The sequence below is a fragment of the Tachyglossus aculeatus genome, unplaced genomic scaffold (genome assembly GCF_015852505.1).
Source record: "Tachyglossus aculeatus isolate mTacAcu1 unplaced genomic scaffold, mTacAcu1.pri scaffold_238_arrow_ctg1, whole genome shotgun sequence".
In the NCBI taxonomy this organism is placed as follows: Eukaryota; Metazoa; Chordata; class Mammalia; order Monotremata; family Tachyglossidae; genus Tachyglossus; species Tachyglossus aculeatus.
The window spans coordinates 327-72114 of NW_024044953.1; the positions used below are offsets into that span (position 1 = coordinate 327).

Genomic DNA, 71788 nt, shown 5'->3' on the forward strand with positions numbered 1-71788 from the left:
GGGACGGCACTAGGCAGAGCCGGGGGGGACGGCACTAGGCAGAGCGGGGGGGGGGACAGCACAAGGCAGAGCGGGGGGGGACGGCACAAGGCAGAGAGGGGGGGGGACAGCACTAGGCAGCAGCGGGGGGGGACAGCACTAGGCACAGCGGGGGGGGACAGCACTAGGCAGAGCGGGGGGGGGGACAGCACTAGGCAGAGCGGGGGGGGACAGCACTAGGCAGAGCGGGGGGGGACAGCACTAGGCAGAGCGGGGGGGGACAGCACTAGGCAGAGCGGGGGGGGGACAGCACTAGGCAGAGCGGGGGGGGACAGCACTAGGCAGAGCGGGGGGGGACAGCACTAGGCAGAGCCGGGGGGGACAGCACTAGGCAGAGCGGGGGGGGACAGCACTAGGCAGAGCGGGGGGGGACAGCACTAGGCAGAGCGGGGGGGGACAGCACTAGGCAGAGCGGGGGGGGACAGCACTAGGCAGAGCGGGGGGGGACAGCACTAGGCAGAGCGGGGGGGGACAGCACTAGGCAGAGCGGGGGGGGACAGCACTAGGCAGAGCGGGGGGGGACAGCACTAGGCAGAGCCGGGGGGGACAGCACTAGGCAGAGCCGGGGGGGGACAGCACTAGGCAGAGCGGGGGGGGACAGCACTAGGCAGAGCCGGGGGGGGACAGCACTAGGCAGAGCGGTGGGGGACAGCACTATGCAGGGCGGTGGGGGGACAGCACTAGGCAGGGCGGGGGGGGACAGCACTAGGCAGGGCGGGGGGGGGGACAGCACTAGGCAGGGCGGGGGGGGACAGCACTAGGCAGGGCGGGGGGCCACGGCACTAGGCAGGGCGGGGGGGCCACGGCACTAGGCCGGGCGGGGGGACCAAAAAAAAGGGGGGGGCCACTAGGCAGAGCGGGGGGGCCACGGCACTAGGCCGGGCGGGGGGCCACGGCACTAGGCCGGGCGGGGGGCCACGGCACTAGGCCGGGCGGGGGCCACGGCACTAGGCCGGGCGGGGGGGCCACGGCACTAGGCCGGGCGGGGGGCCACGGCACTAGGCCGGGCGGGGGGCCACGGCACTAGGCCGGGCGGGGGGCCACGGCACTAGGCCGGGCGGGGGGCCACGGCACTAGGCAGGGATGGGGGCGACGGCACTAGGCAGGGACGGGGGACACAGCACTAGGCAGGGAGAGGGGGACAGCACTATGCAGACCTGGGGGGATAGCACTAGGCGGAGAGAGGGGGCAACAGCACTAAGCAGGGGGGATAGCACTAGGCAGAGCAGGGGGGGATAGCACTAGGCGGAGCCTGGGGGCAACATCCCTAGTCGGGGCAGGGGGCTACAGCACTAGACGGAGCGGGGGGATAGCACTAGACGGAGCGGGGGGATAGCACTAGATGGAGCGGGGGGATAGCACTAGGAGATGCAGGGGGATAGCAGTAAGTGGAGAGGGGGGATAGCACTAGGCAGGGCTGGGGGGGATAGCACTAAGCGGGGTGGGGGGCATAGCACTAGACGGGGCGGGGGTGCCACAGTCCTAGGCAGTTGTGGGGGGGGGGGTGACAGCCCTAAGTGGGGAGGAAGGCAACAGCCCTAGGCCGGGAGGCAGCGGGCGACAGCCCTAGGCCGGAAGGCGGGGGGCGACAGCCCAAGCCGGGATGGGGGCGCAACAGCCCTAGGCCGGGATGGGGGATAACACTAGAAGGAGTGGAGTGGGGCGTGCGACAGCCCTAGGCAGGACTAGGGGATTGCATTAGACGGAGCGGGGGGATAGCAGTAGATGGAGTTGGGGGATAGCAGTAGACGGAGTGGGGGGGGGGCGGGGCGACAGCCCTAGGTGGGGCAGGGGGCGACAGCCCTAGGTGGGGCGGGGGGCAACAGCCCAAGTTGGGGCAGGAGGATAGCAGTAGACAGAGCAGGGGGATAGCACTAGGTGGAGAGGTGGGATAGCACTAGGCAGAGCGGGGAGTATAGCACTAGTCTGGGCAGGGGGGATAGCACTAGGGAGAGTGGAGGGGATAGCAGTAGGCGGAGCGGGGGGCAACAGCAGTAGGCGGAGGCGGGGGAAGCACTAGGCAGAGCTCAGGGGGACAGCACTAGGCAGAGTAAGGATGGATAGCACTAGGAAGAGCATGGGCGAATAGCACTAGGCAGAGCAGGGGGATCGCAATAGATGAAGCGGGGGGGGGTGACAGCACTAGGCGGGGCAGGGGCTAACAGCACTAGGCGGGGCGGGGGACCTACAGCACTAGGCAGGGCAGGGGGCCAACAGCACTAGGCGGGGGGGGGGCGGTCACAGCACGAGGCCGGGCAGGGAGCAACAGCACTAGGTGGGGTGCCGACAGCACTAGGCTGGGCAGGGGGTGACAGCACGAGACCTAACAGGGAGTGGGGGGGACAGCACGATAGCGGGGGCAGCAGGACCCATTGGAGCAGGGTGGGGGTGTGGTAGGACCAGTTAGAGCGGGGACAATAGGACCAGTCGGAGTGGGCTGGGGGTGCGATAGGACCGGTCGGAGTGGGGGCAATGTGGGGGGGGCGCAATAGGACCAGTCGGAGCCGGGGGGGGCGGGTAGGACCAGTCGGAGCAGGGATGGGAAAGGACCAGATGGAGCAGGGAAAAAAGGACCAGACGGAGGTGGGGGGGGTGGGGGGGAGAGAGGATAGAACCAGTCAGTTGTGGGGAGATAGAACCAGATGGGGTTGGGGGGGATAGAACCAGAAGGAGGATGGGTGTTAGAACCAGAAGGAGGATGGGTGTTAGAACCAGAAGGAGGATGGGTGTTAGAACCAGAAGGAGGATGGGTGTTAGAACCAGTCGAAGCCGGGGACAATAGGACCAGTGGGAGCAGGGGGGTGGCGATAAGACCAGTCAGAGCGGGCGGATAGATCTATAGATCTTGACCGAGCCGGGGGGATATAACTCGACCGAGCGGGGGGAACTAGACAGAGCAGGGGGAAAGAACTAGCCAGAGCCGGGGGAAAGAACTAGCCAGAGCCGGGGGAATAGAATTAGAATGAGCAGGAAGGATAGAACCAGACCAGGGGCAATAAGACCAGTCGGAGTGGGGACTGGCGGGGGGGGCAAAGGACCAGAAGGAGCCAGGGGGGCATAGGACCAGATGGATCACACGGGGCGGGGGGGGGGGGGGGGGCAGTGCCCCACTAGGACCCAAGTGTGGGTGGGGGGGATAGGACCAGTTTGATAGTTGTGAAAGTACTGATTATGCAGAGTAAATTAAGCGCCAGAAGTTGCCTCCTCTAAATCTAGAACAGTCATGGAAATAGGCATTGGAGTCAGTGAGAGAAGGGAATTATTGTTGTGGAGCAGATGACAGACCAAGTTAAATTACTTCTCACCGGCCATGATATCGTTGAGGTGGTCCTACTTCCAAGATTTCTCTCAGCGCACTGCGTGGAGTGATTGGTCTGATGGTGCTCCTGCAAGTTGAGAAGGAAACTCAAATGATGCAGTTTTTCCAACATAGAGACATTTCTCCAACATCCCGCAAATCAGCCTGGTTTTCAATAGGCATGAGAGAACAGCCACAGAAGCCTGGATCCTCCACTCTTCCCTACCCCTGCCATTGGATCCCCACACTCCCACGTTGGAAGAGGCATGGACTTAAACAACAAGTCTCCAGTACCAAGGCAGACTAAACAAGAGGAGTGGTAAGACTTGCAATACTCCATACCAAACCCTTCTATGCTCCCTACAAAGATACAAGTTGGAGGCTACAGAACTCCACAGGAGAATAGGATGGGTGGACACACACACACACACACACACACACACACACACACACTTTATTTTCCCTTCCAGCTCACCCATGCATTTAGTCCCACCCACCAAGCAATGAAGCATTCACCCCACAGAAATTAGGTACATATACTCAGCTCTTTTACTTGTATTGTCAGCTGGTATTGTCAGCATCAGCAAAGTGATGCTGGACCTAGAATACTGAAAAGAAATTATGTTACAATATGTAAGACATGCCTAACAAAGTCTCAGGAAAGGAGACACCATAGTGAGGAGACAAGTGAGGACAAGTGTGCTATGGTGGTGAGTCAGGGCTACAGGGAACACATTTGCTAATTCCCCTGCACTGTACTATCCCCAAGCACTTAGGTTAGTGCTCTGCATGTAGGACACATTCCAGTATCATTCATTCATTCAATTGTATTGAGTGCTTACTGTGTGCAGAGCACTGTACTAAGTGCTTGGGAAATACAAGTTGGCAACATCTTAGAGATGGTCCCTACCCAACAGCGGGCTCACGTCAATTGACTGCAGGAGCACAGTGTCTAATAGAACTAACGTAGACACAGCAAGAAGCTGAGGAATGGAGAGGTGGCCAGGAAGCCTTCTGATATGGAGTGCTAGGCCCTTCACCCCTCTACCCACCCCTGACCCCCAAAACAGGCATGAATGAGATCAGTATAGGTGAAGGATGATATCTCCCATAAACAGCCCGGGGGAAAATTGGGGAAGTTTCCTGGCCTAGGAGAGCTCATGGCTAGCAAGCCAGAAAACACCTAGCCAGCTACACTCAAACACTAGACTCTCCCCTCCTCCCATTCCCCCCACAACCCCGACTTCCCCCCAACTCTCTCAGAGGCATTCAGTGTCATGCACAGAGGGGTTCCAACTCTGGAAGGACTGAGGATGTGGCAGGGTGACCCTGTGGAAGGGGCTGTGGGTTCAGGTAGGATTGACTGATCCATCTAAAGAATTAAGGACACGGTCTCCTCAGGTCCACCATCACCTTCCCTTAGAGATGGAAGCTCAGCTCATTCTTCCTCACCATGGAAATCAGCTCATCTGGGTCCTCACTGAAGGGGGACACTTGGACCCCATCCATCCACAATCCACACATCCTCCCCCCTGGAACTCCCACCCCCTACCCACACAGTGGACATAGCAGCAGTCTCCCAAATCTTTACAAGCCCTACTGAAATTGTTTCTTCTCCAACAAGCCTTCCCTGACTAAAGCTCTCATTTCTCCACACCCCAGACACACGAACATACACTTGATTTTTCTTCCAGCTCACCCATGCACTTACTCTCACCCACTAAACCCTGAACCATTAACTCCCCCTGCCTCACCCCCATTAAGTACATATCCTTTTACTCAAATCCCTCCCTTACCTGTATTGTATCATCTGGAAACACCTCCCACCTTCCCCCACTGGACCTATAAGATTGAAAGGGAACTCTCTCAGAATTGCAGACAAGTGGGGACAGGTGTGCTGAGGTGGGTGAAAGAGGGTGGCAGGCAACAGGTGTGATTGTTCTGTTGCATTGTATAACCCAAACACTTAATACAGTGCTCTGCATATACTTAGCACTCACACACCATTGATGGATTGCAGGAGCCAAGTGTCCTTCAGAACTTCCCCAGCCACAGCGAGAAGCTGGGGAACAAAGGAAGAGCAAGTTTGAGTGGACAGGAAGCCTTCTGAGAGGGAGCCTTAGGCCCTTCGACCTACTACCCACCCTCCACCCCCAGCAAGGGAATGAGTAAGGTCAGCATCCATGAGAATGAAACCCCCACATAATAGTTCTGCAGAGAGGGCCTTGGGGAAGTTTTCGAGCCTGGAAGAGCTCACATCTAGCAAGCCAAAAAACACCTGGTCAGCTTCGCTGTTAACACAAGGCTTTCCCCCCACTCCCCCATTCCCCCACACTCTCCTAACTCCCTCAGAGGCAGTCACTGTCAAGCACAAAGGGGTTCCACCTCTAGAGGAACTGAGGATTTGCAGGGTGACCCTGTAGACAGGACTGTGGGTTCAGGGAGAAATGACCCTTCTATAGAATTAAGGACCCTGGGTTTTCTCAGTCCCACAGTCAAGTCACAGAACCAGGTCCCTATGCAGAGCCTTAGCCCCAGTGGGTAGAACCAGCCACAGTACTGAGAGTAACACACCCCTCTCTACACCTTGCCCTCCTCCTGCACTAACCCCTAGTCATACCCCCATCACCTTCCCTTAGGGATGGAAGCTCAGCTCTTGATTCCTCATCTCCATGGGGATCAGCTGCTCTGGGTCCTCACTGAAGGGGCAACAGTCCTCATGACCAGGAAGGGTGGTGAGGAGCTTCTGGGAGGAGAAATAAGTTGGTCCTTCTCTTCTGCTCATCAGGACTCCTTCAACATCCATCTTCGAATGGCACTCACCTGGGATTAGGAAAAGCCTTAGAGCTCCAGCCTGCTCCTTATGCCTCTCTTGGACCACATCCACCCTCAACCTATCCCACACATCCCCCCACCCCCCCACCTACCAGCCTTCTCCCACATCTTTAAAAGCCCTACTGAAATTGCTCCTTCTCTAACAAGCCTTCCCCGATTTAAGCTCTCATCCCCCCCTGCCCCTGACTCCCCGGCCCCCAATGCCCCCACCACTCCAAACACACACTTTAATTTCTTTTCCAGCTCACCCATGCACTTACTCTCACCCACTATACCCTGAATGATTAACCCCACATTAATTAAGTATATATCTTTTTACTCAGATTCTTCCCTTACCTGTATCATATCATCTGGGTCCCCCTCATACTGATGCTGGACCTATAAGAAAAGAACGCTATCAGAATTGTAGACAATTGGGGACAGATGTGCTGAGGTGGATGAGTGAGGGTGGTAGGCAACAGGTGTACTACATCAGTTGCATTCTACTCCCCAAAGCACTTAGTACAGTTCTCTGCAGGGTGACCCTGTGGACAGGACTGTGGGCTCAGGAAGGAAGGACCCATCTATAGAATTAAGGGTCCTGGGTCTTCTCAGTCCCCCACTCTAGTCAGAAAGAACCAGTTCCCTACACAGAACCTTAGCCCCAGATGGTGGAACCAGCCACAATACTGAGACTGACATGCCCCTCTACACACCCTGTAGTCCTCCTGCAGTAACTCCTAATCATCCACACATGCCCTAACCACCTTCCCTTAGAAATGGAAGCTCAGCTCCTGATTCTTCCTCTCCATGGGGATCAGCTGCTCTGGGTTCTCACTGAAGGGGTAACAGTCCTCATGGCCAGGAAGGGTGGTGAGAAGGTTCTGGGAAGGGAAAACAATCAGTCCATCTCTTCCCATCATCAGGATTCCTTCGACATCCTCCTCCAGACCGCCTAAACCGGGGATCAGGAAGAGCCTGAAAACTCCAGCTTGCTCCTTACGCCTCACATGGATCACCATCCACCCTCAACCCATCCCACACATCATTTCCTCTCGACTCCCACCCCACACCAACCCAGTGGATCTACCAGCCATCTCCCACAGCTTTAAAAGCCCTACTGAAATTGTTTCTCCCAACAAGCCTGCCCTGACTAAAGCTCTCATCCTCCCTGGCCCCCAGTGTCCCCACCCCTTCCACCACACCCTTTCTGTTCTCTTCCAGCTCACCCATGCACTTAATCCCACCCTCTAAGCACTGAAGCCTTCGCCACACATCATGTAGATATCTTTTTACTCATATCCTTCCCTTACCTATGTTGTATCATCTGGGACTCCCCAACAAACAGATGCTGGACCTATAAGATTGAAAGGGAACTCTATCAGAATTGCAGTCAAGTGGGGACAGGTGTTCTGAGGTGATGAGTCAGGGTGGCAGGCAACAGGTGTGCTAGATCTGTTGCTTCCCCCCCCCCCCCCCCCCTCAACACTTAATACAGTGCTCTGTATATACTAAGCACTCACATACCACTGATGGATTGCAGGAGCCAAGTGTCCTTTGCAACTTCAACAGCCACAGTGGGAACCTGGAGAACAAAAAGGCAGTTTGAGTGGACAGGAAGCCTTCTGAGAGGGAGCCTTAAGCCCTTCACCCCAGTAAGTTGGTAACCCTAACCCTGAACCCGGGCATTAATGAGGTCAACATGTTGCCAACTTGTATGTTGGCAACTTGTACTTCCCAAGTGCTTAGTACAGTGCTCTGCACACAGTAAGCACTCAATAAATATGATTGATTGATTGATTGAACATCCCTGTGGATGCTACCCCCACAGAACAGCCCTGCAGGGAGGACCTTGGGGAAATGTCCCGGGCTACAAAGCCTCACATCTACCAAGCCAGAGAACCCTTAGCTTCAGTCCTAACCTAGGCTCTTCCCCCCTCCCTCTCACCTTCCCAACTCCTTCAGAGGCAGTCACTGTCAAGCACAGAGGGGTTCCACCTCTAAAGGAGCTGAAGATTTGCAGAGTGACTCTGTGGACAGGACTGAGTCCTCCTGCAGCAACCCCTAGTCAGGCCCCCATCACCTTCCTTTATAGATGGAAGCTCCACTCTTGATTCCTCATCTCCATGGGGATCAGCTGCTCTGGGTCCTCACTAAAGGAGTGGTAGTCTTCATGGCCAGAAAGGTGGGTGAGAAGGTTCTGGGAAGGGAAATGCACTGATCCATCTCTTCCTGTCATCAGGACTCTGACATCCACCTTTGAACAGCACTCACCTGGGGTTAGGAAAAGCCTGAAAGCTCCAGGCTACTTCTTATGCCTCACTCTGACCACATCTACCCTCAACCTATCCCACACGACCTCCCACCCCCCACCCACCACTGGATCTACCAGCCTTCTCCCACATCTTTAAAAGTCCTCCTGAAATGGTTTCTTTAACAAGCCTTGCCTGACTTCAGCTCTTATCCCCCCAGCCCCCAATGCCCCCACCCCTCCAAACAAACTTTATTTTCCCTTCCAACTCACCCAGGCACTTACTCTCACCCACTAAACCCTGAAGCATTACCCCCCCCACACACACCACCATTAATTAAGTACATATCTTTTTACACAGATTCTTCCCTTACCTGTATTATATCATCTGGGTCCCCTTCATTATATTGATGCTGGACCTATATGATAGGAAGAGAATTCTATTAGAATTGCTGAAAAATGGGGACAGGTGTGCTGAGGTGGGTAGGCAACAGGTGTACTACATCTGTTGCATTCTACCTCCCCAAGCACTTAGTACAGTGCTTAGCATACATTAAGCCCTCACTTACCATTGATGAATTGCAGGAGCCAAGTGCCCTTTAGAACTTCCACAGCCACAGCAAGAAACTGGAGAACAAAGAGGCAGTTTGAGTGGCCAGGAAGCCTGGCGAGAGTGGTAGGCCCTTCACCCCAGTCCCCAACCCTGACCCTGAACCCAAGCATTCATGAGGTCTACTATATCTGTGAGGTTGATACCCCCCACAGAAAAGCCCTGCATGGAGGGCCTTGGGGAAGTTTCCTGACCCAGAAGAGTTCACATCTAGCAAGCCACAGAACACTTTAGTCAGCTTCACTCTTAACACTAGGCTCTTCCCTACTCCCCCTGCACCCTCCCAACCCCCTCAGAGGGAGTCACTGTCAAGCACAGAGGAGTTCCACCCCTAGAGGAGCTGAGGATTTGCAGGGTGACCCTGTGGACAGGACTGTGGGTTCAGGGAGAAATGACCCTTCTATAGAATTAAGGACCCTGGGTTTTCTCAGTCCCACAGTCAAGTCACAGAACCAGTTCCCTATGCAGACCCTTAGCCCCAGTGGGTAGAACCAGCCACAGTACTGAGAGTAACACACCCCTCTCTACACCTTGCCCTCCTCCGGCAGTAACCCCTAGTCATGCCCCCATCACCTTCCCTTAGGGATGGAAGCTCAGCTCTTGATTCCTCATCTCCATGGGGATCAGCTGCTCTGGGTTCTCCCTGAAGGGGCAACGGTCCTCACCACCAGGAAGTGTGGTGAGAAGCTTCTGGGAGGAGAAATAAGTTGGTCCTTCTCTTCTGCTCATCAGGACTTCTTCGACATCCACCTGGGATTAGGAAAAGCCTGAAAGTTCCAGCCAGCTCCTTATGCCTCACCTGGACCACATCCACCCTCAACCCATCCCAAACATCCTCCCAGCTGGCACTCCCACCCACCCACCTACCCTGTTGACACACCAGGAGTCTTCCATCTCTATAAAAGGCCTTCTGAAATTGTTTCTTCTCTAACAGGCCTTCCCTAAAGTTATCATCTCCCCACCCTATCCCTAAAAAACACACTTCATTTTCCCTTCCAGCTCACCAATGCACTTAATCCCACCCTCTAAGCACTGAAGCCTTCACCCCACATCAATTAAATACCCAGAATCTCCCCTTACCTGTTGTATCATCTAGATCCAAACCCCCTCATTATTCCAATACTGGACCTATAAATTTAAAAAGAAATTATGTCAACATGCACAAGGCAGGCCTATCTGAAGGTTTAAGGGAAAACAACACCCTCATGAGAGCAGAGAAGAGGGGACAGGTGTGTTGAGGTGGTGAGGCAAGGCTGAAAGAAACATGTCTGCTTAATCTGTTCTATTAGACTCCCCCAAGCAGTTAGTACAGTGCTCCTCCTGAAGGAAGCTCTCAAATGCTGTTGATTGATTGCAGTAACAAAGTGTCCCTTAGAACTTCCACAGCCACGGAGAGAAGTGGGAGAACAAAGAGGCAGTTTGAGTGATCAGGAAGCCTGCTAAGATGGAGTAATAACCTCTTTAGCCCACTAACCACCCCTGCCCCCCAATGCAGGAATGAATGAGGTCAGGATAGAGTAAAAATACCCTCTCAGTCCAGCCCTACAGACAGGATTTTGGGGTAATTAAGTAACCTCAAAAAACTCCCAGCTACTAAGCAGATCGAGGCCTCGTTGCAAAAAAAAAAACCCCTTATTCTCCCAAACCCAGCCACTACCATGATTCAAAGACAACCAGCCTTGAAAAAGGTAGGGCCCTGAAGGCTTATATAGGGCAGGAAGAGTGTGGGGGCGGGGCGTGTGTGCCTTAGTCACTAATTCCCCTGATTGGAAGCAGCTGGGGTAGAAATCAGTTGTCCCTGAGAGATGGCCCAGCTGCATCATTGGATAGGGTATGGCTGCCAAAAAGATAGAGTAGGATAGGTAGGCCTTTCCAGACTGAGCCCCCCTTTTCCTCTGCTCCTCCTCTTCTCCCCATTGCCCCTACTCCCTCCCTCTGAGCTACCCACTTCCCTGCCCCACAGTTCTTGTGTATATCTGTACATAATTATTATTCTATTTCTTTTATTAATGATGTGTATATATCTATAATTCTATTTATCTATTCTGATGCTAGTGACACCTGTCTACTTGTTTCGTTTTGTTGTCTGTCTCCCCTTCTAGACTGTGAGCCCATTGTCGGGTAGGGATTGTCTCTATCTGTTGCCAAATTGTACTTTCCAAGCGCTTAGTACAGTGCTCTGCACATAGTAAGTGCTCAATAAATACAGTTGAATGAATGATTAGGATAGGATGAAAGGGTCTGTCCAGAGAAACACTAATTCCAAACACCTCTCCAGCCAGTCTCATCTCCGGCCCCACCCCCACCCCCCTTTCCTGTCCCGTCTCAGTTCCCTCCTCACAACCCCCACGTCCAGGCCACTGACACCGGACCGGAGGAATGGCCAGAAAAGCCTGTCCCTTCAAATCAAACAGCCCACCGCTCTCCCCACCTTCGGAGCCCTCTTAAAATCACATCTACGCAGCACGGATTAGTGGAGAGAGCACAGGCTTGGGAGTCTGAGGACGTGGGTTCTAACCCCGGCTCCTCCACTTGGCTGCTGTGTGACCTTGGGGAAGCCACTTAACTTCTCTGTGCAGCAGTTACCTCATCAATAAAGTGGGGATTGAGGTTAAGATTGTGAGCCCCATGTGGGACAACCCTAGTACCTTGTATCTACCCCAGTGCTTAGAACAGTGACTGACACATAGTAAGCACTTAACAAATGCCAGAATTATTATCATTATTATTATATCTTCCAAAAGGTCTTCCACAACTAAGTTCTCATTTCCCCTAATTGTTCTCCCTTCTACGTGGCCTGTACACTTGGATGGTATCCCTCTAAGCACTTGCCAGTCCCAGGTGGCCATCTCCTCTCTCTCTCATTTATTTCAGTGTCTGTCTTCCCTTGTAGACCACAAGCTCCTTAAGGATCGGGATTATGTCCATCAACTCTATCGCAGTGTACTTTCCCAAGCACTCAGTACAGTGCTCTGCACAGAGTAAACGCTCAATAGATACGATCGACCGATAACCGATCGACGGTGGCTCGGGCTGCGGGAGGCCAGCGGGCGACCCCCGTATCGCGACGGGCTCCGGTGGCTCGGTCTAGGGTGTGGCAGGGGGTTAGCAAAGGAAACCCCAGGCCTACGGCCTAGACCCAGCCTTCCTGCTCCCACCTGCCTCCCCTCCTTTCTGGCCTCTAATCGGGGGAGTGTCATCATCACACTCCCATGACAATGAAATGTTTTTCCATGAAAAATCAATGTTTTTCCATGAAAAATACAGACCCGGGTCTGGGAGTCAGAAGGTCATGGGTTCTTATTCCAGCTCTGCCACTTGTCTTCTGTGTGACCTTGGGTAAGTCACTTCACTTCTCCGGGCCTCAGTTCCCTCATCCGTAAAGTGGGGATGAAGACTGTGGGCCCCAAGTGGGACAGGGACTGTGTCCAATGTGATCAGCTAGTTTCCGCCCGAGCAATTAGTACAGGGCCTGGCGCGTAATAAGGACAAAAAATTCCTACGAGTCACAGTGTCTGACCAGGCGCGCCGGAATCCCGGATAGGTGGGCCGAACACAGTTTGACACAGTTCTCGTCTGCCCGTCGACGGTCTCGGAGACTATACGTGGCAAGGCCTAGTGGATAGAGCCCAGGCCTAAGAGGCAGAAGGACCTGTGTTCTAATCCTAGTTCCGCTACTTGTCAGCTATGTGTCCTCGGGCAAGTCGCTTCACTTCTCTGGGCCTCGGTGACCTCGTTTGTAAAATGGGGGTTAAAACTGTGAGCCCCACGGGGGACAGGGACTCTGTCCGACCCAATTTTCTCGTATCAACCCCAGCACTTAGAACAGTGCCTCGCACATAGTAAGTGCTTAACAAATACCACTCAAAAAACACAGTCAAGAAAAAGTCTTTCACCAGTTCTCCCTCCATCCCTTAACTTGTGTGGATCACTTGAGGTTCTCTTCTGAGACCCTTTCTGTCTGACTTTACACTCACTCCCTCAGGGAGCTCATTCACTTCCATGGTTTGAACTATTGCTGTTCCAGGTGAGATTTTTGGAAAATACCCTGGGCGATAGAGAGACCGGAGGCAGAGGGACCGGCGAGGAGACCGATACAGTAGTCAAGATGGGACGGGACAATATTCACCGGACTCTGTGGGCCGTCAGGAGATGACATTTGCAAAATGTTTTGAGCTTCTCGTCAGAGAGCCACAAAATACAGCCAAACCTTGAATACCCATATTAATGGTCAGAAGCAGAGTAGCCTAGAGGATAGAGCCTGGGCCTGAGAGTCAGAAGGACCTGGGTTCTAATCCCAGCTAGCTTTGTCACCTGTCTGCTGTGGGTCCTTGGGCAAGTCACTTCCTTCTCTGGGCTTAGGTTCCATCTTTTGGAAAACGGGGATTAAGGCCATTAGCCCCATGTGGGACATGGACTGCATCCAACTGGATTAGCTTCTATCTACCCCAGCACTTAGTACAGTGCCTGGCACAGAAGTGCTTAACAAACACCATAACAACAACAACAAAAAGACAAGGCTATCCAGAATTTTGTAAGCTCGTTGTCGAGAGCGAATGTGTCCATTTGGTGTTGTTTTGTACTGTCCCAAGTGCTTGGTGCAGTGCTCTACACACAGTAGGCACTCAATAGATTCGATTGAATAAATGACTGAATAAATGATCATGAATCAATAATCCCATTAGGTTCCATTCCTTCTCCCTCTGCCTCCTAAAATCTTTCTAACCAATGGAAACACGGACTAATTTGATTTTCCCCACCTCTACCTACCCCAGGGCACTTTATCCTTCTAGAGATCCTGCATCATTAGGCCATAAGCTCCTAAAAGACCAGGAGGTGTCAGGTCTTCTAGGTTTTTTATGCTCCCAGCCAGCTAGTAGAGTGCTCTTGCAAAAAGCAGGCATTTAATAAATGCTGCTGAGGATGATGATGGATAAGCCTCACTTTTCTTCATCTTCCACTCCCTTCTGCATCGCCCTAACTTGCTCCCTTTGCTCTTCCCTGCCCGCCCCCTCCCCCACAGCAGTTATGTATATATCTGCAATTTTATCTATTTATATTGATGCCCATCTCCCCTCTATGCCACACCAGACTTTGAGCTCACTGTGGGCAGGGACTGTCACTGTTGACCGTTGAATTGTTCCTACCCAAGCACTTAGTACAAGTGTTCTGCACACAGTAAGTGCTTAAGAAATACGACTGAATGAATGAATTGCTCAATCAAAGGCATTTAATAAGTGCTTACTGTGCGTGCAGAGCACTGGACTAAAAACCTGGGAAAGTACAGTAAAGCAGAGTTGGCAGACATGTTCCCTGTCCACAAGGAGTGTACAGTCTACAGGTAAAAGAACAACAAACTCTGCAATATTTACTAGTGAGTACTTGGCACTATTCTCAGTATTTCAAGCAGGAGAAGCAGCATGGCCTAGTGGGTATGGCAGGGGCCTGGGAGGCAGAAGGGCTTGAGTTCTAATCCTGTCTCTACAACTTTTCTGCTGTGTGACCTTGAGCAAGTCACTTCACTTCTCTGGGCCTTAGTGACCTTATCTGTAAAATGGGGATTAAGACTGTGAGCCCCATGTGGGACAGGGACTGTGTCCAATCTGACTTGCATCTACCCCAGTGCTTAGTACAGTGTCTGGCACATAGTAGGTGCTTAATTAATTCCATTTTTTAAAAAAAGGAAGAAAATGGTTTGAATGCAGGCAGCCAGGAGGAAACTGATGAGCTCCCAGGTGACAGGGATAAAAATGGAGGTAAAACAATCCTCTTTCCACAGTTCTTATCTTACAGCATAATTACTACGGTATACCATTCGATTCGCAGTGTCGTGAACACCACAACTATTGAGAACACGTAGGCGCAGATAGGGTCATCAATCTCATATTATGACTAAAAGGAAACAAATCAAGTTTATTATTTTTTTTAATGGGACAGAAACAGAACTTTGGCTCAAGACAAACACTTAAAACACATGAAAAATGAATACAAAATTCCCTCCCTGGTATCTCCAGGGAGCTGTAATTAAGGGAATATATCTATACTGAGTTGGATATACCCCTACCCAAATTTGCCCTATGGTCCAATCAGAGGCCTGGAGGGAACTTTGAGAGGTTGTCTAGAATATTCCCCTGCCTCCTGGCAAGGTTACTTTTAAACCATTCCAGACAAACAACACTGAACCCTTCTTTCAAAGATCTCCAATGGCTCCTCCACCGGGTTCTTTGCTGATGCTTCAATAATTATTGTGGCATTTGTTAAGCCCTTACTATGTGCCAGGCGTTCTACTAAATGCTGGGGTAGATACAAGCTAATCTGGTCGGACAGGGTCCCTGTACCCACATGGGACACACAATCTTAATCCCCATTTTCCAGTTGAGGTCACAGAGGTCCAGGGAAGTGAAGTGACTTGCCCAAGGTCAGGGAAGTAGTGTGGGAATCAGAAATCATGGGTTCTAATCCTGGCTCCACCACTTGTCAGGTATGTGACTTTGGGCAAGTCACTTAACTTCTCTGGGCCTCAGTTACCTCATCTGGAAAATGGGGATTAAGACTGTGAGCACCATGTGGGACAACCCGATTACCTTGTATCTACCCCAGTGCTTAGAACAGTGCTTGGCACATAGTAAGCGCTTAACAAAAAACAAAAAAAAAAAGGTCACACCTTGGACAAGCAGCCGAGCCGGGATCGGAACCCAGGTACTTTGATTCCTAAGCCTGTATACTTTCTGCTAGGTCATGCGCTTCACTGTATCTCCACCCAGCCCAGAATCTTCCTAATGGCTTCAATTTTGAACAGTGTTTGACACATAAGAAGTGCTGAACAAATACCACAATTATTAATTTTTTCACTTTCAATCAAATACTGACTATGAAATGCTCTGGATCATTGTTGCAGTTTTTTGGTTCATTTTTCTTTTTTTTTTACTAGTATCTGTTAAGCACTTATCATGTGTTCTAAACATTGAGAGTTATCAGGTTGGACACAATCCTCGTCCCACATGGGGCTCAAAGTCTAAGTAGGAGGGAGTAGGGTTCAATTCCCATTTTACAGCTGAGGAAACTGAGGCCCAAAGAAGTGAAGTGACTTGCACAAGGTCACATAGCAGGCAACGGACAGAGCAACTGACAGACAAAACCGAAGGAGACGGTTATCAGTTGTCTAGAACAACGGCTTACCATCACTCATATGATATCCATTCATTCCATCATATTTACTGAGCACTTACTGTGTGCAGAACACTGTACTAAGTGCTTGGGAAGTACAATTCAGCAACAGATAGAGACAATCCCTACCCAAACAACGGGCTCACAGTCTAGAAGATATCAAGAAGATATGCTATTCCTTCACACCCTTGGGTTCCGTGATTAAGGCCTCTCAAGTTCCCCAAGCAGGGAAAACCGTTTTTAATCTTGCTTCTAATCTTTCTTTCATTTAACCTTACAGTGCTATTTTAAACATTTCTATCATTCTCTTTTGGTTCCTCCAAATAGTCCATAACACGCTTCAGCTTTGGGGTTCCTCAGAGAACTACATTCCCAGATAGAGGCACGATCGATGCCGATTATAAAGGGGGAAGGAAGATTAGCAGGAGAAGCAACGTGGCTAGTCGATAGAGTGCGGGCCTGGGAGTCTGAAGGACCTGGGTTCTAAATCGGGCTCCGCTGCTTGTCTGCTGGATGACCTTAGGCAACTCACTTCAAATCTCTGGGTCTCGGGGACCTCATCCGTAAACTGGGGATTAAAACTGTGACCTGTGGAAGCACAGAGGTCAAGGTCATGCTTTGGTTCACCCTTCTCTCTGACCTTTCCCTCTGCCTAGACCGGCTTCACCACCCCAGCTGTGGCTGATGGGTCGATTGACTCCAGGCTTGGTTAATTGATTCAAGCCAGTCAAGCCCAGTAGTTTGATTAAGTCATGCTACCTGCTGACTTGATTTACTCAAAGCCAAGCCCAATCATTTGATTGACTCAAATAACTTGGCCATTTGATTGACTCAAGTAACTTGGCTATTTGATTGACTCAAATATCTTGGTTTCATGATTTACTCAAATTGAGGAGCCAAGCTTGATCTGAGTCAAGCACATTACATTACTAGATAAGGGGACTGAGGCAGGTTGGCCTAGTGGATAGACTAGCATGAGCCTCGGCATCAGAAGGGCCTGGGTTCATTCATTCATTCATTCATTCAATCGTATTTATTGAGTGCTTACTGTGTGCAGAGCACTGTATTAAGCAGTTGGGAAGAACAAGTTGGCAACATATAGAGACGGTCCCTACCCAACAGTGGGCTCACAGTCTAGAAGGGGGAGACAGAGAACAAAACAAAACATATTAACAAAATAAAATAAGTAGAGTAAATATGTACAAGTAAAATAAATAGAGTAATAAATATGTACAAACATATATACAGGTGCTGTGGGGAGGGGAAGGAGGTAAGGCGGGGGATGGAGAGGGGGAGGAGGGGGAGAGGAAGGAGGGGGCTCAGTCTGGGAAGGCCTCCTGGAGGAGGTGAGCTCTCAGTAGGTCCTTGAAGGGAGGAAGAGAGCTAGCTTGGCGGATGTACGGAGGGAGGGCATTCCAGTCCAGGGGGATGGCGTGGGCCGGGGGTCGACGGCGGGACCGGCGAGAACGAGGCACGGTGAGGAGATTAGCGGCAGAGGAGCGGAGGTGCGGGCTGGGCTGTAGAAGGAGAGAAGGGAGGTGAGGTAGGAGGGGGCGAGGTGATGGACAGCCTTGAAGCCGAGGATGAGGAGTTTCTGCCTGATGCATAGGTTGATTGGTAGCCACTGGAGATTTTTGAAGAGGGGAGTAACATGCCCAGATCGTTTCTGGACAAAGACAATCTGGGCAGCGGCGTGAAGTATGGATTGAAGTGGGAAGAGACAGGAGGATGGGAGATCGGAGAGGAGGCTGATACAGTAATCCAGACGGGATAGGATGAGAGCTTGAACGAGCAGGGTAGCAGTTTGGATGGAGAAGAAAGGGCGGATCTTGGCAACATTGCAGAGGTGAGACCGGCAGGTTTTGGTGACGGCTGGGATGTGAGGGGTGAACGAGAGAGCGGAGTCGAGGATGACACCAAGGTTGCGGGTTTGTGAGACGCGAAGGATGGTAGTGCCGTCAACAGCGATGGGGGTTCCAATCCCAACTTTGCCACTTGTCTGCTGTGTGAACTTGGGCGAGTCACTTCACTTCTCTGGGCTTCAGTTCCCTCATCTGGAAAATGGGGGTGAAGACTGAGTGCCCCAGGTGGGACAAGGAACTGTGTCCAACCGGACAACAGTGCATCTACCCCAGCATAAGCTCTTAACAAATACTATTATTATTATTATTTATTATTATTATTACAGTGCCTGGCACATAAGTGCTTTAACAGATACCATTTAAAAAAGGGAAGTGACTTGCCCAATTTCCCCTAAGAGTTGGTATTAGAATCCAGCTCTTTCCGACTCCCAGGCCCAGGCTCTAACTGCTAGGCCATGCTGACTCCTCCAACTCTCTCCAAGCACTCCTTGAATGGAAGTGAGAGGATCAGCTGCACCCAGTTCATTCCCACCGCTCCCCCCCACCTCCTCCACACTCAGGAAAATGCCCTCTCCCCTCACCGCCACCAGGGAGCCAGGGACTGCCAGTGTAGCTTGAGGGCATGTCCATTACTGCAGGCAGAGGAGGAGAGATACAATTTTGGTCTCCCTAAGACTCTCACGGGCTTTCAATCTGGAGCAAGGAGCAAGGGAAGTGGCCACAGTCCTGGAATACTCTTTTTTTCTGGTATTTGTTAATCACTTAGTATGTGTTAAACATTATTCTAAGCACTGGGTTGGCACAGGTCAATTAGGTCGGACACAATCCCTGTCCCTCATGGGTCTCACGGTCTAAGTAAGAGGGAGACCAGTTATCGAATCCCCGTTTTGCTATTTAAGAAACTGAGGTCCAGAGAAGTCAAGCCATTACCCAAGGTCACATAGCAAGCGAGTGGTGGAACCGGAATGAGAACCCAGGCCCTCTGACTCCACGGCCCGTGTTCTTTCCACTGGTTTTTTTGGGATCGCTGGAAATTTCACAGTGCTTGAAGAGCAGTCTGCCAATATTTGGGGAATCCGTGTGAGTCGACCACAGTGTGGCCAGCCGAGGAAGGGTCTAACCACCTGGTCTTCCGTGATCTGGCCTGAACTTCCAGGTAGGACCCAACCCGGCCCAAATGTCCTCACTCTGGCCAGATTCCTCATCATCTGGGAAGGTTCGTGGGATCGGGTTTTGATGACGCTTGTCTCATTGGCTCCCCCTTTAGTTTCAGGCCCTTAATGTATGAGCCCTTCTCTGGGGATTGTCTCCCCTTTCAATTCAAGTGCTCAAGGTAGGACCCTGTCAAAAGGGAATCGTCTCCCCTTCAGTTTGAGGTGCTCAGAAACAAGTTCAGAAGTGAAACCGAGCCACCACAATATGCAGCAGAACAGTGTATCCCACGCTTGGCCTAACTGAAAGGGGGATAGATGCCTACAGACACTCACACATTCACAATTATGGCAAAAATATAGCTACCAATCTGACTGGCTTCCCCGAGGTTTTTGAAGATAGTCCCATGTCAGAGGAGTTTCAAGGAAGCCGGAGGTAGGATGTGAGGGATAGGTCGGTGGTGAGATAGATGCGATTGAGGTACAGTGAGAAGGTGAGCAACAGAGGAGCCAAGCGTGTGGACTGGGTTACAGTAGGAGAAAAGTGAGGTGAGGTAGGAGGGAGCAAGGTGGTTAAGTGGTTTAAAGCGAATGGTGAGGAGTTTTTGCTATAGTCACAGGGAAGCTTGACCTATCTGTCGAATTAAGGGCCCTGGGGCTTCTCAGTCCCAATCAAATCAGCTTCCTGCACAGAGCCCCAGCCCCTGTTCTTGCTATGAGTGGCAACCACCTCAACACTCTTCCTCCCCACTATTATTCACAAACACACACACACACACCAATAAATAAATAAATAAATAGAGTAATAAATATGTACAACCATATATACATATATACAGGTGCTGTGGGGAAGGGAAGGAGGTAAAACGGGGGGATGGAGAGGGGGACGAGGGGGAGAGGAAAGAAGGGGCTCAGTCTGGGAAGGCCTCCTGGAGGAGGTGAGCTCTCAGCAGGGCCTTGAAGGGAGGAAGAGAGCTAGCTTGGCGGATGGGCAGAGGGAGGGCATTCCAGGCCCGGGGGATGACGTGGGCCGGGGGTCGATGGCGGGACAGGCGAGAGCGAGGTACAGTGAGGAGATTAGTGGTGGAGGAGCGGAGGGTGCGGGCTGGGCAGTAGAAGGAGAGAAGGGAGGTGAGGTAGGAGGGGGCGAGGTAATGGACAGCCTTGAAGCCCAGGGTGAGGAGTTTCTGCCTGATGCGCAGATTGATCGGTAGCCATTGGAGGTTTTTGAGGAGGGGAGTAATATGTCCAGAGCGTTTCTGGACAAAGATAATCCGGGCAGCAGCATGAAGTATGGACTGAAGTGGAGAGAGACACGAGGATGGGAGATCAGAGAGAAGGCTAGTGCAGTAGTCCAGACGGGATAGGATGAGAACTTGAATTAGCAGGGTAGCGGTTTGGATGGAGAGGAAAGGGCGGATCTTGGCAATGTTGCGGAGCTGAGACCGGCAGGTTTTGGTCACGGCTTGGATGTGAGGGGTGAATGAGAGAGCGGAGTCGAGGATGACACCAAGGTTGCGGGCTTGTGAGACGGGAAGGATGGTAGTGCCGTCAACAGAGATGGGAAAGTCAGGGAGAGGACAAGGTTTGGGAGGGAAGACAAGGAGCTCAGTCTTCGACATGTTGAGCTTTAGGTGGCGGGCGGACATCCAGATGGAGATGTCCTGAAGGCAGGAGGAGATGCGAGCCTGGAGGGAGGGGGAGAGAGCAGGGGCAGAGATGTAGATCTGGGTGTCATCAGCGTAGAGATGATAGTTGAAGCCGTGGGAGCGAATGAGCACACACACACACACACATACTTCCACTCAGTAATGGGGTAAATCTGGGAGTTGAATGTGCCCACAGTGTAAGAGGCCAAGGAGAAGTACTGAACAGCTGCTTTGGAGAAGATTCCTCTGGCCCCTGGAACCAGAACCAGCCTCTGTTCTGAGAGCAGCAGCCTGCCCCCTGGTGGCACCCAATCGTTATTCTGGGAGGCCGTGCTTCTCTATTAACCCTGCTGACACCAGGCTTGTTCAGAGAGGCTGTGCCTGGTGACAGTGTAGTATGGAATAGTACAGCGGGAGGCTTGTTCTGGGAGGCTGCTTCTCTCTACCACCCCATGGTTGTTCTCTACACTCCCTCCCTTGGTGAATTCATGGCTTCAACTATCCTTTCTACGCTGATGACACCCAAATCTACATCTCTGCTCCTGCTCTCTCTCCCTCCCTTCAGGCTCGGGTCTCCTCCTGCCTTCAGGACATCTCCATCTGGATGTCTGCCCTCCATCTAAAACTCAATATGTCCAAGACTGAACTCCTTATCTTCCCTCCCAAACCCTGCCCTCTCCCTGACTTTCCCATCATTGTAGACGGCACTACCGACCTTCCCGTCTCACAAGCCCGCAACCTTGGCGTCATCCTCGACTCCGCTCTCTCGTTCACCCCTCACATCCTGTCCGTCACCAAAACCTGCCAGTCTCACCTCCGCAACATCGCCAAGATCCGCCCTTTCCTCTCCATCCAAACCGCTACCTTGCCAGTTCAATCTCTCATCCTATCCCGACTGGATTACAGCATCGGCCTCCTCTCTGATCTCCCATCCTCCTGTCTCTCCCCACTTCAGTCTATACTTCACGCCGCTGCACGGATCATCTTTGTGCAGAAACTCTCTGGGCATGTCACTCCCCTCCTCAAAAATCTCCAGTGGCTACCAGTCAACCTACGCATCGGGCAAAAACTCCTCACTCTCGGCTTAAAGGCTCTCCAGCGCCTCGACCCCTCCTACCTCACCTCCTTTCTCTCCTTCTACAGCCCAGCCCGTACCCTCCACTCCTCTGCCGCTAACCCCCTCCCTGTACCTCGTTCTCACCTGTCCCGCCATCGACCCCCGGTCCACATCCTTCCCCTGGCCCAGGATGCCCTCCTTCCACACTTCCGCCAAGCTAGCTCTCTTCCTCCTTTCAAAGCCCTACTGAGAGCTCACCTCCTCCAGGAGGCCATCCCAGACTGAGCCCCCTTTTTCCTCTCCTTCTGCCCATCTCCCCCCGCCCTACCTCCTTCCCCTCTCCACGGCAGCTGTATATATGTTTGTAAAGATTTATTACTCTATTTATTTTACTTGTACATATTTACTATTCTATTTATTTTGTTAATGACATGCATCTAGCCTTATTTCTATTTATTCGGATGACTTGACACCTGTCCACATGTTTTGTTTTATTGTCTGTCTCCCCCGTCTAGACTGTGAGCCCGTTGTTGGGTAGGGACCGTCTCTTTCTTTTGCCAACTTGTACTTCCCAAACGCTTAGTACAGTGCTCTGGGAAGCGCTCAATAAATATGATTGAATGAATGAATGAATGAATGAATGAGAGGCTGCCCTCCTCTAGCACCCCAAGGAGATAGCAGGGCATGGTTCGGTGAGGCCGCGACTCTCTATCACCCTCCAGTGGCATGATCTTTTTTTTCTCCTCTGTATTTGTCAAGCAGTTACTATGTATCGGATACTGAACTAAGTGCTGGGATAGAGATAATAATAATAATAATAATGATGGTGTTTGTTAAGTGCAAAGCACTGTTCTAAGCACTGGGGAGGTTACATGGGTGATCAGGTTGTCCCATGGGGGGCTCACAATCTTCATCCCCATTTTACAGATGAGGTAACTGAGGCACAGAGAAGTTACGTGGCTTGCCCAAAGTCACACAGCTGACAATTGGCGGAGCTGGGATTTGAACCCATGACCTCTGACTCCAAAGCCCGGGCTCTTGCCACTAAGCCACTGCTGCTTCTCTAATAAGCTCATCAGGTTGGACACAGTCCAGATCCCACAAGGGGCTCACAATCTTAATCTCCATTTTAAGATTAAAGGGGAGTTGTAGCATGGACGAGTGGAAAGAGCAAGGACCTGGAAGTCAGAGGACGTGGGTTTCCATTCCAGCTCCGCCACGTCACTTCACTTCCCTGTGTCTCAGTTACTTCATCTGTAAAATGGGGATTAAGACTGTGAGCCCCATGGGGGACAGGGACTGTGTCTGACCTGATTACCAGGTTTCTACCCCAGTGATTAGAACAGTGACTGGCACATAGTAAGCGCTTAACAAATACCTCAATTATCATTATCATCATCATCATTATTATTATTCTGAATTTAAAGACCAGAACAGCCTGAGCCTGCGGGACGTCACAGAAGAGGGAAGCCGCTGCCATGGCGACGGCCCCACACCGCCGAGAACCACTGCCGTTGCGGAGAAACGCTGCCGTCGCCGAGCCCGCCGGGTCCCGACCTGCACACCTGGAGGAGGCCCTCACCAAAGCAGCATGGCTTAGTGGAAAGGGCCCGGGCCTAGGAGTCAGAAGGTTCATGGGTTCTAATCTCGACTCCACCACTTGTCTGCTGTGTGACCCTGGGCAAGTCACTTCATTTCTCTGTGCTTCAGTTCCCTCATCTGTAAAATGGGGATTGAGACTGGGAGCCCCACGTGGGACAGTGCCTGGGTCCAACCCAATTTGTTTGTACCCACCCCACATAGTAAGCACTTAACAAATGCCATCATTATTATTATTATTATTACCACCGTAAACAGCGGCACACTTTATCCCATGCTTAGTCTAATTAAAATGGGGGTAGATGTGGACACACTCACACACCCACACACAATTATGACCAAAGAGAGCTACCAATCCTACTGGCTTCCCCAAATTTCCGGAAGATAGTCTCACATCAGAGGAGTTTCAAGGAGTCCGGCCGCCCACAGCACACCATCCTGCTAAAGTCTTAGGTGCTTTGGCCTCGGCCCCAATAAGGTGTCTCGGCGCAGGTCTTAGATATTTGTTTTCTGCGGCCCCAGAGGGACCAGTTCTTTCCCCCTTTTATCGGTTGTGGGTTTTTTTGGGGGGGAGGGTGGGTCAGGAAGGGGGAGTAGTGGCAGAAGTTCCTTTTGCTGCTCCGATTCCCTGCTGCCTGCAGCTCAGGTGGTTTATTACCAGGAGAAGCCAGGGAGGACCATGACCCTGACTTCCCCATGCTTACTTACCCCTTGGGCTCAAACCCATCCTGCAGCCTTTATAGTAAGCGCTTGACAAATACCATCATCGTTATTATTATCATTATTATCTTGTATCTACCTAAGCACTTAGTATAGTAGTATCAAGTACTATACATCTGAATGTCTGCCTGCCACCTAAAACTCAACATGTCCAAGACTGAACTCCTTGTCTTCCCTCCCAAACCCTGTCCTCTCCCTGATTTTCCCATCTCTGTTGACGGCACTACCATCCTTCCCATCTCACAAGCCCGCAAACTTGATGTCATCCTCGACTCCACTCTCTCGTTCACCCCTCACATCCAAGCCGTCACCAAAACCTCCCGGTCTCAGCTCCGCAACATTGCCAAGATCTGCCCTTTCCTCTCCATCCACACCACTACCCTTCTCGTTCAAGCTCTCATCCTATCCCGTCTGGACTACTGCATCAGCCTTCTCTCTGATCTCCCATCCTCGTGTCTCTCCCCACTTCAATCCATACTTCATGCTGCTGCCCGGATTGTCTTTGTCCAGAAACACTCTGGACATGTTACTCCCCTCCTCAAAAATCTCCAGTGGCTACCAATCAATCTGCGCATCAGGCAGAAACTCCTCACCCTGGGCTTCAAGGCTCTCCATCACCTCGCCCCCTCCTACCTCACCTCCCTTCTCTCCTTCTACAGCCCACCCTGCACCCTCCGCTCCTCTGCCGCTAATCTCACCATACCTCGTTCTCGCCTGTCCCGCCATCGACCCCCGGCCCACGTCATCCCCCGGGCCTGGAATGCCCTCCCTCTGCCCATCCGCCAAGCTAGCTCTCTTCCTCCCTTCAAGGCCCTACTGAGAGCTCACCTCCTCCAGGAGGCCTTCCCAGACTGAGCCCCTTCCTTCCTCTCCCCCTCGTCCCCCTCTCCATCCCCCCATCTTACCTCCTTCCCTTCCCCACTGCACCTGTATATATGTATATATGTTTGTACATATTTGTTACTCTATTCATTTATTTATTTTTTTTACTTGTACATATCTATTCTATTTATTTTATTTTGTTAGTATGTTTGTTTTTGTTCTTTGTCTCCCTCTTTTAGACTGTGAGCCCACTGTTGGGTAGGGACTGTCTCTATATGTTGCCAACTTGTACTTCCCAAGCACTTAGTACAGTGCTCTGCACACAGTAAGCGCTCAATAAATATGATTGATGATGATGTAAGCACTTCACAAATATCAAAATTATTATTATTAGATAGAGCATGGGCCTGGGAGTCAGCAGGACCCGGGTTTTTATCCCAGCTCCAGTACTTGTCTGCCGCTTGACTTTGGGTAAGTCACCTACCTTCTCCGTGCCACAGTCACCTCAAGTAAAATGGGTATTAAGACAGTGAGCCTCATGTGGGACAGGGACTGTGTCCATCCCAATTTGCTTTTATCTATCCCAATGCTTTTAGTACAGTGCCTGCCACACTGTACTGAGAAGTAGCGTGGCTTAGTGGAAAGAACACGGGCTTGGGAGTCAGAGGTCGTGGGTTCTAATCCCGGCTCCGCCCCTTGTCAGCTGTCTGACTTTGGGCGAGTGACGTAAATTCTCTGTGCCTCAATTAGCTCATCTGTAAAATGGGGGTGAAGACTGTGAGCGCTTAACTAGTACCAGCATTATTGTTATCCTAGTATGCGCTTAACAAACACCACAAAGATGATGATGATGATGATGATGATGATTACCCACAATGCTTTCCCACTCTGGTGGCCCCAGTAGCTCTGGGCTTTCAAAAAAGGTATGTTTGAATCCCGGCCCTTCCGGATCCCGTGTTTGGTCTTACCCTGCTTGACTGGTCACCCCAGTTACTTCCCCAGGGAGCGGTTTCTGCCGCTTTCACGATATTCCAAAAGCACCTTGCCCCTGCTGCCCGCTGTTAAACAATAGGAGAAACAGCAAAATGTAAATGTAGATTCTTTCCTTCCAGAAAGAAGGAATTCCTTCTTCAACTAGTTGCTCCCACATGTGCACAAACATGGAACTCAGTCCTATATACAAGATGACGATTGTGGAACTTTAAGTCCTTACCTTGGGCTAAACACTGAACTAAGCAATGGGAATTAGACCTAGCTGAGCACCCTAACTGAGGCCCAGAGAAGCAAAGTGACTTGCCCAATTCATTTTATTCATGATGAGTATCTATGTATACTTCTATTTATTTATATTGATGCTAATGATGCCTGTCTACTTGTTTTGTTTTGTTGTCTCCATCCTTCTTGACTGTGAACCCATTGTTGGGTAGGGATTGGGATTGTCTCTGTTGACAAATTGTACTTTCCAAGTGCTTAGTACAGTGCTTTGCACACAAAGTAAGCCCTCAATAAATACGATTGAATGAATGAATGAATAAATGAACGGTCACAGAACTGACATGCGGTGGAGGTAGGATTAGAACCCAGGTCCTTCTGACTCCCAGGCCCGGGCTCTGTCCACTAGGGCCATGCTGCTTCTACCCCTCCCTCCGCTCCTCAGAATGCCAGGTGCTGGCTACACAGATGGCCACACGCCACCCTATGTGACTTGCCACCCTCTGGTGGCATGGCCACCCCTGTTGGGATCAACCATTAATCGATGGTACTTATTGAGCGCTTACTCTGAGCAGAGCCCTCTAGTAAGTGTTTGGGAAAGGACATTAGAACAATAGAGCACAGGCCTGGGAGTCAGAAGCACCTGTATATATATATATATATATATATATATATATATGTATGTTTGTACGTATTTATTACTCTATTTATTTATCTTATTTGTACATATTTATTCTATTTAGTTTATGTTGTTAATATGTTTTGTTTTGTTCTCTGTCTCCCCCTTCTAGACTGTGAGTCCACTGTTGGGTAGGGACCGTCTCTATATGTTGCCAACTTGTACTTCCCAAGCGCTTAGTACAGTGCTCTGCACACAATAAGCGCTCAATAAATACGATTGAATGAATGAATGAATGAATGAATGAATGGGCTCTAATTCTGGCTCTGGCACTTACCTGCTGTGTGATTTCCCCTCTCTGGGCCTCAGTTCCCTCATCTGTAAAATGGGGATTCAACACATGGACTTGTATCCAACCTGATCTACACTAGCGTGAAGGACAGTGCCTGATACAGTGATTAGAAATACCAGTTAAAAACTCGTATCATCAAAAAGAGAGAAACTGCTGCCACCTCTAGACTTCTTTTCTCCTCAGAGTCTCCCTCACTTCACCCAAATGACAGAAATGGAGCGGGCAGGGTCTCTGACAACAAAACTTCCCTCGGCATGGCATCCAAAAGCCCTCGGGGGCAGGTGGCTGGGATGATCCCCACCGACCCCCAGATCTCACCATCCATGCAGGGGCATTTTGGGCAAGAGGAAGAGGAGGAGAGAGCAGAGACACACCTGAGCGTGGTGCGGCACGTGGGACACCTGGGCATCACCTACTACGACACGGGTGACCCCATCATCTACTTTATGCCAGATGCCTCAGACCATGAAAATCTCTGACTCCTCCAGCAAGTCATGGATGAGATCGGGCCTTGGTCCATCCTGACCAGCATGAAGCGGGATGAGAACATGACTCGGTTCCTGGAAGGATTGGCTTCCCCAGGTTCTGGCAACAACGAAGTGATGGGAAGACCTGAAGTAGTCCTGTTTCCCAGTGTGGATTGCGGCCTGGAGATCAGAAAGCAGCGCCTGCTCTCTGGCTCCTTCTCCTTCAACACGGAGCCCATGAGCCCCACAGAGAAGATTCTCTTCCTCGCATCCATCGTGCCGTTCGACTGTCCCCTGGCAGTCCGTGCTCTTGGGGGATTGCTAAAGTTCCTGGACCAGAAGAGAATAGGGGTGGAGCTGGAAGAAAGCAGTGGGGTCGTCCCCATCCTTGGCTTCAAGAAGTTTGTCCTGACAAATCTAGTGAGCGTGGATCGGGACACCTACTGTGTGCTGCAGATACTCAAGAGTGAGGCCCATTCATCGGTATACAAGCTGGCCCCAGGCCTGAAGGAGGGACTCAGTATGTTTGGACTCCTGAACAGGTGCCGCTGCAAGTGGGGAGAAAAACAACTCAGGCTGTGGCCGATGCGCCCGACCCGGGACCTGAGTGAGCTGAACGCCCAGCTGGATGGCATCCAGTTCTTTCTGCAGCCCCGGAAACTGGAGATGGCCCAGGCACTCCACGGCCTACTGGGGAACATCAAGAACGTGCCCCTGATCCTCAGACGGATGACACTGTCTCACACCAAGGCCAGAGACTGGCAGGTCCTGTACAAGCCCAGCCCGCACCCTCCGCTCCTCTGCCGCTAATCTCGTCACCGAGCCTTGTTCTCACCCGTCCCGCCGTCGACCCCCAGCCCACATCCTCCCCCTGGCCTGGAATGCCCTCCCTCCGCACATCCACCAAGCTAGCTCTCTTCCTCCCTTCAAAGCCCTACTGAGCGCTCACCTCCTCCAGGAGGCCTTCCCAGACTGAACCCCCTCCTTCCTCTTCCCCCTACTCCCCCTCCCCGTCCCCCCCGCCTTATCTCCTTCCCCTCCCCACAGCACCTGTATATATGCATATATGTTTGTACATATTTATTACTCTATTTATTTATTTTACTTGTACATATTTATTCTATTTATTTTATTTGGTTTACATGTTTTGTTTTGTTGTCTGTCTCCCCCTTCTAGACTGTGAGCCCGCTGTTGGGTAGGGACCGTCTCTATATGTTGCTAACTTGTAGTTCCCAAGCGCTTAGTACAGTGCTCTGCACACAGTAAGCGCTCAATAAATACGATTGAATGAATGAATGAATGATGATGATGATGATGATGGAATGTGTTAAGCGCTTACTACGTGCCAGGCACAGAACTAACCGCTGGGATGGATTCAAGCAAACCCAGTTGGACACAGTCACCGTCCCGTGTGGGGCTCCCAGTCTCAATCCCCATTTTACAGATGAGGTGAGGCACAGAAATGTGAAGTGACTTGCCCAGGGTCACACGGCAGACAAGCGGTAGAACTGGGATAAAAACCCATGACCTTCCGACTCCTAGGCCCGTTGCTCTATCCGCTATGTCATGCTGCTTCCCCAGCATGCTGGACCTCTAATTCCAGTCACTGGCCTGCTCTGTGTGACTTTGGACAACTCTTCTCATTGCCTTAGTTTCTTCCTCTGTAAAATGGTGATTAAATACCTTTTCTTCTTCCCTATTAATTAATGAATGTGGCTTTAATTATGGTGCTTGTTAAGCACTTACTATGTGCCACGCACTGTTCTAAGCATTGTGGTAGATATGAGGTCATAGTAATAAGAAGAAGAATAGTATTTGTTTAGCGCGTACCATGTGCCAAGCACTTTTCTAAGCACTGGGGGTGGGGGGATACAAGGTAATCAGGTTGTCCCATATGGGGCTCACAGTCTTCATCCCCATTTTACAGATGAGGTAACAGGCCCAGATACGTTAAGTGACTTGCCCAAAGTCACACAGCTGACAAGTGGCGGAGCCAGGATGAGAACCCATGACCTCTGACTCCCAAGCCCGCGCTCTTTCCATTCATTCGTTCATTCAACCATATTTACTGAGCGCTTATTGTGTGCAGAGCACTGTACTAAGTGCTTGGGAAGTACAAGTCGGCAACATATAGAGACGGTCGCAACCCAACAACGGGCTCACAGTCTAGAAGGGGGAAATGTATCAAGCACTGTTCTAAGCCCTGGGGGAGCTACAAGTTAATCAGTCCAGCTACAGTCTCAGTCCCACACGGGGCTCACAGTCCAGTAGGAGGGAGAACAAGTATTGAATCCCCATTTAGCAGCATGGACTAGGGAATAGAGCACGGGCCTGGGACTCAGAAGGTCTGGATTCTAATCCTAGCTCCGCCACTTTCAGTCATTCATTCAATCATATTTATTCAGCGCTTACTGTGTGCAGAGCCCTGTGCTAAGCACTTGGGAAGTACAAGTCAGCAACATATAGAGACTGTCCCTACCCAACAACGGGCTCACGGTCTAGAAGGGGGAGAAAGGGAACAGAACAAAACATGTAGACAGGTGTCAAAACCGTCAGAATAAATAGAATTACAGCTACATGCAGATCATGAATTAGAGTAGCAAATATGTACAAGTAAAATAAATAGAGTATTAAATATGTACAAATATATAGAAATGCTGTGGGGAGGGGAAGGCGGTAGGGCAGAGGGAGGGGAGGAGAAGAGGAAAAAGGGGGCTCAGTCTGGGAAGGCCTCCCGGAAGAGGTGAGCTCTCAGAAGGGCTTTGAAGGGAGGAAGAGAGCTAGTTTGGCGGATGTGTGGAGGGTGGGCATTCCAGGCCAGGGGAAGGACGTGGGCCAAGGGTCGATGGCGGGACAGGCGAGAACAAGGCACAGTGAGGAGGTTAGTGGCAGAAGAGTGGAGGGTGCGGGCAGGGCTGTAGAAGGAGGGTAAGAGGGGGCGAGGTGATGGAGAGCCTTGAAGCCAAGAATGGGAAGTTTTTGCTTGATGTCACCCAGCCTGCTGGATGACCCCGGGCAAGTTACTTGACTTCTCTTGGCCTCAGTTCCCTCATCTGTAAAACAGGGATTAAGATCGTGAGACCTGAGAAGCAGCGTGGCTCAGTGGAAAGAGCCCGGGCCTTGGAGTCAGAGGTCATGGGTTCAAATCCCGGCTCCGCCAATTGTCAGCTGTGTGACTTTGGGCAAGTCACTTAACTTCTCTGTGCCTCAGTTCCCTCATCTGTAAAATGGCGATTAAGACTGTGAGCCCCCCGTGGGACTACCTGATCACCTTGTAACCTCCCCAGCGCTTAGAGCAGTGCTTTGCACATAGTAAGCGCTTAATAAATGCCATCATTATTCATTATTTATCGTGAGCCCCACGAGAGGGACACGGACTGTGTCCAACCCTATTTGCCTGAAGCAGATACAGGGACATCAGCTCCAGCGCTTAGGTACAGAGCCTGGCACATAGTAGGCACTTCACAAATGCCACAATTATTGCGGTTATTATTATTATTATTATTTAGCAGTTGAGGAAACAAGGTCAAACAGCAGGCAATGGTGAAAGTGGGATTAGAACCCAGGCCCGTGCTCTATCCACCGGGTCACACTGGGAAGCAGCATGGCCTAGGGGCTAGAGCCCAGGCCTGGGAATCAGAAGGACCTGGGTTCCACTTGCCTGCTGGGTGACCTTGGGCAAGTCATTTCACTTATCTGGGCCTCAGTGACCTCATCTGTAAAATGGGAATTGGGACTGTGAGTCACATGTGGGACAAGGACTGTGTCCAACCCCCAGTTAGCTTGCACCTACCCCAGTGCTTAGTACAGTACCTGGCACATGGTAAGCACCGAACAAATACCACAGTCATCATTAGTATTATCACCAAGGCTTGGCACCCTCCAGATGACGCTGCCTGCCCTGCTGCCCTCCCCCAAGGGGACCTCATCTATTTCCACTGACCCCGTCTCCCAGGAAAATCGAGAGGTCAGAAGTGCTCCGCCCCTGCCCAGTTAGCACATAGTAAGTGCTAAATAAATGCCATCATTACTATTATTATCTCCTTCTCACCTTCGAAGGTTGGACATGGTCTCCATCCCACATGGGGCTCACAGTCTTGATCCCCATAACAATAATAATAATAATGATAGCATTTATTAAGCGCTTACTATGTGCAATGCACTGATCTAAGCGCTGGGGAGGTGACACGGTCATCAGATTGTCCCACGGGGGGCTCACAGTCTTCATCCCCATTGTACAGATGAGGGAACCGAGGCACAGAGAAGTTAAGTGACTTGCCCAAAGTCACACAGCTGGCAATTGGGGGAGCCAGGATTCGAACCCATGACCTCTGACTCCAAAGCCCGGGTTCTTTCCACTGAGCCACGCTGCTTCTCAATAATAATGATGATGGTGCTACTGGCTAAGCACTTACAATGGGCCAGGCACCGCACTGAGCACTGGGTGGATACAGGCAAATCAAGTTGGACATGGTCCCTGTCCCACTTGGGGCTCCCGATCTTAATCCCCATTTTACAGATGAGGGAACTGAGGCCCAGAGTAGTGAAGTGACTTGCCCAAGGTAAAACAGCCAACAAGTGGCCGAGCTGGGATCAGAACACAGGTTCTTCTGACTCCCAGGCCTGTGAGCTATCCACTTGCCTGCTGTGTGACCTTGGCCAAGTCACTACATTTCTCTGCCTCGGTTTCCTCACCTATCAAATGGGGATGACATGAGATGAGGAGGAGGCAGGAGAGGGCAGGGGACAGGGTGAGGATGAAGGGCGGGGGTGCCCATGATGGAGTGAGGGGCTGCATGGGTCACAGCAACATGGAGGTTTTTGAGAGGAGGGCATCGGACGGCTGGGAGACAGGTCAGCTTGGCAGGCAGCAATCGGAAAGTGGGTAACTGTATTTGGGCAGCGACTTGGGGAAGATAGGTTGGCCAACAAGGAGGAGAGAGAAAAACCCACCTCTCTATGGGCAAAAAATGCCCCAAGGTCACATGAGATGAGATCTCTATAGTCCCACTCGTGCGTACTGCTCTTTTTAGCTGGGCTCCTGAGCACCAGGAAAATCTCTCCATCAGTAGCAGCGTGGCCTAGTAGGAAGAGAAGCAGCGTAGTCTAGTGGACAGAGCACAGGCCTGGGAGTCGGAAGGACCTGGCACAGGGGTAGATTCAAACTACCAGGTTGGTCACGGTACATGTCCCACATGGGGTTCACAGTGTCCAAATTACAGATGAGGTAACTGAGGCTCAGAGAAGGTAAGTGACTTCCCCAAGGTCCCGCAGCAGACCAGTGGCAGAGCTGGGACTAGAACCCAGGTCCTTCTGACTCCCAGGCCCGTGTTCCATCCACTAGGCCGGGCAGCTGCTTTGAACAGTGCTTGGCACACAGTAAGAGCTTAACATATACCATCAGTATTATTACTAGCTGAGCAGATAATGTTAGTTACTATTAACGCCACCTCTGATTTTAGATTGTAAGCTCGTACACTAGACTGTGAGCTCATTATGGGCAGAGAACGTGTCTGCTGAGTCTGTTGGATTGTACTTTCCCAAGTGGTTAGTACAGTACTCTGCACATAGAAAGTGCTCGATACATTCCATTGACTGACTGTTCGACAGTACGATTTAAACACCTCCCCCACGACCTCGGAGAGGAGGATTCTGCACAGAATAACCTTTTGCCAGGTGACCCCTGGCTTGGGTGTTAGGCTTGGGTCGGATCAAGCCACTGGCAACAGTTCTTGTCCTCGGGCGCCGGGTGGAGATTCACGGGGTAGAACCAGGACCTACTGGCAGGTGGCGCCCGAGGCTCGGGAAAGGCCAGCAAGGCTCAATCATCATCATCATCATCATCATCAATCGTATTTATTGAGCGCTTACTATGTGCAGAGCACTGTACTAAGCGCTTGGGAAGTACAAATTGGCAACATATAGAGACAGTCCCTACCCAACAGTGGGCTCACAGTCTAAAAGGGGGAGACAGAGAACAAAACCAAACATACTAACAAAATAAAATAGAATAGATATGTACAAATAAATTAAATAAATAAATAAATAGAGTAAAAAAATATGTACAAACATATATACATATATACAGGTGCTGTGGGGAAGGGAGGGAGGTAAGATGGGGGGATGGAGAGGGGGACGAGGGGGAGAGGAAGGAAGGGGCTCAGTCTGGGAAGGCCTCCTGGAGGAGGTGAGCTCTCAGCAGGGCCTTGAAGGGAGGAAGAGAGCTAGCTTGGCGGATGGGCAGAGGGAGGGCATTCCAGGCCCGGGGGATGACGTGGGCCGGGGGTCGATGGCGGGACAGGCGAGAGCGAGGTACGGTGAGGAGATCAGTGGTGGAGGAGCGGAGGGTGCGGACTGGGCTGTAGAAGGAGAGAAGGGAGGTGAGGTAGGAGGGGGCGAGGTGATGGAGAGCCTTGAAGCCCAGGGGGAGGAGTTTCTGCCTGATGCGCAGATTGATTGGTAGCCACTGGAGATTTTTGAGGAGGGGAGTGATATGCCCAGAGCGTTTCTGGACAAAGATAATCCGGGCAGCAGCATGAAGTATGGATTGAAGTGGAGAGAGACACAAGGATGGGAGATCAGAGAGAAGGCTGATGCAGTAGTCCAGACGGGATAGGATGAGAGCTTGAATGAGCAGGGTAGCGGTTGGGATGGAGAGGAAAGGGCGGATCTTGGCAATGTTGTGGAGCTGAGACCGGCAGGTTTTGGTCACGGCTTGGATGTGAGGGGTGAATGAGAGAGCGGAGTCGAGGATGACACCAAGGTTGCGGGCTTGTGAGACGGGAAGGATGGTAGTGCCGTCAACAGAGATGGGAAAGTCAGGGAGAGGGCAAGGTTTGGGAGGGAAGACAAGGAGTTCAGTCTTCGACATGTTGAGCTTTAGGTGGCGGGCAGACATCCAAATGGAGATGTCCTGAAGGCAGGAGGAGATGCGAGCCTGGAGAGAGGGGGAGAGAGCAGGGGCAGAGATGTAGATCTGGGTGTCATCAGCGTAGAGATGATAGTTGAAGCCGTGGGAGCGAATGAGGTCACCAAGGGAGTGCGTGTAGATCGAGAACAGAAGGGGACCAAGCACTGAACCTTGGGGAACCCCCACAGTGAGAGAATGGGAGGGGGAGGAGGAGCCTGCAAAAGAGACTGAGAAAGAACGACCGGAGAGGTAAGAGGAGAACCAGGAGAGGACGGAGTCTGTGAAGCCAAGGTCAGATAGCGTGTTGAGAAGAAGGGGGTGGTCCACAGTGTCAAAGGCAGCTGAGAGGTCGAGGAGGATTAGGACAGAGTAGGAGCCGTTGGATTTGGCAAGCAGGAGGTCATTGGTGACCTTTGAGAGGGCAGTTTCAATCTCAGCCAATTCCTCCAGAAGCCAACAAGGATCGATCAACCGATCCATCCATTAATCGTATTCATTGAACGCTTCCAGTGTGCACAACACTGTGCTAAGGGCTTGGGAGAGTACACTACAACAGAGTTGGTCAATACGTTCCCTGCCCATAACCACCTTACAGTCAGTCTGTCAGTCAATGGTATTTATTGAGAACTTACTGAGTGCTGAGCACTGTCCTAAGCTCTCGGGAGAGTACACTATACCTGAATCAGTAGACATGTTCCCTGCCCACAATGAGCTTGCAGTCTAGAGAGGGAGTCAGTCAACTGTATTGATTGAGCGCTTCTCCCCCTACTAGACTGTGAGCCCACTGTTGGGTAGGGACTGTCTCTATATGTTGCCAACGTGTACTTCCCAAGCGCTTAGTACAGTGCTCTGCACACAGTAAGCGCTCAATAAATACGATTGATTGATTGATTACTGTGCAGAACATTGTACTAAACTCTAGGGAGAGGACGAGTTAGTAGACACATTCCCTGCCCACACGGGAGCTTACAGTCTAGAGGGGAAGACAGACATTAAAGTAAATTACAGATATACACATAATCAATCAATCCATCAATGGAATTCATTGAGCGCTTGCCCTGTGCTGAGCACCACACTAAGCACTCGGGAGCGGACCATACGACAGAATCAGCGGATACGTTCCCCGCCCAAGGCGCCTCCAGTCTAGAGGGGGAGATGTAAATCAATGTAAATAAATAATTACTAATATTCAATTTTTAAAAGTGCAGTGGGGCTGAGGGTGGGGCGGCGCAAATAAAGTCCTCTAGACTGTAAGCTGGATCTCAAATTTCTGAATCGCGGTTTTGCCCGAATCTCAACTTGCTACCAAATAGAGTAATAAATATGTACAACCGTATATACATATATACAGGTGCTGTGGGGAAGGGAAGGAGGTAAGACGGGGGGATGGAGAGGGGGACGAGGGGGAGAGGAAAGAAGGGGCTCAGTCTGGGAAGGCCTCCTGGAGGAGGTGAGCTCTCAGCAGGGCCTTGAAGGGAGGAAGAGAGCTAGCTTGGCGGATGGGCAGAGGGAGGGCATTCCAGGCCCGGGGGATGACGTGGGCCGGGGGTCGATGGCGGGACAGGCGAGAGCGAGGTACAGTGAGGAGATTAGTGGTGGAGGAGCGGAGGGTGCGGGCTGGGCAGTAGAAGGAGAGAAGGGAGGTGAGGTAGGAGGGGGCGAGGTGATGGACAGCCTTGAAGCCCAGGGTGAGGAGTTTCTGCTTGATGCGCAGATTGATCGGTAGCCATTGGAGGTTTTTGAGGAGGGGAGTAATATGTCCAGAGCGTTTCTGGACAAAGATAATCCGGGCAGCAGCATGAAGTATGGATTGAAGTGGAGAGAGACACGAGGATGGGAGATCAGAGAGAAGGCTAGTGCAGTAGTCCAGACGGGATAGGATGAGAGCTTGAATTAGCAGGGTAGCGGTTTGGATGGAGAGGAAGGGGCGGATCTTGGCAATGTTGCGGAGCTGAGACCGGCAGGTTTTGGTGACGGCTTGGATGTGAGGGGTGAATGAGAGAGCGGAGTCGAGGATGACACCAAGGTTGCGGGCTTGTGAGACGGGAAGGATGGTAGTGCCGTCAACAGAGATGGGAAAGTCAGGGAGAGGACAAGGTTTGGGAGGGAAGACAAGGAGCTCAGTCTTCGACATGTTGAGCTTTAGGTGGCGGGCGGACATCCAGATGGAGATGTCCTGAAGGCAGGAGGAGATGCGAGCCTGGAGGGAGGGGGAGAGAGCAGGGGCAGAGATGTAGATCTGGGTGTCATCAGCGTAGAGATGATAGTTGAAGCCGTGGGAGCGAATGAGGTCACCAAGGGAGTGATCCAAATCGATGAGTCAAAACTTGAGAAGCCAGAGACAGGGGGATGGCAAATGAGTCGCTCTCCTTCCTCCTCCCCGCTGGGGTTTTGGGAATCAAAAAGTCCGGCTTGTCAGGACAATGCTGGTTTAGAAATGCCCAGATGCGGAGAGTGTCATTCCAAATGGAGTCGCCACGGGCCTGAGAGTCAAAAGGACCTGGGTTCTAATCTTGGCACTGCCACTTGTCTGTTGCCATTTGACATTGGGCAAGTCACTTCACTTCTCTGGCCCTCACTTCCCTCATCTGGAAAATGGGGATGAAGACTGTGAGCCCCATGGGGGACAGGGACCGTGTCCAACATGATTAGCTTGGATCTACCCCAGAGCTCAGTACAGTGCCTGGCATAGTAAGCGATCAGCTTTGGATCTACCTCAGTGCCTAGTACAGTGCCTGGGCTCAGAGCAAGTTGGTGTCATCCTCGACTCTGCTCTTTCGTTCACCCCTCACATCCAATCCGTCACCAAAAGCTGCCTGTCTCACCTCCGCAACATCGCCAAGATCCGCCCTTCCCTCTCCATACAAACTGCTACCTTGCTGGTTCAATCTCTCATCTTATCCCGACTGGATTACTGCATCAGCCTCCTCTCTGATCTCCCATCCTCCTGTCTCTCACCACTTCAGTCTGTAATTCACGCTGCGGCCCGGATCATCTTTGTTGTAAGCGCTTAACAAGTACCATCATGATGACTGCATGTAGAGCTCTGTACTAAGCACCTGGGAGGGGACAGTAGAACAGAATTGGTAGAGATGTTCCCGGGCACCAGATCGTATGGCTCCGGGGGTCCCTTGTCCCCCAGGCCATCCCACCATTCCAAGTAACTGGGACTCTCAGCAGCCACTGCTGTGTGGGGAAAAGCTTCTGCCCTTGATGCGCTCTCTTCCCCGCTCCTTGCTCCAGATCAAAAGTCCGTGGGAGTCTCAGGGCGAACAGAATTGTGCCACCCCTGCTCTGCCTGCAGGAATGGACGCGCCCTCAAGTCACTGGCACTCCCCAGCTCCAGCGTGTCCCCGGCCCCTGCTTCTCCATCTTCCACTGGTAGGGAAGAGGGCGTTTTCCTTTGGGGGGAGGGGTTGTGGGGAATAGAGCGGGTGGAGCTGATCCGCTCACTCTTGCTCAAGGAGGGCTTGGAGAGAGTTGGAGGAGGCAGCACAGCCTAGCAGATACAGCCTGGGCCTGGGAGTTGGAAAGAGCTGGATTCTAATGCCAACGTTGCCACTTAGGGGACCTTGGGCAAGTCACTTCCATTTTTTGAATGGTATCTGTTAAAGCGCTTATCATGTACCAGGCACTATACTAAGTGCTGGGGTAGAAGCACCACTGTCAGGTTGGACACAGACCACTGTCCCACATGGGGGCTCACAGTCTTCATCCCCATTTTCCAGATGAGGGAACTAAGGCCCAGAGAATTAAACTGACCCACCCAAGCTCACGGAGCGGACAAGTGGCAAAGTTAGGATTGGAATCCAGGTCCTTCTGACTCCCAGGCTCGTGCTCTATTCACTAAGCCAAACTGCTTCACTTCCTTTGTCTAGAAAATGGGGATTAAGACTGTGAAACCCATGTGGGACAGGGACTGTGTCCAACCCGATTTGCTTGTATCCACCCCAACGCTTAGTACACTGCCTGGCACATAGGAAGCACTTAACAAATGCCATTATTATTATTAGATAATAATAATAATAATTAATAATAATAATAATGATAATGATAATAATAATAATAATAATAATAATAATGGAGAACCCATACAGCCCCAGACAGATACATCCTCATGAGGTACTGGAGCGTGAGAACACGAGGGCCTGGAATCCCCTCCCTTTTGATAACTGAAAGACTATTACTCTCCCCACCCTCTCAGCCTTATTGATGGCACATCTCCATATCCAAGAGGCCTTCCCTCACTAAGCCCTCATTTCCTCCTCTCCCACTCCCTTTTGGGGCACCCCGACTTGTTCGCCTTATTCACCACCCCCACCCCCAGTGCCACAGCGCTTATGTACATAGCTCTAATTTTATTTATTTCTATGAATGTCCGTCTCCTTCTCCAGACTGTCAGCGCACTGTGGGAAGGGAACGTGTCTGTTATGTTGTTATATTTTACTCTCCCATGCACTTAGTACTATGCCCTGCACATAGTAAGGACTCAGATAGGATTGATCGATCGATTAACACAGCGAAGAAACGTGTCCACTAATGCATCCGAGGCTTACGCCCAAAGGCCTTTCTATCACAAAATTTTGCTATTTTGCTATTAGTGTTATTTGGCCTTAAGTCCCAAAGCCTTCCTAATGCAAAATCTTGAAATTCCGGCATTAGGGTTAGTTAGTTCTTTGGTCCCAAAGCCTTCTTAACACAATATCTTGTTATTAGTCAAAAGACAATGGGCCTGGGAGTCAGAGGACCTGGGTTCTGACCCCGGCTCCTCCACTTGTCTTCTGCGGGACCTTGGGCGAGCCACCTCACTTCTCGGGGCCTCAGTTCCCTCATCACCAAAATGGGGATTCAAAACCCGTTCTCCCTCATTCAATCGATCGGTCATATTTATTGAGCGCCGACTGCATGCAGAGCACTGTACTAAGCGCTTGGGAGAATACAGTATAACAAACACATTCACCGCCCACAGCGCCTACATAGAAGGTGAGCTCCATGTGGATCCCGATGATCTTGGTTCTACCCCAATGCTTAGTACAGGTAGGCGGTAGGTGACCTTGGGCAAGTCACTTCACTTCTCTGGGCCTCAGTTCCCTCATCCGTGAAATGGTGATGAAGACAGTGGGCCCCAGATGGGACAGGGACTGAGTCTAATGTTATTAGCTGGTTTCTAACCCAGCGATTAGTACAGTGCCTGGCACAGGGTAAGCACAAAAAATTCCTACAGGTAACAGTGCCTGACCAGGTGTGCTGAAATGCCGGACAGGTGGGCCGAACACATTTGACACAGTTCTCGGCTGCCCGTCGATGGTCTATACGTGGCGAGGCCTAGTAGATAGAGCCCGGGCTTGAAAGTCAGAAGGAAATTTGTTCTCTTCAGAACCGGCTCGGTGCTGCCACTTGTCAGCTGTGTGTCCTTGGGCAAGTCGCTTCACTTCTCAGAGACCTCATCTGTAAAATGGGGATTAAGATTGTGAGCCCCATGTGGGAAAGGGACTGTGTCAAACCTGATTATCTTCTATCGACCCCAGAGCGCAGAACACTGCCTCGCACAAAGTAAACACTTAACAAATACCATTTTTCAAAAAAGCCAATGAAAAAGTCTCTCAGCAGTTCCTCTTCTCCCTCCATCCCTTAACTTGTTTGTGTCCCTTGAGGTTCTCTTTTGAAACCCTTTCTATCTTACTGTACACTCACTCCCTCGGGGAGCTCATTCAATTCCATGGCTTTAATCATCGCTGTTCCAGGTGAGAGTTTTGGAAAATACCCTGGGCGGTAGAGAGACCAGAGGCAGAGAGGCCAGTGAGGAGAAAGATAGGGTAGTCAAGCCAGGAAGGGACAATATTCGCGGGACTTGGTGCGCTGTCAGGAGATGGATTTTGTAAAATGCCTCGAGCTTCTTGGTAGAGAGCCACAGAACGCAGCCAAACCTTGAATGCCCATATTGTTGGCCAGAAGCAGCACGGCTCAGTGGATAGAACCCGGGTATGAGAGTCAGAAGGACCTGGATTCTAATCCCTGCTCTGCCACTTGCCTGCTGGGGAACTTTGGGCAAATCCCTTCACTTCTCTAGGTTTTAATTCCATCTCCTGGAAAATGGGGCTTAAGGCTGTGTGGGATGTGGCCTGTGTCCAACCTGATTAGCTTGTATCTACCCCAGCACTTAGTACAGTGCCTGGCACATGAGCACTTAACAAATGCCATAAAAAAAGACAAGGGTAGCCACAATTTTGTAAGCTCATTGTTGATAGGAAATGTATCCATTTGTTGTTGTTTTGTAGTGTCCCAAGTGCTTAGTGCGGTACTGTGCACCCAGTAAGTGCCCAATAAATACAATTGAATGAATGACTTAATGAACATCAATGGATAAGCCCATTTGGTCCTATTCCTTCTCCTGTGCCTCCTAAAATCTTTCTAGTCAATGGAAACATGGACTAATTTGAATATCCCCACCTCTCCCTGCCTGAGTGCACTTATCATAATAATAATCATAATGGCATTTATTAAGCGCTTACTATGTGTAAAGCACTGTTCTAAGCGCTGGGGGGATACAAGGTGATCAGGTTGCCCCACAGGGGGCTCACAGTCGATCCCCATTTTACAGATGAGGTAACTGAGGCACAGAGAAGTTAAGTGACTTGCCCAAGGTCTCACAGCTGGCAATTGGTGGAGCCAGGATTTGAACCCATGACCACTGACTCCAAAGCCCGTGCTCTTTCCATTGAGTCACGCTGCTTCTCTTATCTTTCGAGAGATCCTGCCTCCTTAGTCCAAAAGCTCCTCAAAGACCAAGAGGTGTCTTTTAAAAAAAAGATCCGTTTTTTTTATGTTCCCAGCCACCTAGTAGAATGCTCTCTCTGCATAAAGCAGGCATTCAATCAGTGCTGCTGGGGATGATGATGGGATAAACCCCAATTTTCTTAATCTCTAGCTCCCTTCGGCATGGCTCCAACTTGCTTCCTTTACTCTTCCCTGCTCCCCACCCACTCCTACAGTAGTTATGCAGATATTTGTATTGAGGTCTGCCTCCCACCCTCTAGACTTTGTGCTCATTGTGGGCAGGGATTGTCACTGTTTATTGCTGTATTGTTTCTTCACAAGCACTTAGTACAAGCGCTCCTTACCTTCCCTCCCAAACCCTGTCCTCTCCCGGAGTTTCCCATCACTGTAGAGGGCACAACCATCCTTGGGTGTCATCCTTGACTCTGCCCTCTCATTCACCCCACATAGCCAATCTGTCACCAAATCCTATCCGTCTCACCTTCACAACAACGCCAGGATCTGCCCTGTCCATCCAAACCGCTACCACATTAGTACAGTCACTCACTCTATCCCACCAAGATTACTGCATCAGCCTCCTTTCTGACTTCCCAACTTCCTGCCTCTCCCCACTTCAGTCCGTACTTCACTCCACTGCCTGGATTATCTTTCTTACAGAAATGTTCAGGACATGGCATCTACCTCCTCAAAAATCTCCAGTGGTTGCCTATCAACCTCTAGATCGAACAAAAACTCCTCCCTATTGGCTTCAAAACTCTATCCCCTTGCCCCTTCTTAGCCTCACTTCCCTTCTCTCCTTCTGCAGCCCAGCCTGCACACTCCATTCCTCTGGTGCTAACCTTCTCACTGTGCCTCCATCTCACCTGTAGCACCGCCGACCCCTGGCCCACGTCCTACCTCCGGTCTGGAATGCCCTCCTTCCTCAAATCCACCAAACAATCAGTCTTCCCCCATTCAAAACCCTGCTGAAGGCTCACCTCCTCCAAGAGGCCTTCCCAAACTAAGCCCCCTTCTCCTTGGCTCCCCCTCCCTTCCACATCACCGAGTCGCTCCCTTTGCTCTTCCCCCTTGCCCCCGGCCCCACAGCACTTATGCATATATGTATGAGTCTACAATTCTATTTATTTATATGGCTGCCTCTTTACTTGTTTTGATGTCTGGCTCTCCATCTGTTGTTGCAGGGATTGTCTCTATTGCTGTATTGTCATTTCCAAGAGCTTAGTACAGTGCTCTGCACACAGTAAGCACTTCATAAATAGGATTGAATCAGTGAATGAATGAATCATTCAATCAAAGGCATTTAATGAGTGAATACTGTGCATGTAGGGCACTGGACTAAGAGCTTGGGAAAGTACAGTACAGCAGAGTTGGTAGACATATTCCCGGTCCACTGGGAGTCTACAGTCTGCAGACAAGAGAATAACAAACACTTGGCGATATTTACTGGGGAGTTCATGGCACTATTCTCAATATTTCAAACAGGAGAAGGAGCATGGCCAAGTGGACTGTAGCACAGGCCTGGGAGTCAGAAGGGCCTGATTTGTAATCCTGGTTCTACAGCTTGTCTGCTGGGTGACCTTAAGCAAGTCACTTCACTTCTCTGGGCCTCACTGACCTCATCTGTAAAATGGGGATGAAGACTGTGAGCCCCATGTGGGACAGGGACTGTGTCCCATCTGAATGACTTGTATCTACCCCAGTCCTCAGTACAGTGCCTGGAACATAGTAGATACTTAATGAATTCCATTGGAGAAAAAAAGTAAGAAAATGGTGTGGATGCAGGCAGCCAGAAGGAGACCGATGAGCTCCCAGGTGACAGAGGTAAAAATGGAGGTAAAACAATCCTCTCTCTACAGTTCTTATCTTCCAGTATAATTACTACAGTATCCCATTTGATTGGCAGTGTCGTAAACACCACAAGATTGAGAATACATAGGTGCAGATAGGATCGGCGATCTCGTATTCTGGCTAAAAGGAAACAAAAGTTTCGTGATTTTTTAATGGTACAGAAACAGAATTTTGGGCCAAGACAAACACTTAAAAGACACAAGGTAGGAATATAAAATTTCCTCCCCGTTATCTCCAGGGAGCTGTAATTAAGGGAATATATCTATACTGAGTTGGATATATCCTTACCCAAATCAGCCCGGAGGGAACTTTGAGAGGTCATCTAGGATACTGCACTGCCTCCAGGCAGGGCTACTTTTAAACCATCCCGGACAAACAACATCAAACCCTTCTTTAAAAGATCTCTAAAGGCTCTTCCATTGATTTCTTTGCTGATGCTTCAGTAATTATTGTGGCATTTGTTTAGCCCTTACTATGTGCCAGGCTCTGCAGTATGAGCTGGGGTAGATAAAAGCTAATCCAGTTGGACAGAGTCCCCGTCCCATGTGGGACTCCCAATCTTAATCCCCATTTTCCAGATGAGATCACAGAGGCCCAGAGAGATGAAGAGACATGCCCAAGGTCATACCGTGGACAGGTGGCGGAGACGGGATCGGAATCCAGTTCCTTTGAGTCCCAAGCCCGTGTACTTTCCGCTGGGCCATGCGTTTCAATGGGTCTCCACCCAGTCAAAAATCTTCCTTATGGCTTCAATTTAGAACAGTGCTTGACACATAGGAAGTGCCGAACAAATACCACAATTATTAATTTTTATCATTTTCTATCAAATTCTATTTTCTATCAAATATCCCTGATAATTGTTGGGATTTTTTGGTTCCTATTTGTTTCTAATAATATTTTTTAAGCACTTACTATGTGTCAAGCACTGTTCTAAGCACTGGAGTTATCAAGTCGGATACAATCCTTGTCCCACATGGGGTTCAAAGTCTAAGTAGGAGGGAATAGGGTTTAATCCCCATTTTACAGCTGAGGAAACTGAGGCCCAGAGAAGTGAAGTGACTTGTCCAAGGTCACACAGCAGGCGACCGGCAGAGCTGGGTTTAGGATGCAGTACTCTGAATCCTAGGCCCTTAATCAATCCACTAGGCCACACTGCTCCACAACATTTCATGAGATGATTATCAGATTTCAAGAACAACTCATGACCATCACTCATATAATATTCCTTCACACCCTTGGGTTCCATGATTAAAGCCTCTCACATTCTCCAAGCAACGAAACCCCAGTTTTTAATCTTTCCTCCGAGTTATTTTAAGCAGTTCTATCTTTCTCTTTTGGTTCCTCTAAATTCTGCATACCGCACCTCAGATTTGGGGTTCCTCAGAGAACTATGTTCCCAGAGAAAGGTCTGATCGATGCCGATTACAAAGGGGGAAGGAACATAGGCAGGAGAAGCGGCATGGCCTAGTCGATAGAGCTTTGGCCTGGGAGCCAGAAGGACCTGGATTCTAAACCTTGCTCCACGGCTTGTCTGCTGGATGACCTTAGGCAAATCACTTCACTTCTCTAGGCCTCAATGTCCTCATCTGTAAAATGAGGATTAAAACTGTGAACTGTGGAAGCACAATAGTCAAGGTCCTGCTTTGGTCCACCTTTCTCTCTGACCTTTCCCTCTGCCTAGACCTGCTTCACCAAGCTGGATGTGGCTGATAGGTTGATTGACTCCAGGCTTGGTGACTTGATTCAATCAAGTCAAGCCCAGTAGTTTGATTAACTCAAACTGCCTGGTTACTTGATTAACTCAAAGCCAAGCCCAATCATTTGATTGACTCAAATAACTTCATTTCATGATTTACTCAAATGGAGGAGCCAAGTTGGAACTGAGTCAAGCACATTGCACTGCTAGATAAGGGAACTGAGGCAGGTTGGCTTAGTGGATAGAGCAGGAGCCTGGGAGTCAGAAGGACATGGGTTCCAATTCCCGCTTTGCCACTTGTCTGCTGTGTGAGAGTGGGCAAGGACCTAATAATAATAATAATTATGGTATTTGTTAAGCACTTACTAGGTGCTAAGCACTGTTCTAAGCACTGGAGGACTGTTCTAAGTGATGGGCTTCAGTTCCCTCATCTGGAAAACGGAGATGAAGACTGTGAGCTCCTTATGGAACAGGGGGCTGTGTCACTCATTCATTCAATCGTATTTATTGAGCGCTTACTGTGTGCAGAGCACTGTACTACTACTACTAATAATGATGGCTTTTGTTAAGCACTTACTACATGCCAAGCACTGTTCTGAGCATTGGAGGGGATATAAGGTAATCAGGTTATCCCACATGGGGCTCACTGTCTTAATCCTCATTTTACAGATGAGGTCACTGAGGCACAGAGAAGTGAAGTGACTTGCCCAAAGTCACACAGCTGACAATTGGTGGAGCTGGGATTTGAACCCATGACCTCTGACTCCAAAGCCCGGGCTCTTTTCACTGAGCCACAATGCTTCACTGCCTGTGTGCAGGGCAAAGGGAGCGAGTCGGGGTGACACGGAGGGGAGGGGGAGCAAAGGAAAAGGAGGGTTTAGTCTGGGAAGGAGGTGTGCCTTCAGTAGGGCTTTGAAGGGGGGGACGTTTGATTGTTTGGGGGATTTGAAGTAGGAGGGCATTCCAGGCCAAAGGCAGGACGTGGGCCAGGGGTCGACGGCCGGACAGGAGAGAATGAGGCACAGCGAGGAGATTGGCACCAGAGGGGCAGAGTGTGTGGGCTAGGATGTAGAAGGAGGGAACAGAGGTGAAGTAAGAAGGGGCAAGGGGATGGAGAGCTTTGAAACCAGCAAGTGAGGAGTTTTTGCTTGATGCAAAGGTTTATAAGCAACCACTGGAGATTTCTGAGGAGCGGGGTGATATGCCCAAAACGTTTCTGTAGAAAGGTAATCCGGGCAGCAGAGTGAAGTATAGACTGTCGTGGGGAGAGTCAGGAGGTTCTGTTTATTATTATACACTGTTTATTATACTATATTCTCCAAAGCGCTTAGTACAGTGCTCTGCACACAGTAAGTGCTCAATAAATATGATTGACAGACTGGTTAACCAATACCACTTTTAAAAAAGCCATATTTTTATTTTGAGAAGCAGCGTAGGTCAGTGGAAAGAGCACGGGCTTTGGACACAGAGGTCATGGGTTCCAATCCCGGCTCCGACAACTGTCAGCTGTGTGACTTTGCACAAGTCACTTCTCTGTGCCTCAGTTACCTCATCTGGAAAATGGGGATTAAAACTGTGAGCCCCTCGTGGGACAACCTGATCACCTTGTAACCTCCCCAGTGCTTAGAACAGTGCTTTGCACATAGTAAGTGCTTAACAAATACCATCATCATTATTATTATATTTTTTAATTCTCTGACAATATCAAATTGGACTACCGTATTATACTACCAACTGGGACTGGGAGGGGCCTTACTCTTATTTTTAATAACAATAACAATTGCTGCATTTATTGAGTGCTTACTGTGTGCAAAGCACTGTACTAAGCACTTGGGTCAGTACTATATAGCACCAAATACATTCCCTGCCCACAATGACCTCACAGTCTAGAGGGGGAGACTGACATTAATACAAATGACTAAAAGGAGAAATAAATAAATAAATTACAGATTTATACAGATATAAACATATGTGCCATGGGGGAGGGAAAGAGAATGTATGAAGGAGCAAGCATGAGAGGGGCAGAAGGGAGTGAGAGAAGAAAAGAGGAGGGCTAGGTCAGGGAAGGCTTCCTGGAGGAATTGTGCCTTCAATAAGGCTTTGAAGTGGGGGAGAGCAATTCTCTGTCTGATATGAGGAGGGAGGGCAGCCCAGACCAGAGGGAGGATGCAGGCGAGAGGTCGGCGGTGAGACAGAAGAGATCTGGGTACAGTGAGAAGGTGAGCAACGGAGGAGCGAAGCGTGCGGGCTGGGTTGTAGTAGGAGAGCAGTGAGATGAGGTAGGAAGGGGCAAGGTGTTTAAGTGCTTTAAAGCCAATAGTGAGGAGGTTTTGCTATAGACACAGGAAAGCTTGACCCTCCTATAGAATTAAGGGCCCTGGGTCTTCTCAGTCCCAATCAAGGAAGAGAAAACAAGCCTCCTGCACAGCACCCCAGCTCCTGTTCTCCCTTGAGTGGCAGCCACCTCAACACTCTTCTTCCCCTCTACTATTCACATACACGCAAACACACAGACTCCCTTTGGGGTAGCAATTCAGGCCAATCAGTAATGGGGTAAATTTGGGAGTTGAATGTGCCCACAATGTAAGAGGTCGAGGAGAAGCACTGAGCAGCTGCTATGGAGAGATTCTCCTGTCCCCAGGAACCAGAACCATCTTCTGTTCTAAGAGCGGCAGCCTGTCCCTGGTGGCACTAATTGTTATTCTGGTAGACTGTGCCTCTCTCTGGACAACAGGCTTGTTCAGGGTGGCTGCGCTGGGTGGCGGCATATTATAGTATAGCATGGTGCAGCAGGAGGCTTGTTCTAGGGCAAGGCTTCTCTCTACAGCCCCATGTGGCTTCTAGGCATTGTTCTGTGAAGGTGTGCCTCTATCACCCCGTCGTCGCTTCAGGCACTGGCCTGGGAGGCTGTCCTACTCTGTTGCCCGATGGCGGTACAAGGGCATGGTTCTGTGAGGCTGAGACTCTCCATCACCTAACTTGTACTAACTTGTACTTCCCAAGCGCTTAGTACAGTGCTCTGCACACAGTAAGCGCTCAATAAATACGATTGATGATGATCACCTGGGTAGGGACCGTCTCTATATTTTGCCAATTTGTACTTCCCAAGCACTTAGTACAGCGCTCTGCACACAGTAAGCGCTCAATAAATATGATTGAAGGAATGAATGAATCACCTTCCGGTGGCACTGTTTTGCTTTTTTCCAGGGTGTTTGTGAAGCACATACTGTGTCCCAGGCACTGAACTAAGCACTGGAATAGAGATAAGATCATCGGGTTGGACACAGTCCGGGTCCTACATCCTGTCGGTCCCACCTTCATAACATCGCCAAAAATTGCCCTTTCCTCTCTCTCCAAACCTCTACCACGTTAGTATAACCACTCATCCTATCCAGCCTGGATTACTGTATCGGTCTCCTTTCTGACATCCCAACCTCTTGCCTCCCCCTACTGCAGTCCATACTTTGCTCCGCTGCCTGGATTATCTTTCTACAGAAATGTTCAGGGAATGCCACACCCCTCCCCCAAAATCTCTAGTGGCTGCCTATCCAAACATAAACTCCTCACCATTGGATTTAAAGCTTTCCATCACCTTGCCCCCTCCCACCTCACCTCCTTTCTCTCCTCTCCATCTCAGCCCACACACTTCACTTCTCTGGTGCTACCTTTTCACTGTGCCTCGTGTTCTCACCCGTCTCACCGCTGACCTCCTACCACTGGCCTGGAACGCCTTCCCTCCTCAAATCTGCCAGACAATTGCCCTCCCCACCTTCAAAGCTTTACTGAAGGCACATGTCTTCCAAAAGGCCTTCCCTGACTAAGCCCCTCTTTCCCTCATCTCTCACTCCCTACTGCATCACCCTGACTCACTCCCTTTGCTCTTTCCACCTCTCCCTGCCCCAAAGCACTCATGTATAAATCTGCAATTTGATTTGTATTTAGTGATGTCTGTTTACTTGTCTTGATATCTTTCTCCCCCACCCCACCCCCCCACCTCACCCCCAGAGTGCGAGATCATTGTGGACAGGGATTGTTTCTTTTTATCGCTGTACTGCACTTTCCCAAGTGCTTAGTACAGTGCTCTTCACACAGGAAGCACTAAATGAATACGACTGAATGAATGAGAGCGGATCGGCAGTGGCAGGTCTGCCGCCGGCCTCCTGGGAGATCCAGGACAAGGGTCTGTGTCTTTCTGGGCCCAGAATCCACCACGGTCCATCCTCTCTCAGAGTCGGTCTGAGAGTGGGAGGCTTTGGGAAGGACACGGCTGAATCGATCAATCAATCAGAGGTCTCGAACTAGTGTCTGCCTCCTGTGGCGCTGCTGTACCGTGTACTGGGGAGCATGTAATGATAATAACGATAATAACAATAATAATAATGATGATGATAATAATTATGGTACTTGTTAAGTGCTTGCTATGAGCCAGGCACTGTACTAAGCGCTAGGGTGGATACAAGCAAATTGGGTTGGATGCAGTCCCTATCTCACATGAGGCTCACAGTCTTGATCCCCATTTTATAGAGGAGAGAACTGAGGCACAGAGAAATTAAGTGACTTGCCCGAGAACACACAGCAGACAAGTGGCGGAGCCAGGATTGGCACCCATGAACTTCTGAACATATCCACCCCACTGTCAACCCCACAGAAGTTATGCACATATCTATAAATGACTCATTCATTCAAACTCACATGTCTCCCGAGTGACTGAACAGAAGAATGAGGAGAAGACCCCACAGCCTTTTTTTTCTCCATAAGCACTTATTACATGCCACGCACCGTACCAAGCGTGGGGCTAGAGACAAGTTAATCAGATTAGATACAGGCTCTGGCCCACATGGGAATCACAGCTGTAATCCCCATTTCACAGAAGAGGTAGCTGAGGCACAGAAGAGTGAAGTGACTGGCCCTAGGTCATACAGCAGATAAGTGGTGAAGATGAGATTAGAACCCAGGTCCTCTGACTCCCAGGCCTGGGCTCTTGCCACAGGACCACGCTGCTTCTCTGCATCTTTTATCTACCCCAGAGTTTACTAGGATGCTTGGCACATAGTAAGCACTTAAATATTATAAGTAGTTACTATACTATTCTGCACGGAGTAAGGACTCAATCAATAGCAGTGATCGATTGATTGACTGATTGAATGACAATTGAATAAGAAATACCATTAAAATAATCATTAAAATTAAAAAATAAAAAAGTCAAGTGGCAAGAGAAATGAGAACAGGATCTATGCTGATCAATCCCCCACAGATTGGCCAAATCTAACCTCCAGGATAATAATAATAACTATGGTTTTTGCTAAGTGCTTATTATCTGCCAGACACTATACTAACAGCTGGGTAAACACAGGATAATTGGGTTGAGCACAGTCCCTGTCCCACACTGGACTCACAGTCTTAATCCCCATTTTCAAATAAGGAAACTGAGGCACAGATATTAATGGAGAAGGGAAGGTCAGGGGCGTAAGATGTGCCGGATGGGTTACTGAGGAAGAGTCAAGGATGAGGAGGGCAGAGACTCAAGGGTTGGATGGTCACACTGCCAGGCCAGGCAGGGCCAAGCCCTTGGCTGGGCAGAGTTAGTTAGTCAGCAAATCCTGTTTACTGTGCGCTTACTGTGTGCAGAGCACGGTATGAAGCACATGGGAGAGTACAATACAACATAATAACAGATGCATTCCCTGACCACAGTGAGCTTATGGTCTAGAGAAGGAGCCAGCAGTGATATAAAGAAATGCATTACAGATATGGACATAACTGCTGGAGTGCTGCGGTGGGGGGGGGGGCGGCGGGAGTCGGGGGAGACACATGAAAGGAGCAAGTTATGGCAATGCAGGAAGGAGTGGGAGAAGAGGAAAGGAGGGCTTAGCCAGGGAAGACCTCTTGGAGGAGATGTGACTTCAGTGAGGTTTGGAAGGGGAATAGAGTCTTTGTCCGTCGGGTATGAGGAGGAAGGGCCTTCCAGGCCAGAGGCAGGAGGTGGGTGAGAGATGGGTAGCGAGATGGACTAGTTGGAGATATAGTGAGAGGGTTGGCTTTAGAGAGGTGAAGGGTGTGGGCTGGATTGTAGTAGGACTGTAACAAGGTGGGGTAGGAAGGTGCAAGGGGCTCGAGTGCTCTAACACCCATGGGGAGGAGTTTCTGTTTGAGGCGGAGGTGGATGGGCAACCACTGGAGTCTCTTGAGGAGTGGGGAAACACGTCCCGGATGTTTCTGTAGAAAAATGATGCGGGCGGCAGCGTGAAGTATGGACTGGAGTTAGGAGAGAAATAAGGATGTGCAGACAGTGGTGCGGGAGCAGGAAGGTTTGATCCATCTATAGAATTGGCAGCCTCGAATCTTCTCTGTCCTACAGTCAGGTCAGACAAAACCAGTTCCCTGCTCAGAGTCCCAGTCCCCATTTCCAGTACCAGCCCCATTCTCTCGTTCTCTAGAGATGAACTTTTAATGATGTAAATTCCTAAACAAACATTTTCACCAGCCATAAGCAACACCTTCCCTTAGAGATGGCAGCCTAGCTCCTGGCTCCATCTCTTCCCAGGACTAGAACTGGGAAATCCACCGCTCTGTATCCATGCTGTGGTCATGGTGAGGGTCTCCACTCCCACAGGAGCTACCACTATTAGGCACGGAGGGCGTCCTCACCTGCGGACAGGGATGCGCAGGGCCCTCGGTCTGCTCGATTGGCCAACTAAAGTCAGGTCCCTGAACAGAGCCCAAAGTTCCTGAGTCCAGAACCAGCCTCCTTGATGACAGTGGCAACTCCTTTTTCATTACTCAACCAAAAAATAAACCCGTCTTTCACGCACGCATACGTGTGCACGCATACACTTATGCACGTGAACACACACACACACACACACACAAACAACCACCACCACCTTTCCTTTGATTGGGACTGACCTACTAGTCTTTCAATGGTGGGGTGCATTTGAGAATTGACCTGACTGCCCAAATTCAGGGGAACAGTCCTCAGGGCCGGGCAGCTGTGATGAGCTGCACCTGCAGAAGGAGCAACAGCCAGTTGCGTTCTCCCCTTGGTCATCCGGCCCCGACCTGCACGTTGCTGGAGGAGGAGGCCCGTGGGGGTTTTCCTCCCAGACCTTAGAGCCAACTGGGCTCACAACGAGGGGATCTTGGGACACACCATCAAAGCCCCCTCTGAGGATGGGGGGAAGAGGATTCTTGGCCTCATGGGAATGAAGTGGTCCTGGAGCTTCTCCACTGGCCCCAGTTAATGGACACGCAGAACTGGGGAACCTGGATTAGTGATGCTGAGGGTCCACGTTCCCCCATCCTGCCTTCTGTCAACAGATGAAGACCACATCAGCTGCCAGGATATAACAGTATTCACAGCTGGAGAGGGAGTATACAGGCTTGGCAGAAAACTTACTTGCTTTAAAAGATGGATTACAAAGAATTTATTCACATTCACGTCTGTCTCCATTCCCCTAGACAAATGGATGGAGACAGTCATTTATTGCCTAGCGGATAGAGCAGGAGCCTGGGATTCAGCAGGTCATGAGTTCTAATTCCAGCTCGGCCACTCGTCTGCTCTGTGACCTTGGGCAAGTCGCTTCACTTCTCTGGGCTTCCATTACCTCATCTGAAAAATGGGGATTGAGACTGTGAGTCCATGTGGGACAGGAACTGGGTCCAACCGGATCAGCCTGTATCCACCCCAGCACTTAGTACAGGGCCTGGCACACAGTAAGCACTTCACAAATACCACGATTATCATCACCCAGAAAACTGCAGCTAAGCTGATTGCTATACTCTGCCAGACTAACACTTGTCCAGCCCGCACTCCTCCGATCCCCAGGAGAGGCTCATTTCACAAGGACTGGAAATCCAGAACTGCAGACCCAATAGACCTGTTTCCAGTACAATACCTACCTTCTGCTCTCCCACCTGCATCCCTGGTGACTTGGTCACAGGAGCCCAAACAACTCTGCTTCTCAAAGACAAATGGACTTCTGTCCCCTACATTCCACGGAAACTGCCCTCTCAAAGGTCACCAATGACCTCCTGCTTGCCAAATCCAGCGGCTCCTACTCTATCCTAATCCTCCTCGACCTCTCAGCTGCCTTCGACAGTGTGGACCACCCCCTTCTCCTCAACACGCTATCCGACCTTGGCTTCACAGACTCCATCCTCTCCTGGTTCTCCTCTTATCTCTCCGGTCGTTCATTCTCAGTCTCTTTTGCAGGCTCCTCCTCCCCCTCCCATCCCCTTACTGTGGGGGTTCCCCAAGGTCCAGTGCTTGGTCCCCTTCTGTTCTCGATCTACACTCACTCCCTTGGTGACCTCATTCGTTCCCATGGTTTCAACTATCATCTCTATGCTGATGACACCCAGATCTACATCTCTGCCCCTGCTCTCTCCCACTCTCTCCAGGCTCGCATCTTCTCCTGCCTTCAGGACATCTCCATCTGGATGTCTGCCCGCCACCTAAAACTCAACATGTCCAAGACTGAACTCCTTGTCTTCCCTCCCAAACCCTGCCCTCTCCCTGACTTTCCCATCTCTGTTGACGGCACTACCATCCTTCCCGTCTCACAAGCCCGCAACCTTGGTGTCATCCTCGACTCCGCTCTCTCATTCACCCCTCACATCCAAGCCGTCATCAAACCCTGCCGGTCTCAGCTCCGCAACATTGCCAAGATCTGCCCTTTCCTCTCCATCCAAACCGCTACCCTGCTCGTTCAAGCTCTCATCCTATCCCGTCTTGACTACTGTATCAGCCTTTTCTCTGATCTCCCATCCTCGTGTCTCTCCCCACTTCAATCCATACTTCATGCTGCTGCCCGGATTGTCTTTGTCCAGAAACGCTCCGGGCATGTTACTCCCCTCCTCAAAAATCTCCAGTGGCTACCAATCAATCTGCGCATCAGGCAGAAACTCCTCACCCTCGGCTTCAAGGCTCTCCATCACCTCGCCCCCTCCTACCTCACCTCCCTTCTCTCCTTCTACAGCCCACCGCGCACCCTCCACCCCTCTGCCGCTAATCTCCTCACCGTGCCTCGTTCTCGCCTGTCCCGCTGTCGACCCCTGGCCCACGTCATCCCCCGGGCCTGGAATGCCCTCTCTCTGCCCATCTGCCAAGCTAGCTCTCTTCCTCTCTTCAAGGCCCTACTGAGAGCTCACCTCCTCCAGGAGGCCTTCCCAGACTGAGCCCCCTCCTTCCTCTCCCCCTCCTCCCCCTCTCCATCCCCCCCGCCTTACCTCCTTCCCTTCCCCACAGCACCTGTATATATGTATATATGTTTGTACGTATTTATTACTCTATTTATTTATTTATTTTAATTGTACATATCTATTCTATTTATTTTATTTTGTTAATATGTTTTGTTCTCTGTCTCCCCCTTCTAGACTGTGAGCCCACTGTTGGGTAAGGACATCTCATCTTCATCTCAGGCAGGAGTGTGTACACTCTGCTTTTCAGAGAAAAGTAGGGTAGAAACACTGATAGGCACTTTATCCTCTTGGTGACATTAGATCCCACATGCTTCTCTGTTGAGCCCAGAAAGGTCCCTTCTTGGGGGATTGAGACTGCTCAGTGACCCTATAGACAGGACTATAGTCACAGTGAGGCTTGACCCATCTACAGAATTAAGGGTTCTGGGTCTTCTCAGTCCCAATCAAATCAGACAGAACTACAGCCCTGCACAGTGCCCCAGCCCCTGTTCTCCTGTGAGAGGCAGTTACTTGTACATATTTACTATTCTATTTCTTTTATTTTGTTAATGTTTTGTTTTGGTGTCTGTCTCCCCCTTCTAGACTGTGAGCACGCTGTTGGGTAGGGACCGTCTCTATATGTTGCCAACTTGGACTTCCCAAGCGCTTAGTACAGTGCTCTGCACACAGTAAGCGCTCAATAAAGACGATTGAATGAATGAATGAACTACATCATGCTTCTTCCTCCCTATTATTCTCTCTTTCTCTCTCTCTCTCTCTCTCTCTCTCACACACACACACACACACACACACACACACACACACACCCCGCCCCCGCCCCAGGGGTAGTAATGCAGCCCACTCAGTAATGGAGTAAATGTGGGCCTTGAAAGTGCCCACAGTGTAAGAGGAATGATCCTCGAGGCCGAGGAAAGGCACTGATCAGCTGCTATGGAGAGATTCCCCTGGTCCCTGAAACCCGAACCATCCTCTGGTCTGAGAGCTGCAGCCTGCCCCCTGGTGGCAATAATCGTTATTCTGGGAGGCTGTGCCTCTCTATCGCCCCCTGGTGACCTCTGCCTTGTTCACGAAAGCTGCGCCTCGTGGCAGTATATTAGAGTGTGGTGCAGAACAGCAGACTTGTTCTGGGATGTTGCTCCTCTCTAACAATGATAATGATGGCATTTGCTAAGCGCTTACTATGTGCCAAGCACTGTTCCATGCGCTACTAGGCATTGTTCTGTGAAGCCGTGCCACTCTATCATCCATTCCGGGCATCTGGCGTCGGTCTGGGAGCCTGCCCTTCCGTGGTTCGGTGAGGCTGCCGCTCTCTATCACCTTCCGATGGCACTGATTTTGTTTTCCCGTGGTGTTTGTGAAGCACTTCCTATGTCCCAGGCACCGAACTAAGTGCTGGGATAGAGATTAGTTCATCAGGTGAGACACAGTCCAGGTCCCACATGGGGTTCACGATCTTAATCCCCATTGGGTTCTAATCCCACCTCTGTCACATGTCTGCTGTGTGACCTTGGGCAAGTCACTTCACTTCTCTGAGCCTCAGTTACTTCATCTGTAAAATGGAGATTAAGATTGTGAGCTCCATGTGGACTGTGTCCGACCTGATTACCTTCTATCTACCCCACCGCTTAGTATAGTGCTTGGCATGTACTGGTCTGCTGTGTTACCTTGGGAAGATCACTTCACTTCTCTGGGCCTCGGTGCCCTCATCTGTAAAATGGGGATTAAGGCTGTGAGTCCCGTGTGGGACTGGGACTTTGTTCAACCTGATCAACCAGGGCTTCTTACAGAGCCTTGCACATGGTAAGTGCTGAACAAATACCATTAAAAGAAATAACTGTTGCTGCTGCTGCTCCTCCTCCTCCTAATCCCCATTCCCAGTGCTCATGACTGCTGAGACAACAGAAGCACAAACCCTGGTGAGCTGCTGGCCTTGGCAGCAACAGGGAGTTCTTGGCACCTGCTCTCAGAGTTAGTGAGCCAGGGAGTGTCTGAGGGAGGAGTCCACCATCACTTCTATTGAGCACTGAGTGTGTGCAGACCACTGTACAAAGAGCTGGGGAGAGGTCAATCTAAACAGAATCGGTAGACATGTTACCTGCCCGTAATGACCTTACAGTCTAGGGGGCAGACATTAATATAGATAAATTATGGTATGGACATAAGTGCTGTGGAGCTGAGGGGGGTCCATAAAGGGGGGGGGCAGAGGCGACACAGAAGGGAGTGGGGGAAGAGGAAATGAGATCAGGATTAGTTTGGCAAGAGTTACAGGCTGGAGGGTGGGGGAATGGGGGTGGCGGGGACTGGGGGGTGAATCTCGGGTCCAGGCCTTATTGCCGAGCAATCTGAGCGGCATTAATGACGAACATCTGTGGCGGAGTAACACATCCCACCATGAAATCTGAAGCCAAGGACGCGGAAGAGGAGAGCCTGAAGACTACTTTCAAGAAGCTAAGAGTGGACGGGGCAGGGTGAGTAAGGACATGATGGATGGATCAGTCTCCCTTCCTAAATGGCAGGGGAGGCCCCGCTCCTGAGGCTAGAGAAGCAGCAGGCAAAGTGAGTAGTGCACGGGCCTGGGAGTCAGAAGGACATGGGTTCTAGTCCCAGCCCACTCCACTTGTCTGCTGTGTGACCTCGGGCAAGTCACTTCACTTCTCTGGGCCTCTGTTACTGTATCTGTAAAATAGGGATTAAGGCTGTATGCCCGATCTGGGACAGGGACTGTGTCCATCCCAATTTCCTTGCATCTATCCTAGAGCGTAGTACAGTGCTTAGCACATAGTAAACGTTTACAAATACCAATAGTATTATTACGCATAATGCTTCCCACTCTGGTGCCCCCAGTAGCGCCGTGCTTTCAAAACAGGTGCGTTTGCATCACAGCGCTTCCCGATCACACTTGTGGTCTTGACGTGCTTGACCAGTCACCCCAGTGATTTCCTAGGGGTGCGGTTTCGGCTGCTTTCACGATACTCCAATGAGCACCTTGCCCCTGCTGACCACCATTAAATAATAATGATGATGATGGTATTTGTTAAGCGCTTACTATGTGCCAAGCACTGTGCACTGTGGAAATGACCTGATGACCTGGCATCTGCCCCAGCATTTAGAACGGTGCCTGATACGGTGCTTATAAATGCCATTTAAAAACAAATATCATAAAAAAGAGAGAGACTGATGATGATAATGATGATGATGGCACTGGGGTAGATCAATCAATCAATCAATCGTATTTATTGAGTGCTTACTATGTGCAGAGCACTGTACTAAGCGCTTGGGAAGTACAAATTGGCAACACATAGAGACAGTCCCTACCCAACAGTGGGCTCACAGTCTAAAAGGGGGAGATAGAGAACAGAACCAAACATACCAACAAAATAAAATAAATAGGATAGAAATGTACAAGTAAAATAAATAAATAAATAAATAAATAGAGTAATAAATATGTACAACCATATATACATATATACAGGTGCTGTGGGGAAGGGAAGGAGGTAAGATGGGGGGATGGAGAGGGGGACGAGGGGGAGAGGAGGGAAGGGGCTCAGTCTGGGAAGGCCTCCTGGAGGAGGTGAGCTCTCAGCAGGGCCTTGAAGGGAGGAAGAGAGCTAGCTTGGCGGAGGGGCAGAGGGAGGGCATTCCAGACCCGGGGGATGACGTGGGCCGGGGGTAGATGACCCTTGGGGGTCATCAGGTTGTCCCACAAGGGGCTCAGAGACTTAAGCCCCATTTTCCAGGTGAGGGAACTGAGGCACAAAGGAGTTAAGTGGCTTGCACAAGGTCACACAGCAGACAAGTGGTGGAGCAGGGATTCGAACCCACATCCTCTGACTCCCAAGCCCATGCTCTTTCCACCAGGCCACTCTGCTTCTCGAGGTGTTAAACACCTCTTTAGCATTTTGTCAGCAGTAGGGGAACCAGCAAAATGTAAACTAGATTCTTTCCTTCCTGAAAGAAGGAATTCCTTCTACAATTCGTTGCTCCCGCACATACACAAACATGGAACCCAGTCTTATAAACGAGATGATGATTGTGGAATTTTAAGTGCTTACCGTGTGCCAAGCACTGAACGAAGCTTTGGAAACCAGACCCAGCTGAGCACCTGTCTCGCAGCAGGGCTGAGCTGCTCGAATCACTTTCATTTCCAGAATCGGAAACCTTCCTCCTGGAAGGACAAAGCGTGGTAAACATTCAGGGGATCTTCTTGGGGTTATTTTCAAACCCTAATTTGGCAAGACAGTGGGGTTACAAGCTTTGTATTTCCTCATGTGAGAAGTGACTTGCCCAAGGTCACAGAGCTGATAAACGGTGGAGCCGGGATTAGAACCCAGGTCCTTCTGACTCCCAGGCCTGGCCTCTGTCCACTAGGCCACACTGCTTCAACCCCTCCCTCCGCTCCTCAGAATGCCAGGTGCTGGCTACACTGTTGGCCACATGCCACCCTATGTGACTTGCCACCCTCTGGTGGTATGGCCGCCCCTGTTGGGATCATTCATTCATTCATTTATTCATTCATTCATATTTATTGAGTGCTTACTGTGTGCAGAGCACTGTACTAAGCGTTTGGGAAGTACAAGTTGGCAACATATAGAGACAGTCCCTACCCAACAGTGGGCTCACAGTCTAGAAGGGGGAGACAGACAAGAAGACAAAACATATTAACAAAATAAAATAAATAGAATAAATATGTACAAATAAAATCAATCAATAAATAGAGTAATAAATACGTACAAACATATATACAGGTGGTGTGGGGAGGGGAAGGAGGTAAGGCAGGGGGGATGGGGAGGGGGAGGAGGGGGAGGGGAAGAAGGGGGCTCAGTCTGGGAAGGCCTCCTGGAGGAGGTGAGCTCTCAGTAGGGCTTTGAAGGGAGGAAGAGAGCTAGCTTGGCGGATGTGCGGAGGGAGGGCATTCCAGGCCAGGGTGAGGACGTGGGCCGGGGGTCGACAGCGGGACAGGCGAGAACGAGGCACGGAGAGGAGATTAGCGGCAGAGGAGCGGAGGGTGTGGGCTGGGCTGTAGAAGGAGAGAAGGGAGGTGAGGGAGGAGGGGGCGAGGTGATGGAGAGCCTTGAAGCCGAGGGTGAGGAGGTTTTGCCTGATGCGTAGAGTTTTTGCCTGCAATGGTATTTATTGAGTGCTTACTGTGCACAGAGCCCTCTAGTAAGTGCTTGGCAGAGGATAACAGAACAATAGAGCACAGGCCTGGGAGTCCGAAGGATCTGGATTCTAATTCTGATTTTGCCACTTGCCTGCTGTGTGATCTTGAGCAAGTCACTTGACTTCTCTGGGCCTCAGTTCCCTCATGTGTAAAATGGGGATTCAACGCACGGACTGGGTCCAAGCTGATGACCTGGCATCTGCCCCAGCATTTAGAACGGTGCCTGATACGGTGCTTATAAATGCCATTTAAAAACAAATATCATAAAAAAGAGAGAGACTGATGATGATAATGATGATGATGGCATTAAGCGCTGACTATGTGCCAGGCACAGTATTAACCGCTGGCATGGTTACGGGCAAACCAAGTTGGACACCGTTCCTGTGAGGTAGCTGGGGCACAGAGAAGTGAAGTGACTTGCCCAGGGTCACACAGCAGACAAGTGGTAGAGCTGGGATAAGAACCCATGACCTTCTGATTCCTAGGCCCGTGCTCTATCCACTATGTCATGTTGCTTCCCCAGCATGCTGGAGCTGTAATCTCAGTCACTGGCCTGCTCTGTGTGACCTTGGACAAGTCTTCTCTTTGCCTTAGTTTTTCATCTGCAAAATGGGGGTTAAATACCTTTTCTTCTTCCCTGTTAATTAATGAATGTGGTTTTAATTATGGTACTCATTAAGCATTTACTCGGTGCCAAGCACTGTTCTAAGCACTGGGGTAGATACAAGGTCATCAGGTGGCCCACAGTCCCACGTGGGACTCACGGCCTAAGTAAAAGGGAGTAGGATCAAATCCCCATTTTACAGATGGGATAACTGAGGCACAGAGAAGTGTTAGGCTGCATTTCCCATGGGGGACAGGGATTGTATCTGATTCTATCTACCACAGCGCTTGGCACAATGCTTGGCACTTAGCTGTTTGAAGAAACAATGTGGGACAGTGAATAGAGCACAGGCCTGGGAACCGGCAAGACTGGGTTCTACTCCCAGCTCTGCCACTTGTCTTCTGTGTGACCTAGGGCAAGTCACTTCACTTCTCTTTAAAATGGGGATTAAGACTGTTTGCCCTATGTGGGACAGGGTCTAGGTCCAACCCGATTAGCTTCTGTCTACCTCAGCATTTGGAACAGTGCTTTACACCTAGTAAGTGTTTAAATACCATCCCCATTATTAGTATTATGAAGAGGACTACGGAAAGGGGGAAGGAGGACAAGGAGGAGAGGAAGGAGGAGGAGGAGAGGGAGGGGCAGGCTGAGCGGGAGCAGGTGATTTGTCTTCTCAAAGGAGTGGAGCTCGATATTTCAGGGATTGAGGAGGTGATGGAAAAGGAAGCAGAGGGAGCTGCTATAAATGACCCACTCTACGGTTTTGGGTAGGAATGGTAAGAAGTGGGTGGAGTGAGCAGCGGATGGGACTGTGGAGTACAGGGCGGGGGGTTTTCTTGTTGTTGTTTAAAACTAGGGGAAGTTTGGGGCATATTTGAAAGCAGTGGGGAAGGAATTGAATCGGCACAGAGGAACTGGTTGAAGATGCCAACCAGTCCTTAACTAGAAGAAAAGTGGATGCAAGTGTCCAGGTGGTGTGAAGGCAGAGCCATCTAAGGCAAAGTTTGAGGGGTTGGACTTCTAAATGAGGCAGATGTGAGGTAGCTGGGAAGGATTATAATAATAATAATAATAATGGTAATGATAATGATGGCATTTGCTAAGCGCTTACTATGTGACGAGCATTGTTCTAAGCACTGGGGTAGATACAAGGTTATCAGGTTGTCCCACGTGGGGCTCACAGTCTTAATCCCCATTTTACAGATGAGGGAACTGAGGCACAGGGAAGTCAAGTGACTTGCCCAAAATCACACAGCAGACAAGCGGCGGAGCCGGGATTAGAACCCACGAACTCTGACTCCCAAGCCCGGGCTCTTTCCACTAAGCCACGCTGCTTCTCCATGAGGGATGAGGGTGGATGTGGGGTGGGTGGGAAGATTTGGGGTCAGGGTAGGGTAAGTCCCTAGGTGGCTTCAGGGTCACTAGTCTTTGATAGGAGGAGGAGTATTTAGTACATACTTCCAAAGTGCACAGCATGGTATTAAGCACTGACAGTTCCCTCAGCGATAAGGAGGGAGTTGGGGGCACTGGAAGTTTAAGGCAGGAGTTAAAAGCCCAGAGGAGATGGTAAAGGCACCAGGCTTGGGAGTCAACAAGCCAGGGGAATCATTGTCGCTGAGCAGAAGAGAGAGAAAAGTGTAATTCCTTCTCACCGGCTCTGAGATGGTTGAGGTGATCCTACTGCCTGGATTCCCCCTAAAAGCACTCCGTGGCATGAGTGGTCCGATAGTGCTCCTGCGACTTGAGAAGGAAATGGGAACAGATGCAAAGTCCCTGTATCTCTTGGGTCTCACGGTCTAAGTAGGAGAGAGAACAGGTATCGAATCCCAGTTTTGCAGTTGAGGAAATGGAGGCCCAGAGTAGTGAAGTGACTTACCCAAGGTCACACAGCAATCAATTGGCAGAGGCCAGAATTAGAATCCAGGCCCTCTGACTCCAAGGCCCAGGTTCTTTCTGCACGCTTCTTTGAAATCATCGGGAATTTCACAGTGTTCGAAGATCAGTCTGCCAATATTTGGGGAATCCGTGTGAGTAGTCCTCCCTCACTGTGGCCAGCTGAGGAAAGGTCTAACCGACCGGTCTTCCGTGATCTGGACTGGACTGGAATCAACCCACCCAGAAGGTTCTCTCTCTGGCCAGATTCCTCATCAACTGGGAAGGTTTGCAGGCTCAGGTTTTGATGACACTTCACTGGGACAAAGCATCCAGAGTGTGACCTTGGGCAAGTCCCTTTACTTCTCTGGCCCTCATTTCCCTCATCTGTAAAATGGGTTTTTAAGACCGTGAGCCCCCTGTGGGATGAACCTCGCCCAACCTGGCTAGCTTGTATCTACCTCAGCACCGAGTTCTGTGCTTGACACATAGGAAGTCCTTAACTAGACTGTAAGCTCTTTGGGGACAGGGAATGTGCCTGTTTATCGTTATGTTGTACTCTCCAAAGGGCTTAACACAGGGCTCTGCACACAGTAGGCGCTCAATAAATACGGTTGACTAACAAGTACCACTTAAAAAAAATGTGTTTTATGATTCTCTTACAATATCAGATTGGATTCCCTGATCATATCAGATATGAAAGAGGGAGGGCGTCCCAGGCCAGAGGCAGGACGTGGAGGAAGGTCAGCGGCGAGGCAGACGAAAACAAGGTCCACTGAGAAGGTTGGCATTAGAGCAACCAAGTGTGCGGGGTGGGTTGTAGCCGAAGAGCAGCGAGGCAAGGTAGGATGGGAGGTAAGTAGCAAGTAATATGGAAGATGATCCCAGGACATTCTCTAGCAGATCATTTTCTTCGGGGAAGTAAAGTGTGGGAGGAATTCTTGGAATCTTTTTAAGTGGAGTTGCTCCCGTGGACGAAGTTGCTCCAGCAGTTGCGGTGGCTGCCGAGGTGGTTGCTGTGGGCGTAGTGACTGTGGACTCTGAGCTGGGGGGAACCTGAAACTCTTCTCCTGTAGCCACGCACCCAGTTATTCTTGCTGCAGTAATCGCTGCCCTCCCTTCTCTGGCCCCTGGGTTTTTATTTTTCATGGGTCCCAAGCTGTCTGTCACCGGCGCCCCCTGGGGGTCAGGGACTGTCATCTCATTCAGGTATTTATTTCCAGGGCTTGGCACGGTGCTATTTTGACCTCATTCGTTAAGAACTTTCTATGTGTCAGGCAAGTAGGAGGGCGAACAAGCACTGAATCCCCATTTTGCAGCACGGGCCTGGGAGTCAGAAGGACTGGATCCTAATCCTAGCTCTGCCACTTGTCTGCTGGGTGACCCTGGGCAAGTCATTTCGCTTCTCTTGACCTCAGTTCCCTCACCCGTAAAATAGGGATTAAGACCGTGAGCCCCACGAGTGGGACACGGACTTTATCCAATCCTATTTGCCTGCCTCTGCTCCAGTGCTTAGGTACAGCATCTGGCACATAGTAAACGCTCAACAAATGCCACAGTTATTGTGACTATTATAATTATTATTGTTTAGCAGTTGAGAAAACTGAGGCTCAGTGACTGGCCCAAGGTCACAAAGCAGGCAAACAGTGGAACTGGGATTAGAACCCAGGCCCGTGCTCTATCCATGGGGTCACACCGCCTCCCGGTGCTTGGCACACAGTAAGTGCTTAATCAATACTACTGCTTCTACTGGGAAGCAGCATGGCCTAGTGGCTAGAGCCCAGGCCTGGGAATCAGAAGGACCAGGGTTCCACTTGTCTGCTGGGTGACCTTGGGCAAGTCACTTCACTTATCTGGGCCTCGGTTCCCTCATCTGGAAAATGGGAATTGAGACAGTGAGCCCTATTGTGGGGCAGGGACTGTGTCCAACCCCCAGTTAGCTTGTATCTACCCCAGTGCTTAGTACAGCTCCTGGCACAAAGTAAGCATTGAACAAATACCACCGTTATCGTTAGTATTATCACCAAGGTTTGGCACCCTCCAGATGATGCTTCCTGCCCTGCTGCCCTCCCCCAAGGGGGCCTCCTCTATTTCTACTGCCCCCGTCTCCCAGGAAAATTGAGAGGTCAAGCATGCTCCTCCTCTCCCAGTTACGCTACCTCCTTCTCACCTTCGAAGGTTGGACACGGTCCTTGTTCCACAAGGGGCTCATCGTCTTGATCCCCATAACAATAATAATAAATATGGTGGTATTTGTTAAGCACTTACAATGGGCCAGGCACCACACTAAGCACTGGCGTGGATACAGGCAAATCGGCTTGAACGCAGTCCCTGTCCCACGGGGGGCTCCCGGTCTTAATCCCCATTTTACAGATGAGGGAACTGAGGCCCAGAGTAGTGAAGTGACTCGCCCAAGGTAAAACAGCCAACAGGTGGCCGAGCTGGGATTACAACCCAGGTCCTTCTGACTCCCAGGTCCGTGCGCTATCCACTTGCCTGCTGTGCGACCTAGGGCAAGTCACTACATTTCTCTGCCTCGGTTCCCTCATCTATCAAATGGGGATGACATGAGATGAGGAGGAGGCAGGAGAGGGCGGGGGACAGGGTGAGGATGAAGGGAGGGGGTGCCCATGATGGAGTGGGGGGGGGAGGGGGCTTCATGGGCCACAGTGACATGGAGGCTTTTGAGGGGAGGGCATCGTGTGGCTGGGAGACAGGTCAGCTTGGCAGGCAGCAATCAGAAAGTGGGTAACAGTGTTTGGGCAGCAACTTTTGGGAAGATCGGTTGGTCAAGAAGGAGGAGAGAGAACAACGCTCGTCTCTTTGGGCAAAAAAAAATGCCCCAAGGTCACATGAGATGAGATCTCTATAGTCCCACCGGTGCGTACTGCTCTTTTTCGCTGGGCTCCTGAGCACCAGAAAAATCTCTCTATCAGAAGCAGCGTAGTCTAGTGGATAGAGCACAGGCCTGGGAGTCGGAAGGAACTGGCACTGGGGTTGATTCAAACTTCCAGGTTGGTCACAGTACATGTCCCACATGGGGTTCACAGTCCCCAAATTACAGATGAGGTAACTGAGGCACAGAGAAGGTAAGTGACTTCCCCAAGGTCCCGCAACAGACCAGTGGCAGAGCTGGGACTAGAACACAGGTCCTTCTGACTCCCAGGCCCGTGTTCCATCCACTAGGCCAGGCAGTTGCTTAGAACGGTGCTTGGCACATAGTAGGAGCTTAACAAATACCATCATTATTATTCCTAGTTGAGCAGATATTAGTTATTATAAATGCCACCTCTGATTCTAGATTGTGAGCTCATACACTAGACTGTGAGTTCATTATGGGCAGAGAATGTGTCTTGCTGATTCTGTTGGGTTGTACTTTCCCAAGTGCTTAGCACAGTGCTCTGCACATTGAAAGTACTCAATACATTCCATTGACAGAACGATTTAGACACCTCCCCCACGACCTTGGAGGGGAGGATTCTGCACAGAATAATCTTATCCAGGAGACCCCTGGCTTGGGTTGGGTTTGGGTCGGTCCAAACCACTGGGAACAGTTCATGTCCCCGGGGGCCGGGGGGAGATTCGCGCGGTAGAACCAGGACCTACCGGCAGGTGGCGCCCGAGGCTTGGGAAAGGCCGGCAAGGCTCACTCTCAGCCAGTTCCTCCAGAATCCAACAAGGATCAATCGATCCATCAATCAATCAATCGTATTCATTGAACGCTCCCAATGTGCAGAGCACTATGCTAAGCGCTTGGGGGGGGGTACAATACAACAGAGTTGGTAAACACGTTCCCTGCCCACAACCACCTTACAGTCTAGAGAGGGGGTCAGTCCAACAGTCAATGGTATTCATTGAGTGCTGAGCACTGTGCTGAGCGCTTGGGAGAGTACACAGTAACAGAGTTGGTAGACACGTTCCCTGCCCACAACCACCTTACAGTCTAGAGAGGGAGTCAGTCAGTCAACTGTATTTATTGAGTGCTTACTGTGCAGAACACTTATACTAAGCTCTTGGGAGAGGAGTTAGTAGCTCCTAACTACCAAATAGCGAGTTAGTAGTAATAATAATAATAATAATGATGGCATTTGTTAAGCGCTTACTATGTGCAAAGCACTATTCTAAGCGCTGGGGAGGGGAAACAAGGGAATGAGGTTGTCCCACGTGGGGCTCACAGTCTTCACCCCCATTTTACAGATGAGGGAACTGAGGCTCAGAGAAGTTAAGTGACTTACCCAAGGTCACATAGCAGATATGTGGCGAAACCGGGATTTGAACCCATGATCTCTGACTCCAAAGCCCGTGCTCTTTTCACTGAGTCACGCTGCTTCTCCAAGCTCGGTTGGTAGCTACCGAGTAGCTACTAACTACCGAGTTAGTAGACACTGTTCCTGCTCACAAGGAGTTTACAGAGTAGAGGTGGAGACAGACATTAAAGTAAATTACAGATATACACATAATCAATCGATCCATCAATGGAATTCATTGAGCGCTTACCCTGTGCTGAGCACCACACCGAGCCCTCGGGAGCGGACCATATGACAGAATTAGCGGACACGTTCCCTGCCCAAGGTGCCGCCAATCTAAAGGGGGAGGCGGACGTCAATGTAAAGAAATAATTACTAATATTCAATTTCAAAAAGAAAAGTACTATGGGGCTGTGGTTGGGGGCGGATAAAGTCCTCTAGACTGTAAGCTGGATCATGGATTTCTGAATCGCAATTTTGCCCAAATTTCAACTTGGCACTCCAACTGATGAGTCAAAACTTGAGGAGCCGGAGACAGGGGAATGTCAAATGACTCTGTCCCTCCTCCTCCGATGGGGTTCTGGGAATCGAAAAGTCCAGCTTGCCAGGGTGATGCTGGTTTAGAAATGCCCAGATGCGGAGAGTGTCATTCCAAATGGAGTCGCCAAGGGCCCGGGAGTCAGAAGGACTTGGGTTCTAATCCTGGCACTGCCACTTGTCTGCTGCCGTTTGACCTTGGGCAAGTCACCTCACTTCTCTGGCCCTCACTTCCCTCATCTGGAAAATGGGGATGAAGACTGTGTGCCCCATGGGGGTCGGGGACTGTGTCCAACCGGATTAGCTTGGATCTACCCCAGACCTTAGTACAGTGCCTGGCATAGTGAGCCATCAGCTTTGGATCTACCTCAGTGCCTGGCTCAGAGCAAGCGCCTAACAAATACCAGTGAAAACTAAAAATAAAAAGGAAAGGGGCAGAGAACCGGTGAAAGTGACTGAAAAGCCCAGTTTCTGGCTTCTCAGCAGGGGAAGGCACTGCCTCTCTAAGTGTGCAGTTGACTCCTCCCTAACCACCGGATTCCATCGAATGCCCTTAGGCATTTCGCTTTCCAGAATCACAGGTGAGCCAGACACTGTCTCCAAGGGAAGACCTAAATGTTGACACTCTGCCCCCACTCCCCCCACCCCACCCCACCCCCGCCGGGGTCAGGGCAAGATGTCTTCTAAGAGCAGAAGACAATGGACTGTCATTGGCCCGGAAGCAGCTGGAAGTAATGCTCGACCAGCAGCAGAGTGGAAAGGCTGGGGGGAAATGCCCGTGGCTACTGCTGCTCGCCCTTCTGGGTAAGGGCAACTGAGTCCACCAAGGTCGAGCGCACCGACCCAGGGGATGCCCAGGCGGCTCTCAGACCCTACTTGGCTGCTCACGGCCCTCTGAAGGGAAGGGAGGCAGTGGGATAGTCCCGGCGGAAGACCGTTTGGCTGGGGAACGCCCGGGCCGGGCCGGCCCCTTAAGGCCCTGAACAACTGGACCGATCATCCCATGGGAGGAAATTCTCAAGAACCCTAGGCTGAGGGCTTCCATAATGTCAGAGATCTCACTGCCTCTGGGTTGAGGGTTTAACAGAAGCAGGATCCTTTGCGCTCAGTGTTTCTCTGTATGAGAAACTGAATATCGTGGTTTGTTATTTGTTGTCCATAGCGGACTTGACATGACTGACTCCATTTTGTATATGCTGACAGTAACCCTCCATTTCTGCAGGCTGAGAGAACAAGTCTTGTGTTGTGTGTTGTGTGTGTAAAGCTATGCCTGGATTTTTTTTTTGTCTTTTCCTTGTCCTATGCTTTAGGCACAGGCTTTGCGGAAGACCTTTGTTATCCCGAGGAGGGTCGTATGTGATCCTTCCGGAGGCCATGGGCCTCGGAAGGATCAAAGGGGGGATTGTTGTCCACAGCGGACTTGACATGACTGACTCCATTTTGTATATGCTGACAGTAACCCTCCATTTCTGCAGGCTGAGAGAACAAGTCTGTAACAGATGCCTTCAAGGCCATCAACAAGTAACACCCATCCGAAGAGAATTTACATCCCTATTACCTATCTATGCAAGGCGTGGGAATGGAGAACAAGGATAATTTGTAACATCCTGCCGGTCCCAATTCCTGAAATTCCTGAGATTTCCAGATGCCCCATTCCCATGTTGCTGTAACTCAATAAAAGACACAGTGATATTGGGATCGGGGCTGCTTGTCACTCGTACCTCGCCCGGGAGGTGAACGGGCAAGTAGCCACTTTCCTTCTTTACTGCTCTATCTGAACTCATGTCTCCGAGTCATTTTTCCTATCTGCATCACCACCCTGGGTACAAGAACCCTGCGGCCGATTTACACCGTGCTAACCTATTTTGCACCCTACTTGTCGATAACAGTATTACTAGTCATAATAATAATAATAATGATGATAGTATTTGCTAAGTGCTTACTATGTGCCAGGCACTGTACTAGGCACTGGGGTAGAAACAAGATCATCTGGTTCAGTTCCTGTCCCATGTGAGGCTCACAGGTTCGATCCCCATTTTACAGTTGAGGTAAGTAAGGCCCAGAGAAGTGAAGTGACCTGCCCAAGGTCACACAGCAGGAAAGTGGAGGATCTGGGATTAGAACCCATGGCCTGATTCCCAGGCCCATGCTCCATCCACTAGGCCATGAGGGTTGTTTCGTCTGTAAAGCTGAGTCATGAACCGCCCCCAGCCACCCACCGTCCCCTGTCCCTGTCCCTAATTGACTCTATTTGGAAGAAACGGTCTCCGATCCAATGCCACCTTCACCGGCCTTTTCCCTTTGGAATCTTGCCTTTGTGCAGTGTGTTCATGATCACTATGATATTTGTTAAGCACTTAGCACCAAGTGCTCCACCGGGCACTGGAGTAGGTAGTACTCATGGCATAATCAGATGGAAATCCAAACCCCAGCAGTCAGTCAGTCAGTCCATCATATTTAGTGAGCACTTACTGTGTGCAGAGCACTGTATTAAGTGCTTGGGAGAGTACAGCATAACAACAGACACATTCCCTGCCCAAAGCTAGCTTATAGTTGAGAAGGGGAGACAGACAGTAAAAGCAATAAACAAATGACTGATATGGACGAAAGTGCTGCGGGGCTGGAAGGGGAGGGTGGGAGGGATGAATAAAGGAAGCAAGTCAGGGTGATGCAGACGGGAGTGGGAGAAGAGGAAAGGAGGGCTTAGAAAGGAAAGGCCTCTGTCCTTATGGGGCTCCAAGTCTAAGGGGAAGAAGGAAAATTCAAATTTTCCCCTGTAGTAACTGAGGTATTTCATATGTGCGTACTACAGATTGTGAGCCACCCAAGGCATAGGAACTGTGACTAGTTCCCAACCACTAGTTCTCTTCTCTCTCAGTGTTTAATAATAATAATAATAATGATGGCATTTATTAAGCGCTTACTATGTGCAAAGCACTGGGGAGGTTACAAGGTGATGAGGTTGTCCCACGGGGGGCTCACAGTCTTAATCCCCATTTTACAGATGAGGTAATTGAGGCCCAGAGAAGTGAACTGACTTGCCCAAAGTCACACAGCTGACAATTGGCAGAGCTGGGATTTGAACCCACGACCTCTGACTCCAAAGCCCGTACTCTTTCCACTGAGCCACGCTGCTTCTCTTAGTTTAGTTTAGTGTTTAGTTCAGTGCTCTACACACAGTAAGCGCTTAACAAACTCTATGATTATTACTACTACTACTGTGTGCCAAGAACTGTGCTAAGTGCTGGGATAGATAATGGACAGCCAGATCAGATACGGTCCCTGCCCATGTTGGACTCACAGTCCAAGAGGGAGGGAGAACAGGTTTGCTTTTTTTTATGGTATTTGTTAAGCACTTACTACGTGCCAGGTGCTGAACTAAGCTTGGGGTAGATACAAGGCAATCAGGTTGGACGCAGTCCCTGTCCCATGTAGGACTCACGGTCTCAATCCCCATTTTACAGATGGGGTAACCGAGGCACAGAGAAGTCAAACGATTTGCCCAAGGTCACACAGCAGACACGTGTCATAGCCAGGTTTAGAACCCATGACCTTCAAACTCCCAGTCTGCTACAGACCCAAAGTCTCCCTTACTCATCATCAATCGTATTTATTGAGCGCTTACTGTGTGCAGAGCACTGTACTAAGCGCTTGGGAAGTACAAGTTGGCAACATATAGAGACAGTCCCTACCCAACAGTGGGCTCACAGTCTGAAAGGGAGAGACAGAGAACAAAACCAAACATACTAACAAAATAAAATAAATAGAATAGATATGTACAAGTAAAATAAATAAATAAATAGAGTAACAAATATGTACAAACATATATACATATATACAGGTGCAGTGGGGAAGGGAAGGAGGTAAGATGGAGGGGATGGAGATGGGGACGAGGGGGAGAGGAAGGAAGGGGCTCAGTCTGGGAAGGCCTCCTGGAGTAGGTGAGCTCTCAGTAGGGCCTTGAAGGGAGGAAGAGAACTAGCTTGGCAGATGGGCAGAGGGAGGGCATTCCAGGCCTGGGGGATGACATGGGCCGGGGGTCGATGGCGGGACAGGCGAGAACGAGGTACAGTGAGGAGATTAGCGGCAGAGGAGCTGAGGGTGCGGGCTGGGCTGTAGAAGGAGAGAAGGGAGGTGAGGTGGGAGGGGGCGAGGTGATGGAGAGCCTTGAAGCCCAGGGTGAGGAGTTTCTGCCTGATGCGCAGATAGACTGGTAGCCATTGGAGATTTTTGAGGAGGGGAGTAACATGCCCAGAGCGTTTCTGGGCAAAGACAATCCAGGCAGCAGCATGAAGTATGGATTGAAGTGGGGAGAGACACGAGGATGGGAGATCAGAGAGAAGGCTGATGCAGTAGTCCAGACGGGATAGGATGAGAGCTTGAACGAGAAGGGTAGCAGTGTGGATGGAGCAAGGGGGATAGGTCCATAAAGAACAGTGGGGATAAGTCCAGACAAAGCAAAGGCAGGGAATACTTCCAGATGGAGCAAGGCGGGAATAGTTCCAGACAGAACGAGGGGTGGTGGGGAATACTTCCAGACAGAATGGGGGTTGTGGGGGGGGCGTGGAAATACTTCCAGAAAGAGCAAGGGGGGGCGCTCCAGTGAGTTGGATGGGCTGTCCAGAGAGAGCGGAGTGGGGGGGATCGCTCCAGAGAGAGTGAGGGGGGTGTGGCCAAGTCCGGAGAGAGCCAGGCTGCCGAGCCAGAGAGCGAAGGGGGGGCAGAACCACACAGTGAAGGCCAATGGCACTAGAGGGAACAGGGGGCATAGGTCCATACAAAATAGTGGGGATAGGTCCAGAAAGAGCAAAGGCCGGGGAATAGCTCCAGACGGAGCCCGGCCAGGGAATAGCTCCAGACGGAGCCCGGCCGGGGAATAGCTCCAGATGGAGCCCGGCCGGGGAATAGCTCCAGACGGAGCCCGGCCGGGGAACAGCTCCAGACGGAGCCCGGCGGGGGAATAGCTCCAGACGGAGCCCGGCGGGGGAATAGCTCCAGACGGAGCCAGGCGGGGGAATAGCTCCAGACCGAGCCAGGAGGGGGAATAGCTCCAGACGGAGCCAGGCGGGGGAATAGCTCCAGACCGAGCCAGGCGGGGGAATAGCTCCAGACCGAGCCAGGCGGGGGAATAGCTTCAGATGGAGCAAGGTGGGGGAATAGCTCCAGACGGAGCAAGACAGGAATAGTTCCAGATGGAGTCTGGAGAGCGCGGGCGGGGGCAAGTCCAGAGGGACCAGGGGGGGCAA

At 50.6% G+C, this 71788-nt stretch overlaps 2 long non-coding RNA genes and 1 pseudogene across 3 annotated transcripts; 1 reads left to right on the forward strand and 2 right to left on the reverse strand.

The window, feature by feature from the left end:
- Positions 1-3187: 3187 nt before the first annotated feature.
- LOC119923743 lies at positions 3188-10618 on the reverse strand. Of its 2 annotated transcripts, XR_005448952.1 has the most exons (6): positions 10540-10618; positions 10093-10140; positions 9586-9762; positions 5342-5399; positions 3854-3945; positions 3188-3425 (listed from the first exon to the last, which is right to left on the reverse strand). It is a non-coding gene; the product is annotated as an uncharacterized LOC119923743 (long non-coding RNA). The 2 variants fall into 2 exon arrangements; XR_005448951.1 differs by lacking the exons at positions 9586-9762; positions 10093-10140; positions 10540-10618 and adding an exon at positions 5134-5179 and having other exon boundaries at positions 5342-5658.
- Positions 7405-8999, reverse strand: LOC119923742. Its single transcript, XR_005448950.1, has 5 exons — positions 8972-8999; positions 8777-8821; positions 8235-8351; positions 7679-7736; positions 7405-7508 (listed from the first exon to the last, which is right to left on the reverse strand). It is a non-coding gene; the product is annotated as an uncharacterized LOC119923742 (long non-coding RNA).
- Positions 10619-23376: 12758 nt separating the features above from the next.
- LOC119923744 lies at positions 23377-52795 on the forward strand (annotated as a pseudogene).
- The last annotated feature ends 18993 nt before the right edge of the window (positions 52796-71788 follow it).